This window comes from Thermobia domestica, unplaced genomic scaffold (assembly GCF_964235325.1).
Source record: "Thermobia domestica unplaced genomic scaffold, izTheDome1.hap1.1 HAP1_SCAFFOLD_561, whole genome shotgun sequence".
Classification (NCBI taxonomy): Eukaryota; Metazoa; Arthropoda; class Insecta; order Zygentoma; family Lepismatidae; genus Thermobia; species Thermobia domestica.
In genome coordinates, this window is record NW_027656271.1 from 45,977 (window position 1) to 117,335 (window position 71,359).

Genomic DNA, 71,359 nt, shown 5'->3' on the forward strand with positions numbered 1-71,359 from the left:
TCTAAAAATAAGGCTGCTGTGCCTTTGTTTTTATTGTAACTATCAGTGATGTGCTCAATCAGTCTTACTAGTTGTTGCGTAGTTGAGTGGTGATTTCTAAAACCAAATTGTTCATCTATTAAAATTTTGTGTGATTTAATATGTCTTTTTAGTCTTGCAAGCAATACTGCTTCCGTTAGTTTGGCAAGTGTGCATAGTAAGCTGATAGGTCTATAGTTTTGTGGAAACAAGGGATCTTTACCAGGTTTAGGTAGTGCTATTACTTTTGCTATTTTCCATTTTTTGGGAAAGTAGGCTAGTCTCATTATCGCGTTTATGATTTGAACTAGAAATTGAATTGCTCTTTGTGGCAAATTTTTGATACAAATGTTGTGAATATTGTCATGACCCGGAGCCTTTAGTGGTTTTAATTTTGAAATTATTTTTGCGATTTCATTTTTGTTGGTTCGTTTTGCAGATGTTTGTGAATCTGTCAGTTTAATTGATTCTATTTTTTGCTTGACAAGTCTTTCATGCCTTCTATTGTCCCCAATGTCATTAGGTCTGAAAGTTTTCTCAAGCGTGTCCGCGAGCGCATTAGCTTTTTCTTTGTCTGTAAATACTAGCCCATTTTCGCCGTGGAGGGAGGGGGTGGGAGTGTAAGGTTTCGTAAGGTTCTTAGTTATTTTCCAAATACTACCGTCTGTGAATTTTAAGGATTGTACTTTCCTGTCCCAAGTATACACCTTGTAGTTTTTAATTTCGGATTTGATCATTCTTCTTAATCTATTAACGTGATGTTTAGTGATTGGGTTCCTATTGGTTTGGTAGTCTTTTCTTAATCTATTTCTGAGTTGAATTATGTCTTTAATGCTTTGTGGTAGCTTAGCGCGTATTGATTTGCTATTTGTGAATTTGGGTACTGCTTTTATGGTTGCATTTTGTATAGCCTTAGTTAGAATTTCAACTGCCTGATCTATGTTATCCTTGTTAATTATCTCATACTTGTCTGGAATGCATTTTTCTATTTCTTTTTTAAATTTTTCCCAATTTGCTTTTTTATAATTAAAACCTAGTTGCTCAGTTTCTAGCTCAGGGTTTCCATTTACTGTAATGACGATCGGTTGGTGGTCTGAGTCTAGTTCATTTTCAGTATATATTTGTAAGGTACCGTTAATGTTTTTATGCAGAGCATAGTCTAGTACATCTGGTCTGTTGCCATTTGGTGGATAGTGAGTTGGCCTATGTTGCGATAACACTTGCAAGGGGGATCCCTGCATGTAGTTATATAGCCTCGTTCCATTATTGTTCGTTATTCTGCTGCAAAAGAGAGGATGTTTACAGTTGAAGTCCCCTGCTAATAGTACGGCTGGAGCTATATTTGCAAGTTTCCGTATGTCATCCGGGTTAATTGGTATGGACGGGGAGTTGTAAATACCGATAACTGTTATGGGTTTGTTTTTTAAATATATTTTTATACCTGTAGCCTCTACAGTGCTGAGTGTAGGTAGTTTAATTTCTGAATGCTTAATGTTTTTTCTAACAAGAGCTAGTGTCCCTAGTTTACTTGTTTGTGCATTTTTGTCGTTCCTATAAATTGTATAGTTCGATATTTTTACTTTTGTTTGGGTCATTAGGTTCGTTTCACTAACTAATCCTATATCTATTTCATTTTCTTCCAAATAATCCGCGAGTTCATCTATTTTTTCATTGAGCCCGCATGCATTCCAGGCAAGTATTTTGATGCTATTGTTGCCGTTTAATTGTTTACCCATCACTTTTTTTTTCTTTTTTTATGGAGTTAAACTGCATTTTAGTAGTTTTCCTACCCATCTAATGAAATGCATTAGAAAAGTTTGAACGTGACAGAAAACAGAGTCTATATCCTTATTACCTGCTAAATGGAATTCTAAGTAGTCAAGTTTAGAGTTTATGTTCTGTTCTATGATAGGTGGTCTTTTGTCTGTGGTCCTATTGTCGTTCGATTGTCCTTGTGGGTTGTCTTTGCGTTGCGTCTCTGTATTGGTGTTAGTGTTCCTTCTCAGTTGTTTTGTGGGGGTAGTATCTTTTGTCGACTTGGTCTTAATGTATGTCTCATCGTCTGATGAAGAGCTGTCTGTGTGATGTCTTGGATTTCTGGGGGCGTTACGTCTTTTTGCGGGGGGGTTACGTCTAGGTGTCTGTTGTGTTGATGTGGAAGCTTCAACGTTAATTTCACGTGTGTTATAGTTAGCAGTCTTGTTTGTTATGTGTCTGGTTCTTTCAGCCCCTACTTTTGTGCTGCCCGACTTAAGGGCCAGGAATCTCTTGTATTCCGCACAGCCTCTGTAACTGCTTGGGTAGATGTGTCCGCCGATTTATCGACTTCATTTAAATTACAGTACGTGTTTCAATTCGCGCCAACTGCCTTGCTTTTCATTTGATGCACTCGGGTGCACGCTTGAAGTAGTAACAAAACTGGTGGGAGGCCGCAATTTTTCCTCTCATCCATCTCGTGGCAATTGAGATGTTGGAGATGACGTCGGCTACCTTCTTAAGACTGTGGATACCTAACGGTGACAACTAAGCAGTCGCTACTCATCGAGAAGCTCGCAATGCTGCAGCGCTAAGTAGAAAGAAGATCGAAGCAGATAGACGCCGCAAGAAGAAGAGACTCATTATAAGTGTTATCAGGATAGTCTTTTGAGATAATCCTGCTTTAAAAGAGAAGAGACTGTTGTGTTAATAAAGAACATTGCTTCAACACACACTTACACACACCGCTTCCTGGGGAAATTATCATTGCTTTCCGTCGGCTTGACCCCCTATTGTGCGTCAAGCTTCGCGCTGGCCATATAGGCTGAACAGGCTTTGCCGACAGTCGGCTGACGGGAACGCTTTGTTATCTCTCTGGGATAGCATTAGTGAAGCACCTACACAAAACTAGAGAGACTTTCCCTCAATTAGTGACCGGCCCTTATCAGGCCCACATACACCATGCCACGCCAGAAGAAGAAATCACCCGCCAGAAGACCGGGTAGGGAGCCATCCCAAGCCCGCAGAGACTGCAGCGAAGACTCAAGAAAGAAGAAGACGACCACAAACCAAATCAAGAACACGCCAAGAGAACCCACCCAGGAAGAAGAAAAGGGACATGAAACCCCCAGCAGGAGAGAAGCAAATGAAGAAAGAAGAGAAGACCAGCAACAGCCAGACACTCCATCGGCACAACAAGAGGCAGTTCCGCAAGTGAAACTCTATGAAGTCACTTACACAACCGAGGAAGTCATTAACATCATAGCTGAAAAGATGGACACCTCAGAAGTACGCGTCACATATAGAGGATACAAGAGGTTCAGGATTGACTTCGCCACACCAGTAGTACGAGATGTTTTTCTGCGCATCTTCAAAGCCAAACACTTTGGTGACAGAGCAATATTGATCCAAGCCAGAGGACAAGAAACAACCGAATTCGCCACACCAGAAGATATGACATCTGAGGCATCCGGCCCTTTCAAGGACCAGAAGTCACCACACCCTAGAGCAGACAATGAAGTCAATGAACCAGCTGCCGAAGAAGAGTTCACAGTAGTGAAAGGCAAACGCACCAAGAAGAATAAAGAAGACTCGCCAACACAGCAAGAAGACCCACGAACCAAGAAGAATGAAGGCGACAAGAGATCCCACCAAAAGCGACCAATATTTACGTGTGTTATCAAAAACGTACCAGTCACCACAGATGTTGAAACCTTCAAAACTGAATTAAGGAAACTGAGAATCAATTTCACAAACGCAGTGAGGATACAAACCCAGAAAGGACCTGCACCCTTACTCAGATTGTTCTCAGAAGATCCCGCTCAAATAAATAAATTGATAACACATGGAATCTCCATAGGGACGGCACATCACAAAGTAGAAACATCTAGAGCACCGCCACGGCCGATGCCGTGTTACAAATGCTATCAATATGGGCACCAGAGAGCTTTGTGCAAAAACAGAAGAGTGTGCCATCGTTGCGGGAAGGAACACGAAGACACCTGCAATAACCCAATTAACAACAACTTCTGTGCAACCTGTCGAACAACAGGCCACAGAACAGGAAATAGCAATTGCCCAAGAAGACCACGTCAAACTCACACCATAGCTATGAAAATCTTAACAGAAGACCAGCTTACACAAAAAGAAGAAACTGCAAAGCAGCAAGATATAGACGATGGCCCTAATAAGGACCAGACCACCCAACAAGAAGAAGAAAGGAAGAAACCGGAAGACCCACCCAGAGCTACCAAGGAACAAGAACAAATTGCTAATATCCTACAAACACTTATTGATGACGCCATGCATACAGTCACCAACAGAATCATCAAATGGATTACCTCAGTCTTAACTTTCACAATAGAACCGGCAAACCACCAACGACTCACCAGAGCAATAAAAGAAGCAACAAAGAAGATCTACCGGCAATCCTTCAGCCCCATCTTAACAACAGATGGACAGCTATACGTTCCTTCTCTACAACGCATCAATGGAGCCAACGTAGAATAAAAAAAAAAAGAAATTCTGCAGACAGATGACGACACAAGCACCGACCAAAGGATCAAGAAGACGGCCAAATTGCATGTTAAAAAAATAACAGTCTTCCCTACTAACAAAACACCTCCCAAATACAGACAACACAGATAGCTTAACACATACAGATAGGTTTTAGTAATTTAAAGTAAACTATAATTTATTAATTTATTATTACAGACACTTTTACATGGATTTTCACCACCCTTCTCAAGTGGTTTTGCCATGTAAATACTATTGCATGCAGCATGACCGATAAAGGGGGTTTTTTCCTGGTTTCCAGGTTTTTTATCCCTCTATCAACACAATAAAATCTTCTTTCGCGCTTTCCTATCTTCTATTTTACCCTTCTTTCTTTCTATCTACACTTTAACTACAGATACGCGTGTAAATGTCTTTCGTTAAAGATAGAAGCCGCGAGACACACCCACCGACACCAGCTTTAGGCTACTAATTGCATGTGAGGAGAGGCATGTAGATAGATGGTTGATGCCTTACTCTCTGTCAGGGCGCGGGCTTTCCCGAGGGGCGTCCTTATTTTTAACTTTTCTGTTTCTGTTGGAGGCCGCAATTTTTCCTCTCATCTTATTACGAAAGAATATTGAACAATGTCTGGTCGCGGCAAAGGTGGAAAAGTCAAGGGAAAGAGCAAGTCCCGCTCCAGCAGGGCTGGCCTTCAATTCCCAGTAGGCAGAATCCATCGTCTTTTGCGAAAGGGTAACTATGCCGAACGAGTTGGTGCTGGCGCTCCCGTGTATTTGGCTGCAGTCATGGAATACCTGGCAGCTGAAGTTCTTGAGTTGGCAGGCAACGCTGCTCGTGACAACAAGAAGACTAGGATTATTCCACGTCATCTGCAGTTAGCTATCCGTAACGACGAGGAATTAAACAAGTTGTTGTCTGGAGTTACAATCGCTCAGGGTGGTGTTTTGCCCAACATTCAAGCTGTACTTCTGCCCAAGAAAACTGAGAAGAAGGCATAAATGTAAGACCTATATCTCATACAAATCGGCCCTTATGAGGGCCACAAACCCCTTTATAGAGGAGATTTACGATTGAAATGAATTGTTTTCGATATACAGACTCATCAAAAGTGTCTGAGATAGTTGCTTAGTTTCATTCGAAATTCTCGCTGCTATTCGATTAATTAGTATATGTGTAGTCGTCGATCGTAATTGAAGCCCATAGGAAGTCACACTAACTTTAGAATACTCCAAACAGCGATGTGCTTAGTTCCCACTACATTATTAATTATAAGATCATTACCTTTTGTATTGTCGCTAGCTACATTTTTTTGATATTTGCGTACATCGGGCTCATATTACCCAGAGGACAGGACAGTCGAGCCCAGATTCTCAGCAATGGAAGAAAACCTCATACCACATATTCTCATGTACTTCATGCTAGACAAAGGAATTTCCAACATTCTTAAAGCACTCATGTTTCTCTCTTGCGTTGGCTTGGCTGAAATTACTCTGTTCAATATGTTCTCGACATTTATTATTGTTCATTACTATGCCCCAATGACATCATGAACAGAGCGGATCAGAAAACTTTCCTAAATTTCTTTTGCAACATAGTAATGACATTAAATGCACACTTAAGTACGATTTATTCTTTGCAAGGTCGATATTCATATTTGTGTGATATGTGTTATATGTATATGGTTTGTAATACGCAACTACTCTTATTCTCTGATCTCAGAACTCATTTGCTACTGTGCCCAACGAGCGAGCCTAGGTTTCTTGTAACTACTGCCTTTCTTTAGTAAATAATGTGAAGTATACAATGCATTAACCTACATCTCATATTTGTATTACTCTTTATTTTAGTAACCCGCTACGAAGTGTCATTAATTTACATGTAAATCACAATAGACACTACCGCAAAAGAAAGAAATCGAACCCAAGACCACGTAAACAAGATAAAGGACAAGATTCAGGTTTCTAACGCATTATTCGCCCCTCACAGCACAGTATAGAAGTTGTATAAGCCTCTATACGTACATCCTACTGTCAGAACAGAAATTCCGACTTGCGTTTCGCATCTCTCATGCTCGCTACTTCCAACAAATCGCCAATTTCCAACCAGAACCCCTTCTCCAGCATTAATACTGCTACATGATATGAATACGTATACATGAACGTACATAATGTAAAAAAAAACGTATGATTTTCTCAAATTAATCTCTCTACGTCTGTAATTTAGTGTGCATCAAAAGGCTTTAATGTAGTTACACGAATTCTTATAATCTAACAGAAAATCGCACAAAGTAAATCTTTCCCTTTATATAAATTTGTTGGCTCTGAAAAGAGCCGTTTATGCCAATTTTATATCCAAAATAGGAGGAACCCCAACTTAACCTCCGAAACCGTACAGGGTTCTTCCTTGCCTCTTCAAGGCATACACAACATCCATAGCTGTCACTGTCTTCCTCTTGGCGTGTTCTGTGTATGTAACAGCATCTCTGATTACGTTCTCCAGGAATACTTTCAATACTCCTCGGGTCTCTTCATAAATGAGACCAGAGATACGCTTCACACCACCACGGCGAGCAAGACGCCTAATAGCGGGTTTGGTGATACCCTGGATGTTGTCACGAAGAACTTTACGGTGGCGCTTGGCACCTCCTTTGCCAAGACCCTTGCCTCCTTTTCCACGTCCTGTCATTTCGATATGTTACTGCTTCGCTCACCACACACGAGAAATACAAGCCCAAGCAGCCCAAGACTCGTGGTTTTGTTCCTTCGATCATGCAGGGAAAGCACGGAGGAAAAACACAAAACGTGTCTAAGCCAATGAGAACTGTCCTTTTCGACTGACTTTATCCAATGAGAAATAGCTTGATTTAACGGTTTTGCTCTTTATATAACTTGACTTCATTCAGCGCGCAATTATTTGAAACAAGTCGTGACAGTTGCAATGGCACGTACCAAGCAGACAGCTAGGAAATCTACTGGAGGCAAAGCTCCTCGAAAGCAGCTTGCCACCAAAGCTGCAAGAAAGAGTGCTCCAGCTACCGGTGGAGTGAAAAAGCCCCATCGTTACAGGCCTGGTACTGTGGCTCTCCGAGAAATTCGTCGTTACCAGAAGAGCACTGAATTGCTCATCCGCAAGCTGCCCTTCCAACGACTCGTCCGAGAAATTGCACAAGATTTCAAGACAGATCTTCGCTTCCAAAGCTCAGCTGTCATGGCTTTACAGGAGGCAAGTGAAGCTTACCTTGTAGGGCTTTTCGAAGACACCAACTTGTGTGCTATTCACGCAAAGAGAGTCACAATCATGCCTAAGGACATTCAGCTTGCTCGCCGCATCCGTGGGGAACGTGCTTAAGTTTGAAGTTCTGGCACTGAGTTCAAAAACGGTCCTTTTTAGGACCAATACACTACTTAGAGATGCTGTTATCCTAACAAGGATCTTGTCCATACTTGTTATCTTTTTTTTTTAAATTCTCACGCCGTATGTTGCATAGTTAATACATCTACCTTCGTTTTCCTGTCGTTTCGTATATCATCCTATCTTTCAAGTATATTCTTTAGTTTTCCCCTATGTTTACCGATTGATTATCTTCGTTTTATGTGGTCAAGGGTTCGATTTTGCCATATGTTGCATAACTTAACTTCGATTCAACCACTGTTTGCCCTTCTCAACGTTATTAATCTGATAGAACTCGCAGGCGAAATATGTACTTCTTCCAAGGTAGCAAAAGTAATATTATTTTGTCAGAGGTCGCTGCTGTTGAATGCAAACGTTAAACTAAACTTTCTTTAAGTGTCTGTTTGTACTTAACATCAGTTCAATTGTACACCTACATTTCTGCTGGTGTTACTATTTTTCTTTATAGCAATATTACGAATTATAAGACGGTATCCGTGGTTATTAGCGTGTTCCCTTTTCCTAACACTTTCTCATTACACCAGTATTTCCATCATTCATTAGGCGTAATCACCCGTCTCCTTTATCATAAAAATCATAATAGTACGACGTTAAATTGAAACATAGTCTACTTCACTTTCACGAGTTGTAATAAGTTCGAACATTTCTTTCACCCCAGCCTTGAAAAGAGTTGATTTTAGTTTAGTGTCCCTTTCAGCAGCAAGGCTGTTTCAAACGTGGACCTACTTATTAACGTGCAATGCGAAACATTTGAGCTCCCACCGAGAATCGAACCCAGTCAGCCTGCAAAAGTTTTTCTAACAAATGCATTAAGTGCGTTTTCTGTACTGTTTCGCTACTTGAAGATAGGAACAAGGAAAAAGTAAGTGATCACAAATTGACATTACGTAATGTGTTCCCCATTTTTTTTCGAGTACACCATTCTTGACACCCGTGAAAGCTTTCTTTCCCCACCCTCAATTCCCCTCTGTTATAAAGCACTTACATCAAGAAGTGCTTCGGTTAAAAAGAAAACTCAAAGTCCCTTGCGTGTATACTATACATTGCTATGAATGAACATGTGATAATGATAGGAAAAGCACAATTTTACTCTTCTCAAAGTATTTGATGGCTCTAAAAAGAGCCGTTTTAAAATGTCAGATGATTTACTGACACATTTACTTCTTCTTTGGTGCAGCCTTCTTAGCACTTTTCGGTTTTGCTGTAGCCTTCTTTGGCTTCGGGGCCTTTGGCTTCTTGGGAGTTTTTGCCTTCTTCACTTTAGATGGTGATTTCTTAGGTTTGGGAGCAGCAGCCTTTTTCTTTTCACCAGTCTTCTTGGGACGTTTAGCTGCTGGCTTTTTCGCAGGCTTCTTCTCCTTTGATGCTGATCGTTTCGCCTTGGTTGAAGATCCACCTTCAGGCTTCTCCTTCAGCGATGAAGCACTAAGCTTAAACGATCCAGATGCACCTTTTCCCTTGGTCTGAACCAAAGACCCAGAAGCAACTGCACTTCTCAAGTATTTCTTGATAAATGGAGCAAGCTTCTCGGCATCCACTTTGTAGTTCTGAGAGATGTATTTCTTAATAGCTTGCAGTGAACTTCCTCCCCTTTCCTTCAAATTCTTGATGGCGTTGTTCACCATTTCTGATGTTCTTGGATGAGAAGGTGTTGTTTTTGGTTTCTTAGGCTTTGCAGACTTCTTAGGAGAAGCCTGTGCCGGGGCTGCAGGTGCTGATGCCGTATCTGCCATTGCTTTCTGCAATAAACTCAACGATACTGAAGAATGAAATTTTCGCTAGCAGGCAGCGTTGAGTTTGGTTACGGAGCGCGGACCGGATAGAAAGCACTTGCTGAGGCGGGCTGAGGTAAACAGAAGTTCGTAGTTGCCACAACGATAAGTGTGTTTCCTTCTATTTTGATAAACGATTTTTTTCAGGTATTCAATGAATGCACCAGATCCTATTCTTCCTTACTGGCTAGAAGAAACTTTATTCCACATAACTCAAAAGGCATTTGTTTTTATTCGCTTTTCTATTTTATGTTTCAGTCATTGCTAAGTCGGTCACACTACTTTTTCACCCTCCTTGTGCTTATAATTTTCATAATTTAACATGGAAATACTTATCAATAAATAATTATATTACCATGGTAATTAACTTCAATCCTTCCTGTGATTATACGCAAAGTACCATCTTCGTACTGCTTACTATAGTTCAATGAAGGGAATCTATAAAGTAACGCGTGTCGCACACATCTGCCTTGCAAACTCCCTGGCCTACTTCCAATGTATAGACTTTTATTTCAAATCCTGATTTAATTTCATAATTTTCTGTAGATTTTAACATTTTATTACCCAGCTTCTTAATACGAATGACAATCAAGCCTAAATATTTATTCCCTTTAACTTTATTTTTCTTTTTTATTTTGTGCCTTGTTTCATATTTGTTCTTACGTTAGCAATTAACGCACTTACCGTAGTTATGTATGAACAGGTTGTTTCTATATTTATTTTATTCCAAATAAATTAAATATATATACGGATTATTTTATGGTAGTTGATATTTTCTGTTGTTTCCTACGTGAATTGAGGAAACGCACGGACTTTCGCCTAATTCTTGTGCTACTTTCATATGTCTGTATCTGTCGAATGCTGTCGATCTGTCGAAATGTGTATTACTATCTGTCGATTCATCGAGTGAACTGAATTCGTTAACCATTTCACCAGGCGCGCATGCATTTTTTTTTCTTCTAAGGGATCCAAGCTTCGGGGGGCAAGGTTCCAATACTACAAGCCACTATGTCTATATACTATTATTCTGCATTCGAAAACACGATAAATATTCCACTTACTTTTTCACAAAAACATGATACAGACAGAGTACAGATGAAGTGTAAGATCAGATTTATATTGATGATACATCAATATTTTCCCTGTTAATAACTACATTTAATGAGAAAGTCTGCAAATGTATGTTCACTTAGGAACTTTTGCGAGGAGTCCGCACCCGGTGGACACCCCGTGAGTACGCCTCTGCACTTGACTATACTTCGAATTATACTGCAAACAGTTGTATTTTAGTTTCCCCGTTTAGTTCATCGATATCATTAACACAAAGAAAATAGATGTTATAGATGCGTATTCTCAGTTCTCGCTTTATATCCGGACGTCTGCAAAAATCTACTCCTTTTCTTTCTTTCACGCATCCACCAAACTAACAATGATTTGTATTATAATATTTGCGCATAAAATGTATATCTCATACCTTCCATGTTCTCAAGTATTCATAGACAAAAACGGTTATTTTCTGCGAACAAATTGTCCAAACACAGTGCAAATGTCATCTATAGATTGTCCTGGTTCCGTCTGCGTGTACATAACAATGCGTCATAATCATACATTGCACATTAAGGATATCAATTAATCTTCCCAAATTCCTAGATATGCCTGGCAAAAGTTCCGCGTGTTGTAAGGATATTACATTTGTACTACCGACAAGGTGGTATCTTCCAACATTGAAGTTCAATAAACCCCAAATGTGTCGGATATAGTATTTGATTTCTTGTCTCATTGTTTGCGTCAGAGATGTCTTCTCAAGTTAGGATTTACGATACATACAGGATGAGTTGTATATATTGTTGCTGCCAGCTCTATATTAATCCCATATTTGTAAACGAATAAAAACAGTATTCTAATTATAACAATGTGCTCACAATTAATTTTATTCTTAATTGTTATACGTATTGTTGATTAAAAATGAAAATGTTGCTAAGTGAATTTTATTAATATTTTCTGTTGCGTGATATAGGAAGTGAGTGAAATATTGGAGGAATATAGTGTGCGTAGCAGATGATGTGCAGTGGCTTTGGATCGCCTGTGATAAGGTAAGGCATTTGCTATTTTAATTAACGCATTTTATATACTGTAATCCTAATTATTTTTATGTGAATGTGCTTACTACTTGTGTATTCAGTGGGACCGATGTTTTAATATGTATGGTCAAGCAGTGTCGAGCCTGGTCAGTGTGTGGATAGGTGACCATTTTTTGTAAATCGATAACATTTAACTTTGTAAACACGGATGAAGTAGAAGTATATTTATTTTATTTTTTACCTCAAATATGTAGGACACTTCTCCTTTGTACATCAATTATTATTATTAGTTCAACTTGTTTACAAGTTAAATGAAAAGAATAGTCGTTATCGTGTGATGATTGTGCTCATTAGGCTAAAGAAGACTCGTGATAAGAAAGAAAAGAAGAACGGTGCTCAAGTTTCGTCACAGCATATTCTCAAAAATTTACAGGCAAAATTCAGTGTTCTGCATGAAAAGGCATATTTGTACGAAAAAAAAAAAAATTCTGCAGACGACAGAATTAAATAAAGTAATACACATGTATTTTAGAGTTACTGGTGTAAAATCATTACAAGTGCTTTGCCAGGTGGCCAATAAAAAGCACGAATACTATTTAAGGGAGCCAAAACAGGAGAAAGCTGGTGGGGGCCTGAGCGATAGCAAGAATGTGCGTCCAAAGTGAACAGGAGCGAAGGCGACGCGGGTATACGTATAAGCAAGGGTAGTGGAAACCAGTTAGTTTTCGAGTTTCAATAGCACTTGTCATGCATCCATACTAGTAGCGCCCCGCTTGTAAACATTAAGTACACTATGCAAGAATACACCGCCGGTGGAAAATAGTACCTAATACAGTTATCTTTCATATATACTGACTTATTTTACAGTAGTAACCCAACACTAGTAAACGTAAAATAAAAGTGTATAACTTTATATTTAATTCTATCGCCTGGCTTAGTTTTTCACCTGTAAGATGTACTTATTTAGAGCAAGTTTCTTAACTAGCAAATTAAACCGAGAACCACAGCAACCATATATATATTCTTATGATGTACTTTTCTTTGAGTGGTGTTCTCTGTCTATTGAATAACATTTTCTCAGTTTAATGCTAGCAAAAAACAAAACAAAATCAAAGTGTTTCTATATAAATTTAGTTCACCGTGTTGTAATATCACATGGAATTGAAAAACGAATAGTCGAACCTCTGCTATCTCGATCAAACTTCTCAGGATGATATACTGACTTACCGCAGAAGTTCGACTGAATACGTTTCTCAGTTCCATGGGAGAACCTGGAGAAGCAAAAGCCTGCGCAACGGAAAATACTAAATAAACTTGTAGAGCAGGTCAAGATGTATCATCATGCCAAGTTTCATTCAGATCAGAGAAGTTTGGCTGCAGCCATTTTCATTACAAAGCACAAAATGGATGGTCCCTAACCTCGAGAATCTTCACAATTGTCGACGAGTTGAACTGCACTCATCTGATCAAAATCAAACTTAAAATGACAGTTCACTTTCAACTGTTAAATAATATGATATGCAGGCTTCTGCTTTCCTAGTTACAGTCTATCCACTGTGGTATGCATATTAGTACAAATGTGAGAGTGCATATTTATTAAAGATTTGCTTCAAAAAGCGATGAAAGACATAGGCATTGCCGCGGGCGGTGATAACAAGATGCCGGAAAACGAACAAGCAGAAAGAATATGGGCTGAAGAAGTGTAAACGACGACGCGGCGGCCCGTAAAGGTGTTGCCGTCCTATTAAATGAATAATATCAAAAGAAAGAAAAAAAAAGTAAAAAATTTCGCGCTCGTAATCAAGACAGAAAGCAACTAAAGGAAATCTTTGTTTTACGTCCCACGTTATGCCGCTTAGGCTAAAAGAGGCGCTGATTATGAGAAATGATTGAAATGGTGGTGGAATGAAGAAAGTGGGAGGAAACGGGAGAACCCCGCGGTAACCCACCGCACATAGTTTTTGTCCACCATAAAGTTAACTTGGCGGGGGCTCAAGACAGAAAGACGGTTGGAAAAACAAATAAACGATGTTGCATCCCGTAAAAATGTTCGCGACCTATGAAATCAATATTTTTTCTTAAAGAAAAAAAAGAATTAAAAAGAGAAAAAAAGGTCAAAATTTCGCGCTCGCTTCGCTCGCGATCAGCAGAGAAAAGAGGACGTGACGCACCCCTAAAAGTGTTGGCGACCGATTGAATAAATATTGTGGGTAAAAAAAAAAAAAAAAAAAAAAAAAAAAGTCAAAAATTTCGCGCTCGCTTCGCTCGCGATCAGCACAGAAAGAAGGACGTGACGCGCCCCTAAAGGTGTTGGCAACCGATTCAATACATATTGTCGGTAAAAAAAAAAAAAAAAAAAAAAAAAAAAAAAAAAAAAACGCTCGCTTCGCTCGCGATCGACATGAAAAAGGCAACGACGTGACGCCCCGTAAAATTGTCGGCGACCTATTCAATCAATATATTCGGTTGAAAAACAAAGTCAAAAGTTTCCCAATCGCTTCCCTCCCGATCGACATAAAAAAAAAGGCAACCCCTTCACCTCTCCTTATGCATTCATCAGTAAACATACAACCATAGATCACAATACCACTCACATCACCTATCAGTTCTCCACGTCCATCAAGATCCAATCATCGCCCTGGCCCTTTATGATGATACACAACATTACATGTTATTGTGTGCATTGCCCCGCGTTACAATACATGACCAAAAAAAAGAGAAAAAGAGCTGCACTGCCTTCAGTGTAGACATGTTCGTATTCGTAGAAAATGATTTTAGGTACACGATAGTACAGTAATCTATCTTCACATGCTTCAGATGTGAACGATACCTACACATGAAGAGGGCTCCCGAGGTTTCCTTTTCCAATAGGATGGAGCTCCACCACACTTGCAGAATGACGAGAAGTTATGTTAATAAATATATCCCAGAGTGTTTCGTAACTCGCCCTTGGTCCTAATGATGAAGCGTTCTTCAGATGGCCCCGATGTCTCCACACATGATACTATGCGACTTCTTTTCACGAGGCTCTCAAAGATCACGTTTGTGTCCTAACATTCTCTGCAGATATGACACAGCTGCGATAGCGGATCACAGAAGCCTTTCCTCTCCTTACAAGAGACGTGTTCATTCGAGTATGTGAGTAATTCGACTATCGATTAAATATCTCCCGTGTCACGATAGTAGTCACTTTCAATTCTTCTAACGAAGGTAAGAAAAAATGCTATACAAACTTCCTTTCGGTATATAAAGGATTAGGGGCCCAGAGAATATTTTCTTTCAAGAGGATACATTCTTTTTCGAACACCCTGTATATAGATCCTCTAATTATAACTGCAAACAAAATGTTGATTTTGCAATTGCTTCCATGAGAGAATATTCTGTGCACTTTCTTTCTGAAGGGCCGGGCCTAAACGTTTTCCTTAATCATTAAATTTAGTAGTTATCTACAATTACATAGTTTTCCATTGTTCTCAAAATAAAGATTTTTCTCTATGAATTGTTGAATGTTGCTAGGGATATTGAAGTAATTCTTTTTAGTGTTTTTTTCTTTACAATAATGTACTGAACGCCTGCATTAAGGAAGTTCGTGTGTCCATCTTGCAAAATGTTTCGTCTTTTTTCATGCCCACTAAGGTAAATATTCATTTTGCTCTTTTCTCTGTATGCAAACCACATTTCTTAAAGGCAACATTTTCATACAAATGTAGTACTAAAAACTTCTAATTGGCAACATCTGGGCTGCGAAGAGGAAAAAGAAAGAAATCTCGTACGTATTCGCGCGCAATTCGGAATTAGCCAATGAAAAGCACAAAAGCGGCCACCATCTCTCTCTCTTTCTTATTAACGGTTTTGTACTTTCTGCAGTTCTATCAGTGCTGCTAACCTCTTACTATATCATTGAATATGTATGTTTAGATATATATATATATATATATATATATATATATATATATATATATTTTTTTTACAAAAAATCATACTACTACGGAATAATATTAAATGCCTTTAAACCCTCATTTCTGTTTGCACTTTCTGTTACACTACCTTCCCCGAACTTCTTTCAAGTTATTAAGTGCAGAACGGGGAGTTATACATATTTACTTGCGCTTTGACAATATCTGCACATTGTGTAATAATAGGAGACGTATAAAATAAAACTATATACTAATACGTATATATATATATATATATATATATATATATATATATATATATATACAGTACACATTCCACTATCCGAGGCTTTCCTTTTCTTTTCTTGCTGACGATAAATTACGCTTTTAGAAATGTTGTCTGAAAACAATAAGAATATGTGCAAAAAATACAATCAGAGGTAGAGGTCTTTAACAGGAAATAAGCAAGGGAGTTGAAAAATTTTTTATGCATGTAAAAAATATAGACATGAACCAACTTGTGAAATAAAAAGACCAGAAAACTACTCTTTCTAAATTATGTGTAAACTTTTTACCGAAAACGAAAGTTGCACGAAAGACTTTTTGTCCGTTTTTTGGCCTCCGGTGCTTGGGGTCCCTGATTCAATCCCAGCTCGTGCCGTGTGAACTTTGTCGTGCATAAAGACCGTGCTCATGGGTTTTCTCGGGTTTCTCCCGTTTCCTCCCACTTTCTTCATTCAGTACTCATCATCACCGTCTCCTTTAGCGTAACCGGTATAAGTATGCGACGTAAATCTAAATATTTCATTTCATTTCCCTTTTCTGCTCATACTGCTGATTATGCGCGATTATGCCAACATCCAACTCCGCGGATAATCGTGCGATTACTGTATATACAACTAATACAGATACAACTAATTATATTATCAGTTACAGTATCGGTTTTTATTTACTAATTTGCCTCACTTTATTTGCATCCCTGCAGTAAATAATTCTTATCGATAATAGTTAAAATGTATATTACATTTTAGTGCTTCACGACTGAATGATCATCTGCCTTACGTTATCTCGCAGCTGAAGAGAATGCTACACTGAAAACTACCTTGCGTTATAAAGGGTAAGTGAAACATATCTTAAAAATATCTTTCATACATTTCATTGTGTACATTAAAGAATGTAAGTTTGCCTTTTTCCTGTAATCAATACTTAATAAAGGATTTATTTTTATTTATTTATATACAATTTCATACGTGGTTCGTGATAGTAAACTCGATAGGACACAGTGGCACTATGAACATCCGAATCACTCATCATTCGAACATTCAAATATTTATTCGAATATTAGTATATTCCAAGTAATGTTAACGACGTTAATATGCTTGCCTTTATAGTTAATAATGTCAATTCTTACTTAAAACATACTTCCTTAACAGGACATTGAAGAAAAGGTAGTTGCCAACGGCCATACCATGCTGAATATACCGGTTCTCGTCCGATCACCGAAGTCAAGCAGCATCGGGCCTGGTCAGTACTTGGATGGGTGACCGCCTGGGAACACCAGGTGCTGTTGGTATACTTTTTCTAATTTTGTTTTTCACAAAGACGAATATTCTCACATCGTTCACCACGATAATTTCGTAATCATGCATTACTTAAAACAATTAGCAACGCTTTCCACGCGCTGGTCTTTTTGAGTATTCACCGACAAACCTACGTAGCTACAATAACTCACTCGAAGCCATATGCATTCGCCAACGGCCATACCATGCTGAATATACCGGTTCTCGTCCGATCACCGAAGTCAAGCAGCATCGGGCCTGGTCAGTACTTGGATGGGTGACCGCCTGGGAACACCAGGTGCTGTTGGCATCTCTTTTTCAAATTTCATTATCCTTCAAGTACGAAAATACTAGAAACATTAATTTTATAGTACTTTCAAGAGATAATTTATCAACATTATTTCATAGCGATTAATCGATATTCTAAGCGTTATACCCACTATTTCTTACACTAACAGCCTGTTTATTTGCACGGCACATTAAAATAACCTGATTTCCGATCCGTGTGCACCTACTACTATACTTAACACGGAATGTATTACCACTTTTTAAAAGTAAATTATTATGACTAAGTGTAGATCTCCGGCGAGTAAATGCCTTTCGTATACAAGCACACGACACATCTCCGCTATGTGCTTTACTTTTTTACTAACAGCATATAGAAATTGGATTTCAACGTGTTTCTACATAACAGAATGAAGCAAATTTCGTGATTTAACTCTTTCGAATAATGTGTTGGTCCTGACAAGGACCGTTTGAAATGAAAAATCTTGAAGAAGATTTTTACTTAGAGCTTGTGTACTTGGTAACAGCCTTCGTACCCTCACTTACAGCGTGCTTGGCAAGTTCACCAGGCAAAAGAAGGCGCACAGCTGTTTGGATTTCCCGGCTGGTGATAGTTGACCGCTTATTGTAATGGGCCAAACGAGAAGCTTCAGCAGCAATACGCTCGAAGATGTCATTAACAAAGCTGTTCATGATACTCATAGCTTTGCTAGATATGCCAGTGTCAGGATGCACTTGCTTCAAAACTTTGTAGATGTAAATGGCATAGCTCTCCTTCCTCCTCCTCTTCTTCTTCTTATCTCCCTTGGAGATATTCTTTTGGGCTTTACCAGCCTTCTTTGCAGCCTTTCCGCTAGTTTTTGGTGGCATGATGACTCACTCGTTCAGCAAAATTAGATGTGTCCGCCAAGTTTGCCAAGTTATAATTGACGGGTTGATTGAGTGGTTGAGTTCCGGGACTAGTGGAAGTCCCCTGCCTCGCATTTGAAGTAGATTTTGAATTGAGTAGATGCACAACGTAGAACTGATAATGGCCGGAGACCGTCGCCGGCTCATTGAAGTCTTGATTGAAGATCCGAAGTTTTGTTAAAGTGAAGGAAAAGCTGGTGAAGGAAGATATTGGTTGATTTAAGGAGAGGGCTGCCTGTGATTGGCTGTTGGTGAAGGGCCAATGGAAGTTAGCCAGTACAGTGGCTCTGAAAAGGGTTTTGGTCCTGTATGTTAATTGCTATTTCATCAGTCTTGAAGTTCCTCAAGAATTTCACAAAAGATAATTAGCTTTGTGAAAACATCTGGAGCTGTTTTAATATCACTAAATCTTTTTTGCACTGCTTGTAGAAGTTTTGGTAACTGGAGATCTTGAAATAATTGTAATAGGTCGTGCCAACTAACAGCTGAGTCTTCAGTAGGCGGGGGTGATGTAGTTTGTGAAGTCTTGAATGAAGAGCTTGCTTTCTCTGCATAGGAAGATTGTGGATGCTTCTTGGGTGTAAATTCTGGTGGGGTTCCCTTCTGAAGAGGGGGAAAGTCCTGAGGTTTTGGTACTTTATTTTGAGATGATCTTCTTGATAAAACACGATGAATGGTTGGACATCTTGGATAATTGGCGGGGTGACCACCGCCACAGTTCGGGCACTTTACTGCTTCATCTTGAGTTTTTCTTGTACATTGATAAGTCATATGTTCACCAGCACACTTGACACAGCGTGGAGTTGCATAACAAGAAGATTGTGTATGCCCAAGCCTTTGGCATCTGTAGCACTGAATATAAGGTCTGGCTCGGAACGGTTCAATTTTTATTCTGTAAAACTCCAAATATTGAAGTTCAAAAATACTATTTGAAGTAGGCGTCTTGACTAGAGTCACTAGGTAGAGGGGAAAGGGGGTTCCACCTCGACCTTTGAGTTGATGTACTGAAAGCGTGGGGTAACCACGATTTTCCAAGTCTTGCTTTATATTATCCACTGAAGCATCAATGGGCAATTGTCGGATTACTACTTTGAGAACTTTTTCTTTCCTCACTAGATCTAACGCATATTGTAGCTTAAATTCCTTACAAAACGTGATCAATGCTTGATAGTCTTCTTGGTTGTTGCATTGGAATTTCACTCTATCGGAATACACTGCACAATATGGGATTTCCTTACAGACGGAACTTGCACCATGGGTGAGTCTATATCCTTTGTCTTGAGGGTAGTCATAGATGGTGAGAGACTTGATAGTGCGCTGTGGATTGGAGTTATGGTTGGTCTTTGTTTTCTCACTTGTAGTATCCTGAGTAGAAATATCCATGTTTTCAGCACCTGAATCTTGGGGGGGGGGCTCCGGCGTGGTTAATGGAGAGTAACTATTATTAGTAGGAAGTGTGGTGGGTAACACTGGTCGTGATTTCACAGTTCTTTTAGGCTTTTTAAAGAGACGATCCCCCGGAGGGGAATTTGTTGCAGTTGCTGGAAGACCAGAATCTTCAGTATTCAAAGTCCGTAGAAAGGTAGTGAAGAGATTATAGTCAAATTCTTGATTCGTTAGTTGTTTCAATTGTAGAGATAGACCGAAGATATCCGCCTGAGTCCGATGATAGTTTTTACGAAGTTCAACTGGGAGAACGTCTATATGAGCTTCACAAGGGCCAGGGATTTGCCTGGGTTTACTGCAGTCCGGACATTCACTACACTTTGGAGTCCCAGATGTAATTTTGTATATGGTCAAGAGAAGCGATTTGTTTCCCTTTAATACATCTTGTTGTTGGTTTCGCAAGTCTTGAATAATCGCAGCTTGGCGCTCGCGGAGTTCTTGTATAGGATCAGCTTGATTCGACATTGGAGAGCGAAGGAATACACGTCCGTCTCCGTCAAAACACAGCTCAGTTCTTGATGTGTCCGCCAAGTTTGCCAAGTTTGCCAAGTTATAATTGACGGGTTGATTGAGTGGTTGAGTTCCGGGACTAGTGGAAGTCCCCTGCCTCGCATTTGAAGTAGATTTTGAAGTGAGTAGATGCACAACGTAGAACTGATAATGGCCGGAGACCGACGCCGGCTCATTGAAGTCTTGATTGAAGATCCAGAGTTTTGTTAAAGTGAAGGAAAAGCTGGGGAAGGAAGAGATTGGTTGATTTAAGGAGAGGGCTGCCTGTGATTGGCTGTTGGTGAAGGGCCAATGGAAGTTAGCCAGTACAGTGGCTCTGAAAAGGGTTTTGGTCCTGTATGTTAATTGCTATTCCATCAGTCTTGAAGTTCCTCAAGAATTTCACAAAAGATAATTAGCTTTGTGAAAACATCTGGAGCTGATTTAATATCACTAAATCTTTTCTGCACTGCTTGTAGAAGTTTTGGTAACTGGAGATCTTGAAATAATTGTAATAGGTCGTGCCAACTAACAGCTGATTCTTCAGTAGGCGGGGGTGATGTAGTTTGTGAATTCTTGGATGAAGAGCTTGCTTTCTCTGCATAGGAAGATTGTGGATGCTTCTTGGGTGTAGATTCAGGTGGGGTTCCCTTCTGAAGAGGGGGGAAGTCCTGAGGTTTCGGTACTTTATTTTGAGATGATCTTCTTGATAGAACACGATGAATTGTTGGACATCTTGGGTAATTGGCGGGGTGACCACCACCACAGTTCGGACACTTTACTGCTTCATCTTGAGTTTTTCTTGTACATTGATAAGTCATATGTTCACCAGCACACTTGACACAGCGTGGAGTTGCATAACAAGAAGATTGGGTATGCCCAAGCCTTTGGCATCTGTAGCACTGAATATAAGGTCTAGCTCGGAACGGTTCGATTTTTATTTTATAAAACTCCAAATATTGAAGTTCAAAAATACTATTCGAAGTTGGTGTCTTGACTAGAGTTACTAGGTAGAGGGGAAAGGGGGTTCCACCTCGACCTTTGAGTTGATGTACTGAAAGAGTGGGGTAACCACGGTTCTCCAGGTCTTGCTTGATATTTTCCACTGAGGCGTCAATGGGCAGTTGACGGATTACTACTTTGAGAACTTTTTCTTTCCTCACTAGATCTAACGCATATTGTAGCTTAAATTCCTTACAAAACTTGATTAGTGCCTGATAATCTTCTTGATTGTTGCATTGGAATTTCACTCTATCTGAATACACTGCACAATATGGGATTTCCTTACAGACGGAACTTGCACCATGGGTGAGTCTATATCCTTTGTCTTGAGGGTAGTCATAGATGGTGAGAGACTTGATAGTGCGCTGTGAATTGGAGTTATGGTTGGTCTTTGTTTTCTCACTTGTAGTATCCTGAGTAGAAATATCCATGTTTTCAGCACCTGAATCTTGGGGGGGGTTCTCAGGCGTTGTTAATGGAGAGTAACTATTATTAGTAGGAAGTGTGGTGGGTAACACTGGTCGTGGTTTCACAGTTCTTTTAGGCTTTTTAAAGAGACGATCCCCCGGAGGGGAATTTGTTGCAGTTGCTGGGAGTCCAGAATCTTCAGTATTCAAAGTCCGTAGAAAGGTAGTGAAGAGATTATAGTCAAATTCTTGATTCGTTAGTTGCTTCAATTGTAGAGACAGACCGAAAATGTCCGCCTGAGTCCGATGATAGTCTTTACGAAGTTCAACTGGGAGAACGTCTATATGAATTTCACAAGGGCCAGGGATTTGCCTGGGTTTACTGCAGTCCGGACATTCACTACACTTTGGATTCCCAGATGTAAGTTTGTATATAGTAAAGAGAAGCGATTTGTTTCTCTCTAATACATCTTGTTGTTGGTTTCGCAAGTCTTGAATAATCGCAGCTTGGCGCTCACGGAGTTCTTGTATAGGATCAGCTTGATTCGACATTGGAGAGCGAAGGAATACACGTCCGTCTCCGTCAAAACTCAGCTCATTTCTCTGATGTGTCCGCCGATTTATCGACTTCATTTAAATTACAGTACGTGTTTCAATTCGCGCCAACTGCCTTGCTTTTCATTTGATGCACTCGGGTGCACGCTTGAAGTAGTAACAAAACTGACTTGATTCATGGGAGGCCGCAATTTTTCCTCTCATCTTATTACGAAAGAATATTGAACAATGTCTGGTCGCGGCAAAGGTGGAAAAGTCAAGGGAAAGAGCAAGTCCCGCTCCAGCAGGGCTGGCCTTCAATTCCCAGTAGGCAGAATCCATCGTCTTTTGCGAAAGGGTAACTATGCCGAACGAGTTGGTGCTGGCGCTCCCGTGTATTTGGCTGCAGTCATGGAATACCTGGCAGCTGAAGTTCTTGAGTTGGCAGGCAACGCTGCTCGTGACAACAAGAAGACTAGGATTATTCCACGTCATCTGCAGTTAGCTATCCGTAACGACGAGGAATTAAACAAGTTGTTGTCTGGAGTTACAATCGCTCAGGGTGGTGTTTTGCCCAACATTCAAGCTGTACTTCTGCCCAAGAAAACTGAGAAGAAGGCATAAATGTAAGACCTATATCTCATACAAATCGGCCCTTATGAGGGCCACAAACCCCTTTATAGAGGAGATTTACGATTGAAATGAATTGTTTTCGATATACAGACTCATCAAAAGTGTCTGAGATAGTTGCTTAGTTTCATTCGAAATTCTCGCTGCTATTCGATTAATTAGTATATGTGTAGTCGTCGATCGTAATTGAAGCCCATAGGAAGTCACACTAACTTTAGAATACTCCAAACAGCGATGTGCTTAGTTCCCACTACATTATTAATTATAAGATCATTACCTTTTGTATTGTCGCTAGCTACATTTTTTTGATATTTGCGTACATCGGGCTCATATTACCCAGAGGACAGGACAGTCGAGCCCAGATTCTCAGCAATGGAAGAAAACCTCATACCACATATTCTCATGTACTTCATGCTAGACAAAGGAATTTCCAACATTCTTAAAGCACTCATGTTTCTCTCTTGCGTTGGCTTGGCTGAAATTACTCTGTTCAATATGTTCTCGACATTTATTATTGTTCATTACTATGCCCCAATGACATCATGAACAGAGCGGATCAGAAAACTTTCCTAAATTTCTTTTGCAACATAGTAATGACATTAAATGCACACTTAAGTACGATTTATTCTTTGCAAGGTCGATATTCATATTTGTGTGATATGTGTTATATGTATATGGTTTGTAATACGCAACTACTCTTATTCTCTGATCTCAGAACTCATTTGCTACTGTGCCCAACGAGCGAGCCTAGGTTTCTTGTAACTACTGCCTTTCTTTAGTAAATAATGTGAAGTATACAATGCATTAACCTACATCTCATATTTGTATTACTCTTTATTTTAGTAACCCGCTACGAAGTGTCATTAATTTACATGTAAATCACAATAGACACTACCGCAAAAGAAAGAAATCGAACCCAAGACCACGTAAACAAGATAAAGGACAAGATTCAGGTTTCTAACGCATTATTCGCCCCTCACAGCACAGTATAGAAGTTGTATAAGCCTCTATACGTACATCCTACTGTCAGAACAGAAATTCCGACTTGCGTTTCGCATCTCTCATGCTCGCTACTTCCAACAAATCGCCAATTTCCAACCAGAACCCCTTCTCCAGCATTAATACTGCTACATGATATGAATACGTATACATGAACGTACATAATGTAAAAAAAAAAACGTATGATTTTCTCAAATTAATCTCTCTACGTCTGTAATTTAGTGTGCATCAAAAGGCTTTAATGTAGTTACACGAATTCTTATAATCTAACAGAAAATCGCACAAAGTAAATCTTTCCCTTTATATAAATTTGTTGGCTCTGAAAAGAGCCGTTTATGCCAATTTTATATCCAAAATAGGAGGAACCCCAACTTAACCTCCGAAACCGTACAGGGTTCTTCCTTGCCTCTTCAAGGCATACACAACATCCATAGCTGTCACTGTCTTCCTCTTGGCGTGTTCTGTGTATGTAACAGCATCTCTGATTACGTTCTCCAGGAATACTTTCAATACTCCTCGGGTCTCTTCATAAATGAGACCAGAGATACGCTTCACACCACCACGGCGAGCAAGACGCCTAATAGCGGGTTTGGTGATACCCTGGATGTTGTCACGAAGAACTTTACGGTGGCGCTTGGCACCTCCTTTGCCAAGACCCTTGCCTCCTTTTCCACGTCCTGTCATTTCGATATGTTACTGCTTCGCTCACCACACACGAGAAATACAAGCCCAAGCAGCCCAAGACTCGTGGTTTTGTTCCTTCGATCATGCAGGGAAAGCACGGAGGAAAAACACAAAACGTGTCTAAGCCAATGAGAACTGTCCTTTTCGACTGACTTTATCCAATGAGAAATAGCTTGATTTAACGGTTTTGCTCTTTATATAACTTGACTTCATTCAGCGCGCAACCAAGATTCGAGAAGAAGATCGCGTAGAGTGAACGTGTGTGAACTCAGCTATCATGGTGCTTCGCAAACGTACTAAGAAATCCACACAGAAGAAAACAGTCAGTAACACAAACACAGGTCCTGTTACATGTACCTCACTAGCAGATACAGAGAAGAACACAAGTCGCACCACCACAGACACAAACACTAACTGCACCACCGATCCTAAGACAACTACCTGCACCAACCCTTCTAACTCCCAACCCCCTCCCACTCGTCATTACGTCCTTACCAACCTAGCTGCTCATTTCTACGAACCAGACGCATTTTTCGATCACATCAAGAACGGCATTCCTGAACATCGCCGACATCTTCGTGGCAGACCTACACTCAATGGAGAAGGATTCCACATCATCATCGAAACCAGGGAAGCAATAGACGCTTTCATTACGAAGTTCTCGCCAAGTGACTTTGGCCCGAAAGTCAAAATTACCAACATCAACTCTCAAGAAGACATCGATAGAGCCGATGGCAAGTTGCCTCTTCCTGGCAAACAAACAAACACCCGCAATAGACGACATACCTATACATGCGTAATCAGGGGAGTTGACAAGACTTTGGACATCGCAACCATAGAAGACAATCTGGACAAACAAAACGTGAATTTTTGTAACATCACCCGCATACAGAATTCAACTGGACCACTCCCCCTGATTCGTCTTTTCTCAAATAGTTTCGCAACAGTGAACAAGCTCATCGCAGAAGGAATCTACATTCAAGACAAGCTGCACAAAGTGGAACCATCTCGATCCTCAGCCAGACCTACTCCGTGCCATAATTGTTATGGCTACGATCATGGCACACAGACATGTACTCGCCCAAGAGTTTGCTTCAGATGTGGTGAGAGTCACAATCAGCTTTGCAACAAACCCATCAACAGATGGTTCTGCGCCACCTGCAAATGCCTAGGACATCGAACGGGCAGCAGTGACTGTCCTCAGAGGCCACATACACAACAACGCAGACAGATTATACCAAACCTACTCAACCAGTTCGAATTCCCACCACTTCCAGACTCCGGCTCTTATGAGACACACGCAACCAGATCCACTGAAGATAAAGAAGAAGAAGGAAAAGAAAAAGAAGATGAAGAACCAAGAAAAGAAGATGACGCAGAATCTGAATCAGAAATTCAAGATACAGATATAGATACCAAGATCAATCAAGCCATCGACAATGCCATCGAATGCGTTCTTATATGGGCAGCTTCCATCCTCTCTACAATTACTGATCCCCCTAACCAAAAAACCCTTCATCACACCATTTCTAAAGTCACCCGCCACATATTTCGCAAACACCTCAACATTCTCACCACAACCAAAGGAAACCTCAATATCTACTGTTCCAACATCACTCCCCCGAAAAACATAGAGAAGAACACTGCACCTAACACTTCCAGTCACACTCCCCCCACCACCACTTAGTACATCCCATCCACACCTCAAATACGTCAAAAACACCCACAGTATAATACAATCACACTCAATGTTTTTGAACTCAGTGCCGGGTGCTTCCTTCTTCGGCAATTCTTCACGGAAGTCAGGGCATCGTAACCAAATCAATGGAAGAAGACATTACCAGCAAGAGTACAGGACCACAGGTACAGGACCACAAGTACAGGACCACTTCCCCAGAAGAGAACTCACAAACATCGGGAACACGCAACATCGGCAGCGCACTAGAAGGATCAAGACCAGACGCGCCAAAGTGACTTGTTTCAGTTTCAACCTGCCACAAAAGTGAAGAGAAGCCCTTGGGTAAAATAGCAAGACATGCTAGAGGCCCATCTCTGCCTGCTTGGCAGAGTAAAGTTATTATTTCGTTCGTTCGTTCGTTCGTTCAGCGCGCAACACAACACAATAGCGCGCACAACAAGCACAGAACAAGTGCGAGAAGAGTGATAGCGTACACAGTATACTTTACTCCACTATAATGGGGCGAAAACGTCTTCGGAAGCCTATCAACTCCAAACCAGACCCCCCCTCAACACACGAAGATAGTGATACACAACAGTCTACAGAAACAGAGAAGAACTCTAATATTTCACCCACCAACACACATACAGAGAAGAACTCTGACAATTCACTCACCAACACAAATCCAGAGAAGAACTCTGATACCTCCACCACTGACTCAGAAACATGCCCTCATCAAACAGAGAAGAATACTAAACCAATAGCCAACTCATATACTGCACATTATGTGTTTACACATTTAGCTACCCAATTTCATGACATTGAAGAATTCTATTCGCCTCTCAGAGACCGACTTCCAGGCTTTGAATATTGTATTGCAGGCCGTCCAACCCTTAACAAAGAAGGATATCATCTTGCCTTTAAGTGTCAAGGAGCTCTTGACGCATTTCATAAGAAGTTCAAACCGAGTGATTTTGGCCCCAAAACCAGAATAACACCAATTTTGACTCCTGAAGACATCAAAAAGGCTGACGGAATCCTACCACCACCGCCAAACAAACATACCAAGAAGCACAGCAGACATACTTATACATGCGTCATCAAAGGCGTAGATGTCGACCTTACTATTCCAGAGCTCAAGGAATCATTCACAAAAGCAGGATTAGATTTTTGCAACCTAACAAGAATCCGCAACTCTGATGGTCCACTTCCGCTAATAAGGCTCTTCTCTTCAAATACAGAAACCATTAGCAGCTTAATTGCGAAGGGTCTCATCATTAACAACAAGAAACATCGAGTTGAGGCATCAAGATCGGCGGCACGACCTACACCATGTTACAATTGTTACAAATACGACCATCTAACCCATCTCTGTACGCAGAGTAGAGTCTGTTTTCGTTGTGGCGAAAGTCACTCTTCACCTTGTGGAAGACCAATTAACCGAATGTTCTGCGCCACCTGTAAGACAATAGGACACCGCACAGGAAGCAGTGACTGCCCCAAGAGGCCACACTTCACAGAAAGAAGACAAATCATCCCAAACATTTTGAATACAACAGAATTCCCACCACAACCAGAAACTGGCCCTTGCAAGGATCACCACCAGACCTCTACAATTCCAGAAGATGAAGAAGCAGAAGAACCCGACCAGCAACAGACCACTCCAAATTCAGATTTTCAAGACCAAATTAACGAAGCAATAGAACGAGCCACAAATTCCATCATGAAATGGGTAGCATCAATACTTGCAATAGTAACAGAACCCCCGAAACAAAAAACACTCCATCAGGCCATTTCTCAAGCCACCAGACAAATTTTTCGAAAACAGTTAAATATTCTCACAACCACTCATGGCAATATCTATATCACTCATAAAAATTTATCCCCATTTCCACAGAAAAACAACACATCTAATTCTTCTCACATCACATAAATCATCTCACCTACATTAACACACACACAATGTTTTTGAACTCAATGCCAAAAACTTCTCTCTTCGGCACTCTTCACGGATTCACAAAGAGAAGAAGATAGAAGATCAAAAGCTCCAACCAAGAAGATAAGAAGACTTTCAACGGCCAAGTACAGGACCACGAACAGGCCCATCTACCTGATGGACGCACTTATGCATCGGCTTCACTCAACATCGGAAGCACACAATCAGCAGACCCAAGAACAGAAGCCTTCGTGTTAAGACTTGTTGAGACCAGTTGTGCGCTTATCATCGCTGCTACCAACTCATCACATCAATTTATTAATATTTTCTCTGGATGAAGTAGCTAATAGCTAATATATCCTTCCATCTTCTGATGGTAAACAGACTATGCCTATGCCTATGCCTATGCCTATCAGCGCGCAATTATTTGAAACAAGTCGTGACAGTTGCAATGGCACGTACCAAGCAGACAGCTAGGAAATCTACTGGAGGCAAAGCTCCTCGAAAGCAGCTTGCCACCAAAGCTGCAAGAAAGAGTGCTCCAGCTACCGGTGGAGTGAAAAAGCCCCATCGTTACAGGCCTGGTACTGTGGCTCTCCGAGAAATTCGTCGTTACCAGAAGAGCACTGAATTGCTCATCCGCAAGCTGCCCTTCCAACGACTCGTCCGAGAAATTGCACAAGATTTCAAGACAGATCTTCGCTTCCAAAGCTCAGCTGTCATGGCTTTACAGGAGGCAAGTGAAGCTTACCTTGTAGGGCTTTTCGAAGACACCAACTTGTGTGCTATTCACGCAAAGAGAGTCACAATCATGCCTAAGGACATTCAGCTTGCTCGCCGCATCCGTGGGGAACGTGCTTAAGTTTGAAGTTCTGGCACTGAGTTCAAAAACGGTCCTTTTTAGGACCAATACACTACTTAGAGATGCTGTTATCCTAACAAGGATCTTGTCCATACTTGTTATCTTTTTTTTTTAAATTCTCACGCCGTATGTTGCATAGTTAATACATCTACCTTCGTTTTCCTGTCGTTTCGTATATCATCCTATCTTTCAAGTATATTCTTTAGTTTTCCCCTATGTTTACCGATTGATTATCTTCGTTTTATGTGGTCAAGGGTTCGATTTTGCCATATGTTGCATAACTTAACTTCGATTCAACCACTGTTTGCCCTTCTCAACGTTATTAATCTGATAGAACTCGCAGGCGAAATATGTACTTCTTCCAAGGTAGCAAAAGTAATATTATTTTGTCAGAGGTCGCTGCTGTTGAATGCAAACGTTAAACTAAACTTTCTTTAAGTGTCTGTTTGTACTTAACATCAGTTCAATTGTACACCTACATTTCTGCTGGTGTTACTATTTTTCTTTATAGCAATATTACGAATTATAAGACGGTATCCGTGGTTATTAGCGTGTTCCCTTTTCCTAACACTTTCTCATTACACCAGTATTTCCATCATTCATTAGGCGTAATCACCCGTCTCCTTTATCATAAAAATCATAATAGTACGACGTTAAATTGAAACATAGTCTACTTCACTTTCACGAGTTGTAATAAGTTCGAACATTTCTTTCACCCCAGCCTTGAAAAGAGTTGATTTTAGTTTAGTGTCCCTTTCAGCAGCAAGGCTGTTTCAAACGTGGACCTACTTATTAACGTGCAATGCGAAACATTTGAGCTCCCACCGAGAATCGAACCCAGTCAGCCTGCAAAAGTTTTTCTAACAAATGCATTAAGTGCGTTTTCTGTACTGTTTCGCTACTTGAAGATAGGAACAAGGAAAAAGTAAGTGATCACAAATTGACATTACGTAATGTGTTCCCCATTTTTTTTCGAGTACACCATTCTTGACACCCGTGAAAGCTTTCTTTCCCCACCCTCAATTCCCCTCTGTTATAAAGCACTTACATCAAGAAGTGCTTCGGTTAAAAAGAAAACTCAAAGTCCCTTGCGTGTATACTATACATTGCTATGAATGAACATGTGATAATGATAGGAAAAGCACAATTTTACTCTTCTCAAAGTATTTGATGGCTCTAAAAAGAGCCGTTTTAAAATGTCAGATGATTTACTGACACATTTACTTCTTCTTTGGTGCAGCCTTCTTAGCACTTTTCGGTTTTGCTGTAGCCTTCTTTGGCTTCGGGGCCTTTGGCTTCTTGGGAGTTTTTGCCTTCTTCACTTTAGATGGTGATTTCTTAGGTTTGGGAGCAGCAGCCTTTTTCTTTTCACCAGTCTTCTTGGGACGTTTAGCTGCTGGCTTTTTCGCAGGCTTCTTCTCCTTTGATGCTGATCGTTTCGCCTTGGTTGAAGATCCACCTTCAGGCTTCTCCTTCAGCGATGAAGCACTAAGCTTAAACGATCCAGATGCACCTTTTCCCTTGGTCTGAACCAAAGACCCAGAAGCAACTGCACTTCTCAAGTATTTCTTGATAAATGGAGCAAGCTTCTCGGCATCCACTTTGTAGTTCTGAGAGATGTATTTCTTAATAGCTTGCAGTGAACTTCCTCCCCTTTCCTTCAAATTCTTGATGGCGTTGTTCACCATTTCTGATGTTCTTGGATGAGAAGGTGTTGTTTTTGGTTTCTTAGGCTTTGCAGACTTCTTAGGAGAAGCCTGTGCCGGGGCTGCAGGTGCTGATGCCGTATCTGCCATTGCTTTCTGCAATAAACTCAACGATACTGAAGAATGAAATTTTCGCTAGAACGAAGAACGAAGAACGAAAATAATTACTTTACTCTGCCAAGCAGGCAGAGATGGGCCTCTAGCAATCCTGCTATTTTACCCAGGGCTTCTCTTCACTTTTGTGGCAGGTTGAAACTGAAACAAGTCACTTTGCACTCTGGTTTTGATTCTTCGAGTGCGCTGCCGATGTTGTGTGTTCCCGATGTTCTTGAGTTTTCTTCTTGAGAAGTGGTCCTGTATTTGTGGTCCTGTACTCTGGCTGATGATGTCTTCTTCGCTAGATTTGATTACGATGCATTGTAATCCATGGGGAATTACCAAAGAAAGAAGCACTTGGCACTAAGTTCAAAAACATTGAGTGTGAATGAAATATACTGAGGGTGTTATTTTCTTGTTTGAGATTTAGGGTGATGTGTGCTAGGTGATGGTGGGTGGAGTTTGGTTTGTAGTGTTAGGTGCGGTCGTGTTCTTCTCTGTAGTTGTGGGGGGTGTGATGTCGGAACAGTAGATGTTAAGGTTTCCTTTGGTTGTGGTGTGGATATTAAGGTGTTTGCGAAAGATATGGCGGGTGACTTTTGATATAGCTTGGTGAAGGGTTTTCTGGTGGGGGGGATCGGTGATGGTAGAGAGGATGGAAGCTGTCCATATGAGTATGCATTCGATGGCGCCTTCAATCGCTGCATTGATCTTGGCATCTATATCTGTATCTTGAATTTCTTGTTCAGATTCTGTGTCCTCTTCTTTTCTTGGTTCTTCTTGTTCTTTTTCTTCATCTGCTTCTGAGGATCTGTTTGTGCGTGTCTGACAAGGGCCGGAATCTGGAAGTGGTGGGAATTCGAACTGATTGAGTAGGTTTGGGATAGTCTGTCTGCGTTGGTTTGTATGTGGCCTCTGGGGACATTCGCTGCTGCCTGTTCGATGTCCTAAGCATTTGCAGGTGGCACAAAACCATCGGTTGATGGGTTTGTTGCAAGGCTGATTGTGAGTCTCACCACATCTGAAGCACACTCTTGGGCGTGTACATATTTGTGTACCATGATCATAGCCGTAACAATTGTGGCACGGTATAGGTCTGGCTGAGGAGCGGGATGCTTCAACTCTGTGCAGCTTGTCTTGAATGTAGATTCCTTCAGCGATGAGCTTGTTCACCGTTGCAAAACTATGTGTGAAGAGACGAATCAGGGGCAGTGGTCCTGTTGCATTCTGGATGCGGGTGATGTTATTGAAATTCACCATTTGCTTGTCTAGATTGTCTTCAATGGTTGCGATGTCCAAAGTTTTATCAACTCCCCTGATTACACATGTATAAGTATGTCTTCTTTTGTTTGTGTTTGGTTGTTTGCCAGGAGGAGGCAACTTGCCGTCAGCTCGATCGATGTCTTCTTGGGAAGTGATGTTTGTGATTTTAACTTTTGGACCAAAGTCCCTTGGTGAGAATTTTGTGATGAAAGCGTCTATTGCTTCCCTGGTTTCGATTATGATGTGGAATCCTTCTCCATTGAGTGTTGGTCTGCCACGAAGATGTCGGCGGTGTTCAGGAATGCCAGTCTTGATATAATCAAAGAATGCGTCTTGTTCGTAAAAATGAGCAGCTAGGTTGGTAAGGACGTAGTGACGAGTGGGAGGGGGTTGGGAGTCAGAAGGGTTGGTGCAGGTAGTTGTCTTGGGATCGGTGGTGCAGTTAGTGTTTGTGTCTGTGGTGGTGCAACTTGTATTCTTCTCTGTGACTGCTGGTGAGGTACATGTAACAGGATCTGTGTTTGTGTTACTAACAGTTTTCTTCTGTGTGGATTTCTTAGTACGTTTGCGAAGCACCATGATAGCTGAGTTCACACACGTTCACTCTACGCGATCTTCTTCTCGAATGAATTTTTCGCTAGCAGGCAGCGTTGAGTTTGGTTACGGAGCGCGGACCGGATAGAAAGCACTTGCTGAGGCGGGCTGAGGTAAACAGAAGTTCGTAGTTGCCACAACGATAAGTGTGTTTCCTTCTATTTTGATAAACGATTTTTTTCAGGTATTCAATGAATGCACCAGATCCTATTCTTCCTTACTGGCTAGAAGAAACTTTATTCCACATAACTCAAAAGGCATTTGTTTTTATTCGCTTTTCTATTTTATGTTTCAGTCATTGCTAAGTCGGTCACACTACTTTTTCACCCTCCTTGTGCTTATAATTTTCATAATTTAACATGGAAATACTTATCAATAAATAATTATATTACCATGGTAATTAACTTCAATCCTTCCTGTGATTATACGCAAAGTACCATCTTCGTACTGCTTACTATAGTTCAATGAAGGGAATCTATAAAGTAACGCGTGTCGCACACATCTGCCTTGCAAACTCCCTGGCCTACTTCCAATGTATAGACTTTTATTTCAAATCCTGATTTAATTTCATAATTTTCTGTAGATTTTAACATTTTATTACCCAGCTTCTTAATACGAATGACAATCAAGCCTAAATATTTATTCCCTTTAACTTTATTTTTCTTTTTTATTTTGTGCCTTGTTTCATATTTGTTCTTACGTTAGCAATTAACGCACTTACCGTAGTTATGTATGAACAGGTTGTTTCTATATTTATTTTATTCCAAATAAATTAAATATATATACGGATTATTTTATGGTAGTTGATATTTTCTGTTGTTTCCTACGTGAATTGAGGAAACGCACGGACTTTCGCCTAATTCTTGTGCTACTTTCATATGTCTGTATCTGTCGAATGCTGTCGATCTGTCGAAATGTGTATTACTATCTGTCGATTCATCGAGTGAACTGAATTCGTTAACCATTTCACCAGGCGCGCATGCATTTTTTTTTCTTCTAAGGGATCCAAGCTTCGGGGGGCAAGGTTCCAATACTACAAGCCACTATGTCTATATACTATTATTCTGCATTCGAAAACACGATAAATATTCCACTTACTTTTTCACAAAAACATGATACAGACAGAGTACAGATGAAGTGTAAGATCAGATTTATATTGATGATACATCAATATTTTCCCTGTTAATAACTACATTTAATGAGAAAGTCTGCAAATGTATGTTCACTTAGGAACTTTTGCGAGGAGTCCGCACCCGGTGGACACCCCGTGAGTACGCCTCTGCACTTGACTATACTTCGAATTATACTGCAAACAGTTGTATTTTAGTTTCCCCGTTTAGTTCATCGATATCATTAACACAAAGAAAATAGATGTTATAGATGCGTATTCTCAGTTCTCGCTTTATATCCGGACGTCTGCAAAAATCTACTCCTTTTCTTTCTTTCACGCATCCACCAAACTAACAATGATTTGTATTATAATATTTGCGCATAAAATGTATATCTCATACCTTCCATGTTCTCAAGTATTCATAGACAAAAACGGTTATTTTCTGCGAACAAATTGTCCAAACACAGTGCAAATGTCATCTATAGATTGTCCTGGTTCCGTCTGCGTGTACATAACAATGCGTCATAATCATACATTGCACATTAAGGATATCAATTAATCTTCCCAAATTCCTAGATATGCCTGGCAAAAGTTCCGCGTGTTGTAAGGATATTACATTTGTACTACCGACAAGGTGGTATCTTCCAACATTGAAGTTCAATAAACCCCAAATGTGTCGGATATAGTATTTGATTTCTTGTCTCATTGTTTGCGTCAGAGATGTCTTCTCAAGTTAGGATTTACGATACATACAGGATGAGTTGTATATATTGTTGCTGCCAGCTCTATATTAATCCCATATTTGTAAACGAATAAAAACAGTATTCTAATTATAACAATGTGCTCACAATTAATTTTATTCTTAATTGTTATACGTATTGTTGATTAAAAATGAAAATGTTGCTAAGTGAATTTTATTAATATTTTCTGTTGCGTGATATAGGAAGTGAGTGAAATATTGGAGGAATATAGTGTGCGTAGCAGATGATGTGCAGTGGCTTTGGATCGCCTGTGATAAGGTAAGGCATTTGCTATTTTAATTAACGCATTTTATATACTGTAATCCTAATTATTTTTATGTGAATGTGCTTACTACTTGTGTATTCAGTGGGACCGATGTTTTAATATGTATGGTCAAGCAGTGTCGAGCCTGGTCAGTGTGTGGATAGGTGACCATTTTTTGTAAATCGATAACATTTAACTTTGTAAACACGGATGAAGTAGAAGTATATTTATTTTATTTTTTACCTCAAATATGTAGGACACTTCTCCTTTGTACATCAATTATTATTATTAGTTCAACTTGTTTACAAGTTAAATGAAAAGAATAGTCGTTATCGTGTGATGATTGTGCTCATTAGGCTAAAGAAGACTCGTGATAAGAAAGAAAAGAAGAACGGTGCTCAAGTTTCGTCACAGCATATTCTCAAAAATTTACAGGCAAAATTCAGTGTTCTGCATGAAAAGGCATATTTGTACGAAAAAAAAAAAAATTCTGCAGACGACAGAATTAAATAAAGTAATACACATGTATTTTAGAGTTACTGGTGTAAAATCATTACAAGTGCTTTGCCAGGTGGCCAATAAAAAGCACGAATACTATTTAAGGGAGCCAAAACAGGAGAAAGCTGGGGGCCTGAGCGATAGCAAGAATGTGCGTCCAAAGTGAACAGGAGCGAAGGCGACGCGGGTATACGTATAAGCAAGGGTAGTGGAAACCAGTTAGTTTTCGAGTTTCAATAGCACTTGTCATGCATCCATACTAGTAGCGCCCCGCTTGTAAACATTAAGTACACTATGCAAGAATACACCGCCGGTGGAAAATAGTACCTAATACAGTTATCTTTCATATATACTGACTTATTTTACAGTAGTAACCCAACACTAGTAAACGTAAAATAAAAGTGTATAACTTTATATTTAATTCTATCGCCTGGCTTAGTTTTTCACCTGTAAGATGTACTTATTTAGAGCAAGTTTCTTAACTAGCAAATTAAACCGAGAACCACAGCAACCATATATATATTCTTATGATGTACTTTTCTTTGAGTGGTGTTCTCTGTCTATTGAATAACATTTTCTCAGTTTAATGCTAGCAAAAAACAAAACAAAATCAAAGTGTTTCTATATAAATTTAGTTCACCGTGTTGTAATATCACATGGAATTGAAAAACGAATAGTCGAACCTCTGCTATCTCGATCAAACTTCTCAGGATGATATACTGACTTACCGCAGAAGTTCGACTGAATACGTTTCTCAGTTCCATGGGAGAACCTGGAGAAGCAAAAGCCTGCGCAACGGAAAATACTAAATAAACTTGTAGAGCAGGTCAAGATGTATCATCATGCCAAGTTTCATTCAGATCAGAGAAGTTTGGCTGCAGCCATTTTCATTACAAAGCACAAAATGGATGGTCCCTAACCTCGAGAATCTTCACAATTGTCGACGAGTTGAACTGCACTCATCTGATCAAAATCAAACTTAAAATGACAGTTCACTTTCAACTGTTAAATAATATGATATGCAGGCTTCTGCTTTCCTAGTTACAGTCTATCCACTGTGGTATGCATATTAGTACAAATGTGAGAGTGCATATTTATTAAAGATTTGCTTCAAAAAGCGATGAAAGACATAGGCATTGCCGCGGGCGGTGATAACAAGATGCCGGAAAACGAACAAGCAGAAAGAATATGGGCTGAAGAAGTGTAAACGACGACGCGGCGGCCCGTAAAGGTGTTGCCGTCCTATTAAATGAATAATATCAAAAGAAAGAAAAAAAAAGTAAAAAATTTCGCGCTCGTAATCAAGACAGAAAGCAACTAAAGGAAATCTTTGTTTTACGTCCCACGTTATGCCGCTTAGGCTAAAAGAGGCGCTGATTATGAGAAATGATTGAAATGGTGGTGGAATGAAGAAAGTGGGAGGAAACGGGAGAACCCCGCGGTAACCCACCGCACATAGTTTTTGTCCACCATAAAGTTAACTTGGCGGGGGCTCAAGACAGAAAGACGGTTGGAAAAACAAATAAACGATGTTGCATCCCGTAAAAATGTTCGCGACCTATGAAATCAATATTTTTTCTTAAAGAAAAAAAAGAATTAAAAAGAGAAAAAAAGGTCAAAATTTCGCGCTCGCTTCGCTCGCGATCAGCAGAGAAAAGAGGACGTGACGCACCCCTAAAAGTGTTGGCGACCGATTGAATAAATATTGTGGGTAAAAAAAAAAAAAAAAAAAAAAAAAAAGTCAAAAATTTCGCGCTCGCTTCGCTCGCGATCAGCACAGAAAGAAGGACGTGACGCGCCCCTAAAGGTGTTGGCAACCGATTCAATACATATTGTCGGTAAAAAAAAAAAAAAAAAAAAAAAAAAAAAAAACGCTCGCTTCGCTCGCGATCGACATGAAAAAGGCAACGACGTGACGCCCCGTAAAATTGTCGGCGACCTATTCAATCAATATATTCGGTTGAAAAACAAAGTCAAAAGTTTCCCAATCGCTTCCCTCCCGATCGACATAAAAAAAAAGGCAACCCCTTCACCTCTCCTTATGCATTCATCAGTAAACATACAACCATAGATCACAATACCACTCACATCACCTATCAGTTCTCCACGTCCATCAAGATCCAATCATCGCCCTGGCCCTTTATGATGATACACAACATTACATGTTATTGTGTGCATTGCCCCGCGTTACAATACATGACCAAAAAAAAGAGAAAAAGAGCTGCACTGCCTTCAGTGTAGACATGTTCGTATTCGTAGAAAATGATTTTAGGTACACGATAGTACAGTAATCTATCTTCACATGCTTCAGATGTGAACGATACCTACACATGAAGAGGGCTCCCGAGGTTTCCTTTTCCAATAGGATGGAGCTCCACCACACTTGCAGAATGACGAGAAGTTATGTTAATAAATATATCCCAGAGTGTTTCGTAACTCGCCCTTGGTCCTAATGATGAAGCGTTCTTCAGATGGCCCCGATGTCTCCACACATGATACTATGCGACTTCTTTTCACGAGGCTCTCAAAGATCACGTTTGTGTCCTAACATTCTCTGCAGATATGACACAGCTGCGATAGCGGATCACAGAAGCCTTTCCTCTCCTTACAAGAGACGTGTTCATTCGAGTATGTGAGTAATTCGACTATCGATTAAATATCTCCCGTGTCACGATAGTAGTCACTTTCAATTCTTCTAACGAAGGTAAGAAAAAATGCTATACAAACTTCCTTTCGGTATATAAAGGATTAGGGGCCCAGAGAATATTTTCTTTCAAGAGGATACATTCTTTTTCGAACACCCTGTATATAGATCCTCTAATTATAACTGCAAACAAAATGTTGATTTTGCAATTGCTTCCATGAGAGAATATTCTGTGCACTTTCTTTCTGAAGGGCCGGGCCTAAACGTTTTCCTTAATCATTAAATTTAGTAGTTATCTACAATTACATAGTTTTCCATTGTTCTCAAAATAAAGATTTTTCTCTATGAATTGTTGAATGTTGCTAGGGATATTGAAGTAATTCTTTTTAGTGTTTTTTTCTTTACAATAATGTACTGAACGCCTGCATTAAGGAAGTTCGTGTGTCCATCTTGCAAAATGTTTCGTCTTTTTTCATGCCCACTAAGGTAAATATTCATTTTGCTCTTTTCTCTGTATGCAAACCACATTTCTTAAAGGCAACATTTTCATACAAATGTAGTACTAAAAACTTCTAATTGGCAACATCTGGGCTGCGAAGAGGAAAAAGAAAGAAATCTCGTACGTATTCGCGCGCAATTCGGAATTAGCCAATGAAAAGCACAAAAGCGGCCACCATCTCTCTCTCTTTCTTATTAACGGTTTTGTACTTTCTGCAGTTCTATCAGTGCTGCTAACCTCTTACTATATCATTGAATATGTATGTTTAGATATATATATATATATATATATATATATATATATTTTTTTTTTTACAAAAAATCATACTACTACGGAATAATATTAAATGCCTTTAAACCCTCATTTCTGTTTGCACTTTCTGTTACACTACCTTCCCCGAACTTCTTTCAAGTTATTAAGTGCAGAACGGGGAGTTATACATATTTACTTGCGCTTTGACAATATCTGCACATTGTGTAATAATAGGAGACGTATAAAATAAAACTATATACTAATACGTATATATATATATATATATATATATATATATATATATATATATACAGTACACATTCCACTATCCGAGGCTTTCCTTTTCTTTTCTTGCTGACGATAAATTACGCTTTTAGAAATGTTGTCTGAAAACAATAAGAATATGTGCAAAAAATACAATCAGAGGTAGAGGTCTTTAACAGGAAATAAGCAAGGGAGTTGAAAAATTTTTTATGCATGTAAAAAATATAGACATGAACCAACTTGTGAAATAAAAAGACCAGAAAACTACTCTTTCTAAATTATGTGTAAACTTTTTACCGAAAACGAAAGTTGCACGAAAGACTTTTTGTCCGTTTTTTGGCCTCCGGTGCTTGGGGTCCCTGATTCAATCCCAGCTCGTGCCGTGTGAACTTTGTCGTGCATAAAGACCGTGCTCATGGGTTTTCTCGGGTTTCTCCCGTTTCCTCCCACTTTCTTCATTCAGTACTCATCATCACCGTCTCCTTTAGCGTAACCGGTATAAGTATGCGACGTAAATCTAAATATTTCATTTCATTTCCCTTTTCTGCTCATACTGCTGATTATGCGCGATTATGCCAACATCCAACTCCGCGGATAATCGTGCGATTACTGTATATACAACTAATACAGATACAACTAATTATATTATCAGTTACAGTATCGGTTTTTATTTACTAATTTGCCTCACTTTATTTGCATCCCTGCAGTAAATAATTCTTATCGATAATAGTTAAAATGTATATTACATTTTAGTGCTTCACGACTGAATGATCATCTGCCTTACGTTATCTCGCAGCTGAAGAGAATGCTACACTGAAAACTACCTTGCGTTATAAAGGGTAAGTGAAACATATCTTAAAAATATCTTTCATACATTTCATTGTGTACATTAAAGAATGTAAGTTTGCCTTTTTCCTGTAATCAATACTTAATAAAGGATTTATTTTTATTTATTTATATACAATTTCATACGTGGTTCGTGATAGTAAACTCGATAGGACACAGTGGCACTATGAACATCCGAATCACTCATCATTCGAACATTCAAATATTTATTCGAATATTAGTATATTCCAAGTAATGTTAACGACGTTAATATGCTTGCCTTTATAGTTAATAATGTCAATTCTTACTTAAAACATACTTCCTTAACAGGACATTGAAGAAAAGGTAGTTGCCAACGGCCATACCATGCTGAATATACCGGTTCTCGTCCGATCACCGAAGTCAAGCAGCATCGGGCCTGGTCAGTACTTGGATGGGTGACCGCCTGGGAACACCAGGTGCTGTTGGTATACTTTTTCTAATTTTGTTTTTCACAAAGACGAATATTCTCACATCGTTCACCACGATAATTTCGTAATCATGCATTACTTAAAACAATTAGCAACGCTTTCCACGCGCTGGTCTTTTTGAGTATTCACCGACAAACCTACGTAGCTACAATAACTCACTCGAAGCCATATGCATTCGCCAACGGCCATACCATGCTGAATATACCGGTTCTCGTCCGATCACCGAAGTCAAGCAGCATCGGGCCTGGTCAGTACTTGGATGGGTGACCGCCTGGGAACACCAGGTGCTGTTGGCATCTCTTTTTCAAATTTCATTATCCTTCAAGTACGAAAATACTAGAAACATTAATTTTATAGTACTTTCAAGAGATAATTTATCAACATTATTTCATAGCGATTAATCGATATTCTAAGCGTTATACCCACTATTTCTTACACTAACAGCCTGTTTATTTGCACGGCACATTAAAATAACCTGATTTCCGATCCGTGTGCACCTACTACTATACTTAACACGGAATGTATTACCACTTTTTAAAAGTAAATTATTATGACTAAGTGTAGATCTCCGGCGAGTAAATGCCTTTCGTATACAAGCACGACACATCTCCGCTATGTGCTTTACTTTTTTACTAACAGCATATAGAAATTGGATTTCAACGTGTTTCTACATAACAGAATGAAGCAAATTTCGTGATTTAACTCTTTCGAATAATGTGTTGGTCCTGACAAGGACCGTTTGAAATGAAAAATCTTGAAGAAGATTTTTACTTAGAGCTTGTGTACTTGGTAACAGCCTTCGTACCCTCACTTACAGCGTGCTTGGCAAGTTCACCAGGCAAAAGAAGGCGCACAGCTGTTTGGATTTCCCGGCTGGTGATAGTTGACCGCTTATTGTAATGGGCCAAACGAGAAGCTTCAGCAGCAATACGCTCGAAGATGTCATTAACAAAGCTGTTCATGATACTCATAGCTTTGCTAGATATGCCAGTGTCAGGATGCACTTGCTTCAAAACTTTGTAGATGTAAATGGCATAGCTCTCCTTCCTCCTCCTCTTCTTCTTCTTATCTCCCTTGGAGATATTCTTTTGGGCTTTACCAGCCTTCTTTGCAGCCTTTCCGCTAGTTTTTGGTGGCATGATGACTCACTCGTTCAGCAAAATTAGATGTGTCCGCCAAGTTTGCCAAGTTATAATTGACGGGTTGATTGAGTGGTTGAGTTCCGGGACTAGTGGAAGTCCCCTGCCTCGCATTTGAAGTAGATTTTGAAGTGAGTAGATGCACAACGTAGAACTGATAATGGCCGGAGACCGACGCCGGCTCATTGAAGTCTTGATTGAAGATCCAGAGTTTTGTTAAAGTGAAGGAAAAGCTGGGGAAGGAAGAGATTGGTTGATTTAAGGAGAGGGCTGCCTGTGATTGGCTGTTGGTGAAGGGCCAATGGAAGTTAGCCAGTACAGTGGCTCTGAAAAGGGTTTTGGTCCTGTATGTTAATTGCTATTCCATCAGTCTTGAAGTTCCTCAAGAATTTCACAAAAGATAATTAGCTTTGTGAAAACATCTGGAGCTGATTTAATATCACTAAATCTTTCCTGCACTGCTTGTAGAAGTTTTGGTAACTGGAGATCTTGAAATAATTGTAATAGGTCGTGCCAACTAACAGCTGATTCTTCAGTAGGCGGGGGTGATGTAGTTTGTGAATTCTTGGATGAAGAGCTTGCTTTCTCTGCATAGGAAGATTGTGGATGCTTCTTGGGTGTAGATTCAGGTGGGGTTCCCTTCTGAAGAGGGGGGAAGTCCTGAGGTTTCGGTACTTTATTTTGAGATGATCTTCTTGATAGAACACGATGAATTGTTGGACATCTTGGGTAATTGGCGGGGTGACCACCACCACAGTTCGGACACTTTACTGCTTCATCTTGAGTTTTTCTTGTACATTGATAAGTCATATGTTCACCAGCACACTTGACACAGCGTGGAGTTGCATAACAAGAAGATTGGGTATGCCCAAGCCTTTGGCATCTGTAGCACTGAATATAAGGTCTAGCTCGGAACGGTTCGATTTTTATTTTATAAAACTCCAAATATTGAAGTTCAAAAATACTATTCGAAGTTGGTGTCTTGACTAGAGTTACTAGGTAGAGGGGAAAGGGGGTTCCACCTCGACCTTTGAGTTGATGTACTGAAAGAGTGGGGTAACCACGGTTCTCCAGGTCTTGCTTGATATTTTCCACTGAGGCGTCAATGGGCAGTTGACGGATTACTACTTTGAGAACTTTTTCTTTCCTCACTAGATCTAACGCATATTGTAGCTTAAATTCCTTACAAAACTTGATTAGTGCCTGATAATCTTCTTGATTGTTGCATTGGAATTTCACTCTATCTGAATACACTGCACAATATGGGATTTCCTTACAGACGGAACTTGCACCATGGGTGAGTCTATATCCTTTGTCTTGAGGGTAGTCATAGATGGTGAGAGACTTGATAGTGCGCTGTGAATTGGAGTTATGGTTGGTCTTTGTTTTCTCACTTGTAGTATCCTGAGTAGAAATATCCATGTTTTCAGCACCTGAATCTTGGGGGGGGGGCTCAGGCGTTGTTAATGGAGAGTAACTATTATTAGTAGGAAGTGTGGTGGGTAACACTGGTCGTGGTTTCACAGTTCTTTTAGGCTTTTTAAAGAGACGATCCCCCGGAGGGGAATTTGTTGCAGTTGCTGGGAGTCCAGAATCTTCAGTATTCAAAGTCCGTAGAAAGGTAGTGAAGAGATTATAGTCAAATTCTTGATTCGTTAGTTGCTTCAATTGTAGAGACAGACCGAAAATGTCCGCCTGAGTCCGATGATAGTCTTTACGAAGTTCAACTGGGAGAACGTCTATATGAATTTCACAAGGGCCAGGGATTTGCCTGGGTTTACTGCAGTCCGGACATTCACTACACTGTGGATTCCCAGATGTAAGTTTGTATATAGTAAAGAGAAGCGATTTGTTTCTCTCTAATACATCTTGTTGTTGGTTTCGCAAGTCTTGAATAATCGCAGCTTGGCGCTCACGGAGTTCTTGTATAGGATCAGCTTGATTCGACATTGGAGAGCGAAGGAATACACGTCCGTCTCCGTCAAAACTCAGCTCATTTTCTATGATCGATATGTGTCCGCCAAGTTTGCCAAGTTATAATTGACGGGTTGATTGAGTGGTTGAGTTCCGGGACTAGTGGAAGTCCCCTGCCTCGCATTTGAAGTAGATTTTGAAGTGAGTAGATGCACAACGTAGAACTGATAATGGCCGGAGACCGACGCCGGCTCATTGAAGTCTTGATTGAAGATCCAGAGTTTTGTTAAAGTGAAGGAAAAGCTGGGGAAGGAAGAGATTGGTTGATTTAAGGAGAGGGCTGCCTGTGATTGGCTGTTGGTGAAGGGCCAATGGAAGTTAGCCAGTACAGTGGCTCTGAAAAGGGTTTTGGTCCTGTATGTTAATTGCTATTCCATCAGTCTTGAAGTTCCTCAAGAATTTCACAAAAGATAATTAGCTTTGTGAAAACATCTGGAGCTGATTTAATATCACTAAATCTTTCCTGCACTGCTTGTAGAAGTTTTGGTAACTGGAGATCTTGAAATAATTGTAATAGGTCGTGCCAACTAACAGCTGATTCTTCAGTAGGCGGGGGTGATGTAGTTTGTGAATTCTTGGATGAAGAGCTTGCTTTCTCTGCATAGGAAGATTGTGGATGCTTCTTGGGTGTAGATTCAGGTGGGGTTCCCTTCTGAAGAGGGGGGAAGTCCTGAGGTTTCGGTACTTTATTTTGAGATGATCTTCTTGATAGAACACGATGAATTGTTGGACATCTTGGGTAATTGGCGGGGTGACCACCACCACAGTTCGGACACTTTACTGCTTCATCTTGAGTTTTTCTTGTACATTGATAAGTCATATGTTCACCAGCACACTTGACACAGCGTGGAGTTGCATAACAAGAAGATTGGGTATGCCCAAGCCTTTGGCATCTGTAGCACTGAATATAAGGTCTAGCTCGGAACGGTTCGATTTTTATTTTATAAAACTCCAAATATTGGAGTTCAAAAATACTATTCGAAGTTGGTGTCTTGACTAGAGTTACTAGGTAGAGGGGAAAGGGGGTTCCACCTCGACCTTTGAGTTGATGTACTGAAAGAGTGGGGTAACCACGGTTCTCCAGGTCTTGCTTGATATTTTCCACTGAGGCGTCAATGGGCAGTTGACGGATTACTACTTTGAGAACTTTTTCTTTCCTCACTAGATCTAACGCATATTGTAGCTTAAATTCCTTACAAAACTTGATTAGTGCCTGATAATCTTCTTGATTGTTGCATTGGAATTTCACTCTATCTGAATACACTGCACAATATGGGATTTCCTTACAGACGGAACTTGCACCATGGGTGAGTCTATATCCTTTGTCTTGAGGGTAGTCATAGATGGTGAGAGACTTGATAGTGCGCTGTGAATTGGAGTTATGGTTGGTCTTTGTTTTCTCACTTGTAGTATCCTGAGTAGAAATATCCATGTTTTCAGCACCTGAATCTTGGGGGGGGGGCTCAGGCGTTGTTAATGGAGAGTAACTATTATTAGTAGGAAGTGTGGTGGGTAACACTGGTCGTGGTTTCACAGTTCTTTTAGGCTTTTTAAAGAGACGATCCCCCGGAGGGGAATTTGTTGCAGTTGCTGGGAGTCCAGAATCTTCAGTATTCAAAGTCCGTAGAAAGGTAGTGAAGAGATTATAGTCAAATTCTTGATTCGTTAGTTGCTTCAATTGTAGAGACAGACCGAAAATGTCCGCCTGAGTCCGATGATAGTCTTTACGAAGTTCAACTGGGAGAACGTCTATATGAATTTCACAAGGGCCAGGGATTTGCCTGGGTTTACTGCAGTCCGGACATTCACTACACTGTGGATTCCCAGATGTAAGTTTGTATATAGTAAAGAGAAGCGATTTGTTTCTCTCTAATACATCTTGTTGTTGGTTTCGCAAGTCTTGAATAATCGCAGCTTGGCGCTCACGGAGTTCTTGTATAGGATCAGCTTGATTCGACCGATTTATCGACTTCATTTAAATTACAGTACGTGTTTCAATTCGCGCCAACTGCCTTGCTTTTCATTTGATGCACTCGGGTGCACGCTTGAAGTAGTAACAAAACTGACTTGATTCATGGGAGGCCGCAATTTTTCCTCTCATCTTATTACGAAAGAATATTGAACAATGTCTGGTCGCGGCAAAGGTGGAAAAGTCAAGGGAAAGAGCAAGTCCCGCTCCAGCAGGGCTGGCCTTCAATTCCCAGTAGGCAGAATCCATCGTCTTTTGCGAAAGGGTAACTATGCCGAACGAGTTGGTGCTGGCGCTCCCGTGTATTTGGCTGCAGTCATGGAATACCTGGCAGCTGAAGTTCTTGAGTTGGCAGGCAACGCTGCTCGTGACAACAAGAAGACTAGGATTATTCCACGTCATCTGCAGTTAGCTATCCGTAACGACGAGGAATTAAACAAGTTGTTGTCTGGAGTTACAATCGCTCAGGGTGGTGTTTTGCCCAACATTCAAGCTGTACTTCTGCCCAAGAAAACTGAGAAGAAGGCATAAATGTAAGACCTATATCTCATACAAATCGGCCCTTATGAGGGCCACAAACCCCTTTATAGAGGAGATTTACGATTGAAATGAATTGTTTTCGATATACAGACTCATCAAAAGTGTCTGAGATAGTTGCTTAGTTTCATTCGAAATTCTCGCTGCTATTCGATTAATTAGTATATGTGTAGTCGTCGATCGTAATTGAAGCCCATAGGAAGTCACACTAACTTTAGAATACTCCAAACAGCGATGTGCTTAGTTCCCACTACATTATTAATTATAAGATCATTACCTTTTGTATTGTCGCTAGCTACATTTTTTTGATATTTGCGTACATCGGGCTCATATTACCCAGAGGACAGGACAGTCGAGCCCAGATTCTCAGCAATGGAAGAAAACCTCATACCACATATTCTCATGTACTTCATGCTAGACAAAGGAATTTCCAACATTCTTAAAGCACTCATGTTTCTCTCTTGCGTTGGCTTGGCTGAAATTACTCTGTTCAATATGTTCTCGACATTTATTATTGTTCATTACTATGCCCCAATGACATCATGAACAGAGCGGATCAGAAAACTTTCCTAAATTTCTTTTGCAACATAGTAATGACATTAAATGCACACTTAAGTACGATTTATTCTTTGCAAGGTCGATATTCATATTTGTGTGATATGTGTTATATGTATATGGTTTGTAATACGCAACTACTCTTATTCTCTGATCTCAGAACTCATTTGCTACTGTGCCCAACGAGCGAGCCTAGGTTTCTTGTAACTACTGCCTTTCTTTAGTAAATAATGTGAAGTATACAATGCATTAACCTACATCTCATATTTGTATTACTCTTTATTTTAGTAACCCGCTACGAAGTGTCATTAATTTACATGTAAATCACAATAGACACTACCGCAAAAGAAAGAAATCGAACCCAAGACCACGTAAACAAGATAAAGGACAAGATTCAGGTTTCTAACGCATTATTCGCCCCTCACAGCACAGTATAGAAGTTGTATAAGCCTCTATACGTACATCCTACTGTCAGAACAGAAATTCCGACTTGCGTTTCGCATCTCTCATGCTCGCTACTTCCAACAAATCGCCAATTTCCAACCAGAACCCCTTCTCCAGCATTAATACTGCTACATGATATGAATACGTATACATGAACGTACATAATGTAAAAAAAAACGTATGATTTTCTCAAATTAATCTCTCTACGTCTGTAATTTAGTGTGCATCAAAAGGCTTTAATGTAGTTACACGAATTCTTATAATCTAACAGAAAATCGCACAAAGTAAATCTTTCCCTTTATATAAATTTGTTGGCTCTGAAAAGAGCCGTTTATGCCAATTTTATATCCAAAATAGGAGGAACCCCAACTTAACCTCCGAAACCGTACAGGGTTCTTCCTTGCCTCTTCAAGGCATACACAACATCCATAGCTGTCACTGTCTTCCTCTTGGCGTGTTCTGTGTATGTAACAGCATCTCTGATTACGTTCTCCAGGAATACTTTCAATACTCCTCGGGTCTCTTCATAAATGAGACCAGAGATACGCTTCACACCACCACGGCGAGCAAGACGCCTAATAGCGGGTTTGGTGATACCCTGGATGTTGTCACGAAGAACTTTACGGTGGCGCTTGGCACCTCCTTTGCCAAGACCCTTGCCTCCTTTTCCACGTCCTGTCATTTCGATATGTTACTGCTTCGCTCACCACACACGAGAAATACAAGCCCAAGCAGCCCAAGACTCGTGGTTTTGTTCCTTCGATCATGCAGGGAAAGCACGGAGGAAAAACACAAAACGTGTCTAAGCCAATGAGAACTGTCCTTTTCGACTGACTTTATCCAATGAGAAATAGCTTGATTTAACGGTTTTGCTCTTTATATAACTTGACTTCATTCAGCGCGCAATTATTTGAAACAAGTCGTGACAGTTGCAATGGCACGTACCAAGCAGACAGCTAGGAAATCTACTGGAGGCAAAGCTCCTCGAAAGCAGCTTGCCACCAAAGCTGCAAGAAAGAGTGCTCCAGCTACCGGTGGAGTGAAAAAGCCCCATCGTTACAGGCCTGGTACTGTGGCTCTCCGAGAAATTCGTCGTTACCAGAAGAGCACTGAATTGCTCATCCGCAAGCTGCCCTTCCAACGACTCGTCCGAGAAATTGCACAAGATTTCAAGACAGATCTTCGCTTCCAAAGCTCAGCTGTCATGGCTTTACAGGAGGCAAGTGAAGCTTACCTTGTAGGGCTTTTCGAAGACACCAACTTGTGTGCTATTCACGCAAAGAGAGTCACAATCATGCCTAAGGACATTCAGCTTGCTCGCCGCATCCGTGGGGAACGTGCTTAAGTTTGAAGTTCTGGCACTGAGTTCAAAAACGGTCCTTTTTAGGACCAATACACTACTTAGAGATGCTGTTATCCTAACAAGGATCTTGTCCATACTTGTTATCTTTTTTTTTTAAATTCTCACGCCGTATGTTGCATAGTTAATACATCTACCTTCGTTTTCCTGTCGTTTCGTATATCATCCTATCTTTCAAGTATATTCTTTAGTTTTCCCCTATGTTTACCGATTGATTATCTTCGTTTTATGTGGTCAAGGGTTCGATTTTGCCATATGTTGCATAACTTAACTTCGATTCAACCACTGTTTGCCCTTCTCAACGTTATTAATCTGATAGAACTCGCAGGCGAAATATGTACTTCTTCCAAGGTAGCAAAAGTAATATTATTTTGTCAGAGGTCGCTGCTGTTGAATGCAAACGTTAAACTAAACTTTCTTTAAGTGTCTGTTTGTACTTAACATCAGTTCAATTGTACACCTACATTTCTGCTGGTGTTACTATTTTTCTTTATAGCAATATTACGAATTATAAGACGGTATCCGTGGTTATTAGCGTGTTCCCTTTTCCTAACACTTTCTCATTACACCAGTATTTCCATCATTCATTAGGCGTAATCACCCGTCTCCTTTATCATAAAAATCATAATAGTACGACGTTAAATTGAAACATAGTCTACTTCACTTTCACGAGTTGTAATAAGTTCGAACATTTCTTTCACCCCAGCCTTGAAAAGAGTTGATTTTAGTTTAGTGTCCCTTTCAGCAGCAAGGCTGTTTCAAACGTGGACCTACTTATTAACGTGCAATGCGAAACATTTGAGCTCCCACCGAGAATCGAACCCAGTCAGCCTGCAAAAGTTTTTCTAACAAATGCATTAAGTGCGTTTTCTGTACTGTTTCGCTACTTGAAGATAGGAACAAGGAAAAAGTAAGTGATCACAAATTGACATTACGTAATGTGTTCCCCATTTTTTTTCGAGTACACCATTCTTGACACCCGTGAAAGCTTTCTTTCCCCACCCTCAATTCCCCTCTGTTATAAAGCACTTACATCAAGAAGTGCTTCGGTTAAAAAGAAAACTCAAAGTCCCTTGCGTGTATACTATACATTGCTATGAATGAACATGTGATAATGATAGGAAAAGCACAATTTTACTCTTCTCAAAGTATTTGATGGCTCTAAAAAGAGCCGTTTTAAAATGTCAGATGATTTACTGACACATTTACTTCTTCTTTGGTGCAGCCTTCTTAGCACTTTTCGGTTTTGCTGTAGCCTTCTTTGGCTTCGGGGCCTTTGGCTTCTTGGGAGTTTTTGCCTTCTTCACTTTAGATGGTGATTTCTTAGGTTTGGGAGCAGCAGCCTTTTTCTTTTCACCAGTCTTCTTGGGACGTTTAGCTGCTGGCTTTTTCGCAGGCTTCTTCTCCTTTGATGCTGATCGTTTCGCCTTGGTTGAAGATCCACCTTCAGGCTTCTCCTTCAGCGATGAAGCACTAAGCTTAAACGATCCAGATGCACCTTTTCCCTTGGTCTGAACCAAAGACCCAGAAGCAACTGCACTTCTCAAGTATTTCTTGATAAATGGAGCAAGCTTCTCGGCATCCACTTTGTAGTTCTGAGAGATGTATTTCTTAATAGCTTGCAGTGAACTTCCTCCCCTTTCCTTCAAATTCTTGATGGCGTTGTTCACCATTTCTGATGTTCTTGGATGAGAAGGTGTTGTTTTTGGTTTCTTAGGCTTTGCAGACTTCTTAGGAGAAGCCTGTGCCGGGGCTGCAGGTGCTGATGCCGTATCTGCCATTGCTTTCTGCAATAAACTCAACGATACTGAAGAATGAAATTTTCGCTAGCAGGCAGCGTTGAGTTTGGTTACGGAGCGCGGACCGGATAGAAAGCACTTGCTGAGGCGGGCTGAGGTAAACAGAAGTTCGTAGTTGCCACAACGATAAGTGTGTTTCCTTCTATTTTGATAAACGATTTTTTTCAGGTATTCAATGAATGCACCAGATCCTATTCTTCCTTACTGGCTAGAAGAAACTTTATTCCACATAACTCAAAAGGCATTTGTTTTTATTCGCTTTTCTATTTTATGTTTCAGTCATTGCTAAGTCGGTCACACTACTTTTTCACCCTCCTTGTGCTTATAATTTTCATAATTTAACATGGAAATACTTATCAATAAATAATTATATTACCATGGTAATTAACTTCAATCCTTCCTGTGATTATACGCAAAGTACCATCTTCGTACTGCTTACTATAGTTCAATGAAGGGAATCTATAAAGTAACGCGTGTCGCACACATCTGCCTTGCAAACTCCCTGGCCTACTTCCAATGTATAGACTTTTATTTCAAATCCTGATTTAATTTCATAATTTTCTGTAGATTTTAACATTTTATTACCCAGCTTCTTAATACGAATGACAATCAAGCCTAAATATTTATTCCCTTTAACTTTATTTTTCTTTTTTATTTTGTGCCTTGTTTCATATTTGTTCTTACGTTAGCAATTAACGCACTTACCGTAGTTATGTATGAACAGGTTGTTTCTATATTTATTTTATTCCAAATAAATTAAATATATATACGGATTATTTTATGGTAGTTGATATTTTCTGTTGTTTCCTACGTGAATTGAGGAAACGCACGGACTTTCGCCTAATTCTTGTGCTACTTTCATATGTCTGTATCTGTCGAATGCTGTCGATCTGTCGAAATGTGTATTACTATCTGTCGATTCATCGAGTGAACTGAATTCGTTAACCATTTCACCAGGCGCGCATGCATTTTTTTTTCTTCTAAGGGATCCAAGCTTCGGGGGGCAAGGTTCCAATACTACAAGCCACTATGTCTATATACTATTATTCTGCATTCGAAAACACGATAAATATTCCACTTACTTTTTCACAAAAACATGATACAGACAGAGTACAGATGAAGTGTAAGATCAGATTTATATTGATGATACATCAATATTTTCCCTGTTAATAACTACATTTAATGAGAAAGTCTGCAAATGTATGTTCACTTAGGAACTTTTGCGAGGAGTCCGCACCCGGTGGACACCCCGTGAGTACGCCTCTGCACTTGACTATACTTCGAATTATACTGCAAACAGTTGTATTTTAGTTTCCCCGTTTAGTTCATCGATATCATTAACACAAAGAAAATAGATGTTATAGATGCGTATTCTCAGTTCTCGCTTTATATCCGGACGTCTGCAAAAATCTACTCCTTTTCTTTCTTTCACGCATCCACCAAACTAACAATGATTTGTATTATAATATTTGCGCATAAAATGTATATCTCATACCTTCCATGTTCTCAAGTATTCATAGACAAAAACGGTTATTTTCTGCGAACAAATTGTCCAAACACAGTGCAAATGTCATCTATAGATTGTCCTGGTTCCGTCTGCGTGTACATAACAATGCGTCATAATCATACATTGCACATTAAGGATATCAATTAATCTTCCCAAATTCCTAGATATGCCTGGCAAAAGTTCCGCGTGTTGTAAGGATATTACATTTGTACTACCGACAAGGTGGTATCTTCCAACATTGAAGTTCAATAAACCCCAAATGTGTCGGATATAGTATTTGATTTCTTGTCTCATTGTTTGCGTCAGAGATGTCTTCTCAAGTTAGGATTTACGATACATACAGGATGAGTTGTATATATTGTTGCTGCCAGCTCTATATTAATCCCATATTTGTAAACGAATAAAAACAGTATTCTAATTATAACAATGTGCTCACAATTAATTTTATTCTTAATTGTTATACGTATTGTTGATTAAAAATGAAAATGTTGCTAAGTGAATTTTATTAATATTTTCTGTTGCGTGATATAGGAAGTGAGTGAAATATTGGAGGAATATAGTGTGCGTAGCAGATGATGTGCAGTGGCTTTGGATCGCCTGTGATAAGGTAAGGCATTTGCTATTTTAATTAACGCATTTTATATACTGTAATCCTAATTATTTTTATGTGAATGTGCTTACTACTTGTGTATTCAGTGGGACCGATGTTTTAATATGTATGGTCAAGCAGTGTCGAGCCTGGTCAGTGTGTGGATAGGTGACCATTTTTTGTAAATCGATAACATTTAACTTTGTAAACACGGATGAAGTAGAAGTATATTTATTTTATTTTTTACCTCAAATATGTAGGACACTTCTCCTTTGTACATCAATTATTATTATTAGTTCAACTTGTTTACAAGTTAAATGAAAAGAATAGTCGTTATCGTGTGATGATTGTGCTCATTAGGCTAAAGAAGACTCGTGATAAGAAAGAAAAGAAGAACGGTGCTCAAGTTTCGTCACAGCATATTCTCAAAAATTTACAGGCAAAATTCAGTGTTCTGCATGAAAAGGCATATTTGTACGAAAAAAAAAAAAATTCTGCAGACGACAGAATTAAATAAAGTAATACACATGTATTTTAGAGTTACTGGTGTAAAATCATTACAAGTGCTTTGCCAGGTGGCCAATAAAAAGCACGAATACTATTTAAGGGAGCCAAAACAGGAGAAAGCTGGGGGCCTGAGCGATAGCAAGAATGTGCGTCCAAAGTGAACAGGAGCGAAGGCGACGCGGGTATACGTATAAGCAAGGGTAGTGGAAACCAGTTAGTTTTCGAGTTTCAATAGCACTTGTCATGCATCCATACTAGTAGCGCCCCGCTTGTAAACATTAAGTACACTATGCAAGAATACACCGCCGGTGGAAAATAGTACCTAATACAGTTATCTTTCATATATACTGACTTATTTTACAGTAGTAACCCAACACTAGTAAACGTAAAATAAAAGTGTATAACTTTATATTTAATTCTATCGCCTGGCTTAGTTTTTCACCTGTAAGATGTACTTATTTAGAGCAAGTTTCTTAACTAGCAAATTAAACCGAGAACCACAGCAACCATATATATATTCTTATGATGTACTTTTCTTTGAGTGGTGTTCTCTGTCTATTGAATAACATTTTCTCAGTTTAATGCTAGCAAAAAACAAAACAAAATCAAAGTGTTTCTATATAAATTTAGTTCACCGTGTTGTAATATCACATGGAATTGAAAAACGAATAGTCGAACCTCTGCTATCTCGATCAAACTTCTCAGGATGATATACTGACTTACCGCAGAAGTTCGACTGAATACGTTTCTCAGTTCCATGGGAGAACCTGGAGAAGCAAAAGCCTGCGCAACGGAAAATACTAAATAAACTTGTAGAGCAGGTCAAGATGTATCATCATGCCAAGTTTCATTCAGATCAGAGAAGTTTGGCTGCAGCCATTTTCATTACAAAGCACAAAATGGATGGTCCCTAACCTCGAGAATCTTCACAATTGTCGACGAGTTGAACTGCACTCATCTGATCAAAATCAAACTTAAAATGACAGTTCACTTTCAACTGTTAAATAATATGATATGCAGGCTTCTGCTTTCCTAGTTACAGTCTATCCACTGTGGTATGCATATTAGTACAAATGTGAGAGTGCATATTTATTAAAGATTTGCTTCAAAAAGCGATGAAAGACATAGGCATTGCCGCGGGCGGTGATAACAAGATGCCGGAAAACGAACAAGCAGAAAGAATATGGGCTGAAGAAGTGTAAACGACGACGCGGCGGCCCGTAAAGGTGTTGCCGTCCTATTAAATGAATAATATCAAAAGAAAGAAAAAAAAAGTAAAAAATTTCGCGCTCGTAATCAAGACAGAAAGCAACTAAAGGAAATCTTTGTTTTACGTCCCACGTTATGCCGCTTAGGCTAAAAGAGGCGCTGATTATGAGAAATGATTGAAATGGTGGTGGAATGAAGAAAGTGGGAGGAAACGGGAGAACCCCGCGGTAACCCACCGCACATAGTTTTTGTCCACCATAAAGTTAACTTGGCGGGGGCTCAAGACAGAAAGACGGTTGGAAAAACAAATAAACGATGTTGCATCCCGTAAAAATGTTCGCGACCTATGAAATCAATATTTTTTCTTAAAGAAAAAAAAGAATTAAAAAGAGAAAAAAAGGTCAAAATTTCGCGCTCGCTTCGCTCGCGATCAGCAGAGAAAAGAGGACGTGACGCACCCCTAAAAGTGTTGGCGACCGATTGAATAAATATTGTGGGTAAAAAAAAAAAAAAAAAAAAAAAAAAAGTCAAAAATTTCGCGCTCGCTTCGCTCGCGATCAGCACAGAAAGAAGGACGTGACGCGCCCCTAAAGGTGTTGGCAACCGATTCAATACATATTGTCGGTAAAAAAAAAAAAAAAAAAAAAAAAAAAAAAAAAAAAAAAAAAACGCTCGCTTCGCTCGCGATCGACATGAAAAAGGCAACGACGTGACGCCCCGTAAAATTGTCGGCGACCTATTCAATCAATATATTCGGTTGAAAAACAAAGTCAAAAGTTTCCCAATCGCTTCCCTCCCGATCGACATAAAAAAAAAGGCAACCCCTTCACCTCTCCTTATGCATTCATCAGTAAACATACAACCATAGATCACAATACCACTCACATCACCTATCAGTTCTCCACGTCCATCAAGATCCAATCATCGCCCTGGCCCTTTATGATGATACACAACATTACATGTTATTGTGTGCATTGCCCCGCGTTACAATACATGACCAAAAAAAAGAGAAAAAGAGCTGCACTGCCTTCAGTGTAGACATGTTCGTATTCGTAGAAAATGATTTTAGGTACACGATAGTACAGTAATCTATCTTCACATGCTTCAGATGTGAACGATACCTACACATGAAGAGGGCTCCCGAGGTTTCCTTTTCCAATAGGATGGAGCTCCACCACACTTGCAGAATGACGAGAAGTTATGTTAATAAATATATCCCAGAGTGTTTCGTAACTCGCCCTTGGTCCTAATGATGAAGCGTTCTTCAGATGGCCCCGATGTCTCCACACATGATACTATGCGACTTCTTTTCACGAGGCTCTCAAAGATCACGTTTGTGTCCTAACATTCTCTGCAGATATGACACAGCTGCGATAGCGGATCACAGAAGCCTTTCCTCTCCTTACAAGAGACGTGTTCATTCGAGTATGTGAGTAATTCGACTATCGATTAAATATCTCCCGTGTCACGATAGTAGTCACTTTCAATTCTTCTAACGAAGGTAAGAAAAAATGCTATACAAACTTCCTTTCGGTATATAAAGGATTAGGGGCCCAGAGAATATTTTCTTTCAAGAGAGATACATTCTTTTTCGAACACCCTGTATATAGATCCTCTAATTATAACTGCAAACAAAATGTTGATTTTGCAATTGCTTCCATGAGAGAATATTCTGTGCACTTTCTTTCTGAAGGGCCGGGCCTAAACGTTTTCCTTAATCATTAAATTTAGTAGTTATCTACAATTACATAGTTTTCCATTGTTCTCAAAATAAAGATTTTTCTCTATGAATTGTTGAATAGGGATATTGAAGTAATTCTTTTTAGTGTTTTTTTCTTTACAATAATGTACTGAACGCCTGCATTAAGGAAGTTCGTGTGTCCATCTTGCAAAATGTTTCGTCTTTTTTCATGCCCACTAAGGTAAATATTCATTTTGCTCTTTTCTCTGTATGCAAACCACATTTCTTAAAGGCAACATTTTCATACAAATGTAGTACTAAAAACTTCTAATTGGCAACATCTGGGCTGCGAAGAGGAAAAAGAAAGAAATCTCGTACGTATTCGCGCGCAATTCGGAATTAGCCAATGAAAAGCACAAAAGCGGCCACCATCTCTCTCTCTTTCTTATTAACGGTTTTGTACTTTCTGCAGTTCTATCAGTGCTGCTAACCTCTTACTATATCATTGAATATGTATGTTTAGATATATATATATATATATATATATATATATATATATTTTTTTTTTTACAAAAAATCATACTACTACGGAATAATATTAAATGCCTTTAAACCCTCATTTCTGTTTGCACTTTCTGTTACACTACCTTCCCCGAACTTCTTTCAAGTTATTAAGTGCAGAACGGGGAGTTATACATATTTACTTGCGCTTTGACAATATCTGCACATTGTGTAATAATAGGAGACGTATAAAATAAAACTATATACTAATACGTATATATATATATATATATATATATATATATATATATATATACAGTACACATTCCACTATCCGAGGCTTTCCTTTTCTTTTCTTGCTGACGATAAATTACGCTTTTAGAAATGTTGTCTGAAAACAATAAGAATATGTGCAAAAAATACAATCAGAGGTAGAGGTCTTTAACAGGAAATAAGCAAGGGAGTTGAAAAATTTTTTATGCATGTAAAAAATATAGACATGAACCAACTTGTGAAATAAAAAGACCAGAAAACTACTCTTTCTAAATTATGTGTAAACTTTTTACCGAAAACGAAAGTTGCACGAAAGACTTTTTGTCCGTTTTTTGGCCTCCGGTGCTTGGGGTCCCTGATTCAATCCCAGCTCGTGCCGTGTGAACTTTGTCGTGCATAAAGACCGTGCTCATGGGTTTTCTCGGGTTTCTCCCGTTTCCTCCCACTTTCTTCATTCAGTACTCATCATCACCGTCTCCTTTAGCGTAACCGGTATAAGTATGCGACGTAAATCTAAATATTTCATTTCATTTCCCTTTTCTGCTCATACTGCTGATTATGCGCGATTATGCCAACATCCAACTCCGCGGATAATCGTGCGATTACTGTATATACAACTAATACAGATACAACTAATTATATTATCAGTTACAGTATCGGTTTTTATTTACTAATTTGCCTCACTTTATTTGCATCCCTGCAGTAAATAATTCTTATCGATAATAGTTAAAATGTATATTACATTTTAGTGCTTCACGACTGAATGATCATCTGCCTTACGTTATCTCGCAGCTGAAGAGAATGCTACACTGAAAACTACCTTGCGTTATAAAGGGTAAGTGAAACATATCTTAAAAATATCTTTCATACATTTCATTGTGTACATTAAAGAATGTAAGTTTGCCTTTTTCCTGTAATCAATACTTAATAAAGGATTTATTTTTATTTATTTATATACAATTTCATACGTGGTTCGTGATAGTAAACTCGATAGGACACAGTGGCACTATGAACATCCGAATCACTCATCATTCGAACATTCAAATATTTATTCGAATATTAGTATATTCCAAGTAATGTTAACGACGTTAATATGCTTGCCTTTATAGTTAATAATGTCAATTCTTACTTAAAACATACTTCCTTAACAGGACATTGAAGAAAAGGTAGTTGCCAACGGCCATACCATGCTGAATATACCGGTTCTCGTCCGATCACCGAAGTCAAGCAGCATCGGGCCTGGTCAGTACTTGGATGGGTGACCGCCTGGGAACACCAGGTGCTGTTGGTATACTTTTTCTAATTTTGTTTTTCACAAAGACGAATATTCTCACATCGTTCACCACGATAATTTCGTAATCATGCATTACTTAAAACAATTAGCAACGCTTTCCACGCGCTGGTCTTTTTGAGTATTCACCGACAAACCTACGTAGCTACAATAACTCACTCGAAGCCATATGCATTCGCCAACGGCCATACCATGCTGAATATACCGGTTCTCGTCCGATCACCGAAGTCAAGCAGCATCGGGCCTGGTCAGTACTTGGATGGGTGACCGCCTGGGAACACCAGGTGCTGTTGGCATCTCTTTTTCAAATTTCATTATCCTTCAAGTACGAAAATACTAGAAACATTAATTTTATAGTACTTTCAAGAGATAATTTATCAACATTATTTCATAGCGATTAATCGATATTCTAAGCGTTATACCCACTATTTCTTACACTAACAGCCTGTTTATTTGCACGGCACATTAAAATAACCTGATTTCCGATCCGTGTGCACCTACTACTATACTTAACACGGAATGTATTACCACTTTTTAAAAGTAAATTATTATGACTAAGTGTAGATCTCCGGCGAGTAAATGCCTTTCGTATACAAGCACGACACATCTCCGCTATGTGCTTTACTTTTTTACTAACAGCATATAGAAATTGGATTTCAAGGTGTTTCTACATAACAGAATGAAGCAAATTTCGTGATTTAACTCTTTCGAATAATGTGTTGGTCCTGACAAGGACCGTTTGAAATGAAAAATCTTGAAGAAGATTTTTACTTAGAGCTTGTGTACTTGGTAACAGCCTTCGTACCCTCACTTACAGCGTGCTTGGCAAGTTCACCAGGCAAAAGAAGGCGCACAGCTGTTTGGATTTCCCGGCTGGTGATAGTTGACCGCTTATTGTAATGGGCCAAACGAGAAGCTTCAGCAGCAATACGCTCGAAGATGTCATTAACAAAGCTGTTCATGATACTCATAGCTTTGCTAGATATGCCAGTGTCAGGATGCACTTGCTTCAAAACTTTGTAGATGTAAATGGCATAGCTCTCCTTCCTCCTCCTCTTCTTCTTCTTATCTCCCTTGGAGATATTCTTTTGGGCTTTACCAGCCTTCTTTGCAGCCTTTCCGCTAGTTTTTGGTGGCATGATGACTCACTCGTTCAGCAAAATTAGATGTGTCCGCCGATTTATCGACTTCATTTAAATTACAGTACGTGTTTCAATTCGCGCCAACTGCCTTGCTTTTCATTTGATGCACTCGGGTGCACGCTTGAAGTAGTAACAAAACTGACTTGATTCATGGGAGGCCGCAATTGAGGAGAGAGGATGTTGGAGCTGCCGTCGATAACCTTCTTATGACTGTGGATACCTAACGGTGACAACTAAGCAGTCGCTACTCATTGAGAAGCTTACTGTGCTGCAGAACTAAGAAGAATGAAGATTTGAAGCAGTTAAACGCTGAAAGAAGAGACTCAATCTAAGTGTTATTAACAGGATAGTCTTTTAAGATAATCCTGCTTTAAAGAGAAGAGACTGTTTTGAAATAAAAATTGCTTCAACACACACTCACACACACCGCTTCCTAGAGAAATAAGCATTGCTTTCCGTCGGCTTGACCCCCTATTGTGCGTCAAGCTTCGCGCTGGCCATATAGGTTGAACAGCCTTTGGCGACAGTCGGCTGACGGGATCGCTCTGTTATCTCTCTGGGATAGCATTAGCGAAGCACCTACACAAAACTAGAGAGACTTTCCCTCAATTAGTTTCCGGCCCTTATCAGGCCCACATTCACCATGCCACGCCAAAAGAAGAAGTCACCCACAAGAAGACCGGGAAGGGAGCCATCCCAAGCCCGCAGAGACTGCAGCGAGGACTCAAGAAAGAAGAAGACGTCCACATACCAGATGAAGAACACTCCAAGAGAACCCTCCAGGGAAGAAGAAACAGGACGAGAAACTCCCAGCAAGAGAGAAGTAAATGAAGAAAGAAGAAACGACCAGCAACAGCCAGACACTCCATCTGCGCAACAAGAGGCAGTGCCAAAAGTGAAACTCTTCGAAGTCACTTACACAACAGAAGAAGTTCTTGACATTATAGCTGAAAAGATGGACACCTCAGAAGTACGCATCACAAATAGAGGATACAAGAGGTTCAGGATTGACTTCGCCACACAAACAGCACGAGATGTTTTCCTGCGCATCTTCGAAGCCAAACACTTCGGTGACAAAGCAATAATGCTCCATTCCAGAAGACAAGAAACAACAGAAGCCACCACACCAGAAGATGTGACATCCAAGACTCCCGGCCCTTTCAAGGACCAGACGTCTCCACACCCAAAAGTAGACAATGAAGTCAACGAACCAGCTGCTGAAGAAGAGTTCACACTAGTGAAAGGCAAACGCAACAAGAAGACGAAAGCAGACTCGCCGTCACAGAAAGATGAACCACAAACCAAGAAGAATGAAGACAACAAGAGATCCCACCGAAAGCGACCAATATTCACGTGTGTTATCAAGAAAGTACCAGTCACCACAGATGTTGATAGTTTCAAATCTGAGTTAAGGAAACTGAGAGTCAACTTCACAAATGCAGTGAGGATCCAAACCCAGAAAGGACCAGCACCCTTACTCAGATTGTTCTCAGAAGATCCCGTTCAAATAAATAAACTGATAACCCACGGAATCTCCATAGGGACGACACACCACAAAGTCGAAACATCCAGAGCACCGCCACGGCCGATGCCGTGTTACAAATGCTACCAATATGGTCACCAAAGAGCTCTGTGCAAAAACAGAAGAGTGTGCCATCGTTGCGGGAAGGAACACGAAGACACCTGTAGCAACCCAATCGACAGCAACTTCTGTGCAACCTGCGGGAAAGCAGGCCACAGAACAGGGAACAGCAATTGCCCAAAAAGACCACGTCAAACTCGAACCATAGCTGTGAAAATACTAACAGAAGACCAGATTACTCAAAAAGAAGAAATTGCAAAACAGCAAGCTTTAGACGATGGCCCTAGTAAGGACCAGAGCAGCAAACAAGAAGAAAGAAGAAAAGAAGAATCTCCTAGAGAAAATTGAAGAAGAGAAAATTGCTGAAACCCTCCAGAAACTCATTGATGACGCCATGCATATAGTCACCAACAGAGTTATCAAATGGATTACTTCAGTTTTAGCCTTGACAATAGAACCGGCAAACCATCAACGACTAAACAGAGCAATACAGGAAGCCACAAAGAAGATCTACCGGCAATCCTTCAACCCCATTTTAACAACAGATGGGCAGTTATACGTTCCTTCTCTGCAGCGCATCACTGGAGCCAACGCAGAATAAAAAAAAAAAAATTCTGCAGACAGATGACGACACAAGCACCGACCAAAGGATCAAGAAGACGGCCAAACTTGCATGTTTAAAAAATAACAGTCTTCCCCACTAACAAAACACCTCCCAAATACAGACAACACAGATAGTTTAACATATACAGATAGGTTTTAAAAATTTAAATTAAAAGCATAAAATAACTTAGTAATTTATTAATACAGACATTTTTACATGGATTTTCACCACCCTTCTCAAGTGGTTTTGCCATGTAAATACTATTGCATGCAGCATGACCGATAAAGGGGGTTTTTTCCTGGTTCCCAGGTTTTTTGTCCCTCTATCAAACACAAATAACTTCTCTCGCGCTTTCCTATCTTCTTGTTTACCCTTCTTTCCTTCTATTTCACACATTGACAGATTCGCGTGTAAATGTCTTTCGTAAAAGATAGAAGCCGCGGCATACACCTACACCCGACAGATTCTTTAGTGTACTAATTGCATGTGAGGAGAGGCATGTAGATAGATGGTTGATGCCTTACTCTCTGTCAGGGCGCGGGCTTTCCCGAGGGGCGTCCTTATTTTTAACTTTTCTGTTTCTGTTTCTGTTTCTGTTTCTGGAGGCCGCAATTTTTCCTCTCATCTTATTACGAAAGAATATTGAACAATGTCTGGTCGCGGCAAAGGTGGAAAAGTCAAGGGAAAGAGCAAGTCCCGCTCCAGCAGGGCTGGCCTTCAATTCCCAGTAGGCAGAATCCATCGTCTTTTGCGAAAGGGTAACTATGCCGAACGAGTTGGTGCTGGCGCTCCCGTGTATTTGGCTGCAGTCATGGAATACCTGGCAGCTGAAGTTCTTGAGTTGGCAGGCAACGCTGCTCGTGACAACAAGAAGACTAGGATTATTCCACGTCATCTGCAGTTAGCTATCCGTAACGACGAGGAATTAAACAAGTTGTTGTCTGGAGTTACAATCGCTCAGGGTGGTGTTTTGCCCAACATTCAAGCTGTACTTCTGCCCAAGAAAACTGAGAAGAAGGCATAAATGTAAGACCTATATCTCATACAAATCGGCCCTTATGAGGGCCACAAACCCCTTTATAGAGGAGATTTACGATTGAAATGAATTGTTTTCGATATACAGACTCATCAAAAGTGTCTGAGATAGTTGCTTAGTTTCATTCGAAATTCTCGCTGCTATTCGATTAATTAGTATATGTGTAGTCGTCGATCGTAATTGAAGCCCATAGGAAGTCACACTAACTTTAGAATACTCCAAACAGCGATGTGCTTAGTTCCCACTACATTATTAATTATAAGATCATTACCTTTTGTATTGTCGCTAGCTACATTTTTTTGATATTTGCGTACATCGGGCTCATATTACCCAGAGGACAGGACAGTCGAGCCCAGATTCTCAGCAATGGAAGAAAACCTCATACCACATATTCTCATGTACTTCATGCTAGACAAAGGAATTTCCAACATTCTTAAAGCACTCATGTTTCTCTCTTGCGTTGGCTTGGCTGAAATTACTCTGTTCAATATGTTCTCGACATTTATTATTGTTCATTACTATGCCCCAATGACATCATGAACAGAGCGGATCAGAAAACTTTCCTAAATTTCTTTTGCAACATAGTAATGACATTAAATGCACACTTAAGTACGATTTATTCTTTGCAAGGTCGATATTCATATTTGTGTGATATGTGTTATATGTATATGGTTTGTAATACGCAACTACTCTTATTCTCTGATCTCAGAACTCATTTGCTACTGTGCCCAACGAGCGAGCCTAGGTTTCTTGTAACTACTGCCTTTCTTTAGTAAATAATGTGAAGTATACAATGCATTAACCTACATCTCATATTTGTATTACTCTTTATTTTAGTAACCCGCTACGAAGTGTCATTAATTTACATGTAAATCACAATAGACACTACCGCAAAAGAAAGAAATCGAACCCAAGACCACGTAAACAAGATAAAGGACAAGATTCAGGTTTCTAACGCATTATTCGCCCCTCACAGCACAGTATAGAAGTTGTATAAGCCTCTATACGTACATCCTACTGTCAGAACAGAAATTCCGACTTGCGTTTCGCATCTCTCATGCTCGCTACTTCCAACAAATCGCCAATTTCCAACCAGAACCCCTTCTCCAGCATTAATACTGCTACATGATATGAATACGTATACATGAACGTACATAATGTAAAAAAAAACGTATGATTTTCTCAAATTAATCTCTCTACGTCTGTAATTTAGTGTGCATCAAAAGGCTTTAATGTAGTTACACGAATTCTTATAATCTAACAGAAAATCGCACAAAGTAAATCTTTCCCTTTATATAAATTTGTTGGCTCTGAAAAGAGCCGTTTATGCCAATTTTATATCCAAAATAGGAGGAACCCCAACTTAACCTCCGAAACCGTACAGGGTTCTTCCTTGCCTCTTCAAGGCATACACAACATCCATAGCTGTCACTGTCTTCCTCTTGGCGTGTTCTGTGTATGTAACAGCATCTCTGATTACGTTCTCCAGGAATACTTTCAATACTCCTCGGGTCTCTTCATAAATGAGACCAGAGATACGCTTCACACCACCACGGCGAGCAAGACGCCTAATAGCGGGTTTGGTGATACCCTGGATGTTGTCACGAAGAACTTTACGGTGGCGCTTGGCACCTCCTTTGCCAAGACCCTTGCCTCCTTTTCCACGTCCTGTCATTTCGATATGTTACTGCTTCGCTCACCACACACGAGAAATACAAGCCCAAGCAGCCCAAGACTCGTGGTTTTGTTCCTTCGATCATGCAGGGAAAGCACGGAGGAAAAACACAAAACGTGTCTAAGCCAATGAGAACTGTCCTTTTCGACTGACTTTATCCAATGAGAAATAGCTTGATTTAACGGTTTTGCTCTTTATATAACTTGACTTCATTCAGCGCGCAATTATTTGAAACAAGTCGTGACAGTTGCAATGGCACGTACCAAGCAGACAGCTAGGAAATCTACTGGAGGCAAAGCTCCTCGAAAGCAGCTTGCCACCAAAGCTGCAAGAAAGAGTGCTCCAGCTACCGGTGGAGTGAAAAAGCCCCATCGTTACAGGCCTGGTACTGTGGCTCTCCGAGAAATTCGTCGTTACCAGAAGAGCACTGAATTGCTCATCCGCAAGCTGCCCTTCCAACGACTCGTCCGAGAAATTGCACAAGATTTCAAGACAGATCTTCGCTTCCAAAGCTCAGCTGTCATGGCTTTACAGGAGGCAAGTGAAGCTTACCTTGTAGGGCTTTTCGAAGACACCAACTTGTGTGCTATTCACGCAAAGAGAGTCACAATCATGCCTAAGGACATTCAGCTTGCTCGCCGCATCCGTGGGGAACGTGCTTAAGTTTGAAGTTCTGGCACTGAGTTCAAAAACGGTCCTTTTTAGGACCAATACACTACTTAGAGATGCTGTTATCCTAACAAGGATCTTGTCCATACTTGTTATCTTTTTTTTTTAAATTCTCACGCCGTATGTTGCATAGTTAATACATCTACCTTCGTTTTCCTGTCGTTTCGTATATCATCCTATCTTTCAAGTATATTCTTTAGTTTTCCCCTATGTTTACCGATTGATTATCTTCGTTTTATGTGGTCAAGGGTTCGATTTTGCCATATGTTGCATAACTTAACTTCGATTCAACCACTGTTTGCCCTTCTCAACGTTATTAATCTGATAGAACTCGCAGGCGAAATATGTACTTCTTCCAAGGTAGCAAAAGTAATATTATTTTGTCAGAGGTCGCTGCTGTTGAATGCAAACGTTAAACTAAACTTTCTTTAAGTGTCTGTTTGTACTTAACATCAGTTCAATTGTACACCTACATTTCTGCTGGTGTTACTATTTTTCTTTATAGCAATATTACGAATTATAAGACGGTATCCGTGGTTATTAGCGTGTTCCCTTTTCCTAACACTTTCTCATTACACCAGTATTTCCATCATTCATTAGGCGTAATCACCCGTCTCCTTTATCATAAAAATCATAATAGTACGACGTTAAATTGAAACATAGTCTACTTCACTTTCACGAGTTGTAATAAGTTCGAACATTTCTTTCACCCCAGCCTTGAAAAGAGTTGATTTTAGTTTAGTGTCCCTTTCAGCAGCAAGGCTGTTTCAAACGTGGACCTACTTATTAACGTGCAATGCGAAACATTTGAGCTCCCACCGAGAATCGAACCCAGTCAGCCTGCAAAAGTTTTTCTAACAAATGCATTAAGTGCGTTTTCTGTACTGTTTCGCTACTTGAAGATAGGAACAAGGAAAAAGTAAGTGATCACAAATTGACATTACGTAATGTGTTCCCCATTTTTTTTCGAGTACACCATTCTTGACACCCGTGAAAGCTTTCTTTCCCCACCCTCAATTCCCCTCTGTTATAAAGCACTTACATCAAGAAGTGCTTCGGTTAAAAAGAAAACTCAAAGTCCCTTGCGTGTATACTATACATTGCTATGAATGAACATGTGATAATGATAGGAAAAGCACAATTTTACTCTTCTCAAAGTATTTGATGGCTCTAAAAAGAGCCGTTTTAAAATGTCAGATGATTTACTGACACATTTACTTCTTCTTTGGTGCAGCCTTCTTAGCACTTTTCGGTTTTGCTGTAGCCTTCTTTGGCTTCGGGGCCTTTGGCTTCTTGGGAGTTTTTGCCTTCTTCACTTTAGATGGTGATTTCTTAGGTTTGGGAGCAGCAGCCTTTTTCTTTTCACCAGTCTTCTTGGGACGTTTAGCTGCTGGCTTTTTCGCAGGCTTCTTCTCCTTTGATGCTGATCGTTTCGCCTTGGTTGAAGATCCACCTTCAGGCTTCTCCTTCAGCGATGAAGCACTAAGCTTAAACGATCCAGATGCACCTTTTCCCTTGGTCTGAACCAAAGACCCAGAAGCAACTGCACTTCTCAAGTATTTCTTGATAAATGGAGCAAGCTTCTCGGCATCCACTTTGTAGTTCTGAGAGATGTATTTCTTAATAGCTTGCAGTGAACTTCCTCCCCTTTCCTTCAAATTCTTGATGGCGTTGTTCACCATTTCTGATGTTCTTGGATGAGAAGGTGTTGTTTTTGGTTTCTTAGGCTTTGCAGACTTCTTAGGAGAAGCCTGTGCCGGGGCTGCAGGTGCTGATGCCGTATCTGCCATTGCTTTCTGCAATAAACTCAACGATACTGAAGAATGAAATTTTCGCTTCTTCTTCTTCTTCTTCTTTTGGCTGGATTACTCCATGGTGGAAGTTTCGGGCCTGGGCCCTTGCCTTCATGCCTGTGTTGTGATTGATGTTGTTACTTACTGTTTTTCAATTTGTGCTGAAGGGACCGCAACTGTCGCGCATCCCTGGCTGGAGTTTGTTATTTTTCAATCGGGCGGTCTTGGCATCTTGTAGATGTCTCTACGGGGGTGTGCAGTTCCTATTGTATTCACGTGACGATGTGGGGAGTTTTTGACAGTCCTCCAGAATTTGATGGTTCTTCTTCTTCTTACTTCCTCGAGGAAAGGAAGGTCGATGTCTTCGTGTATTTGCTGGAGATATGTGTCCATGGAATGACCTGTTATGGCCCTGGCTGCCCTGTTTTGAAGTACCTGGAGTGGTCTGAGTCGAGTTCTTGCTGCATGTTGCCACGCTGGGTGGGAGTAGAGGATGATGGGACGGATGCTCATTTCATAGACATGCTTGCGTGTCTTATGAGCTAGGGATGGGGAGAGGAGTAAGGGTAGTAGTGCCTTGAACCTTTGCGTCGCTTTCTTGGTGACTGTTGTGAGGTGGGTCTCAAACGTCAACTTCCGGTCCAGCTGTATACCCAGGTATTTAGCTTGGTGTTCTTCTGGGAGCGGTGTTCCGGCCAGTTGGAAGTTGGCAGGTTCTAGTGTCCTGTTCTTGGTGAAGTTTACGACTGCAGTTTTGCGGGGATTCACCTTGATTTTCCACCGTTGAGTCCAGGCGTCTAGAAGCTGGAGGTGTCTTCTCAGGTATACCGTGGCGTACCGTTGGTTCCCATGTGAAGCAAAGATCGCCGTGTCGTCGGCAAAGGTTGCAAGGGTGGTGTTGGGAGTGGTAGGGACGTCGCTTGTGTACAGCGCGTAGAGGAGAGGTGAGATGCAGGAGCCTTGTGGGACTCCTGCCCGGATGGGTCGTGGATTGGTCTTGTGCCCAGCGTGGGAGATGTAGAATGTTCTTTCGTACAAATACGAAGCAATCACTCTGATCTGATAGTGTGGGAAGTTCTGAATCTGGAGTTTATGTATGATCCCCTCGTGCCACACCTTGTCAAAGGCTTTCTCGATGTCTAGGAAAACACCCAAGGTGTGGCCGCCTTCATTAAACCTGGCTGTGATGAGTTCTACTACCCGGACGAGCTGCATCTCTGCGCTGTGTCCGCTGCGGAATCCGAACTGATGGTCGGGTAGCAGGTTATGTTCGGTGACGAACTGCAGCAGTCTTCGCTGGAAGATCCTTTCAAACACTTTGCTGACGTGTGACAGTAGGCTGATGGGTCTGTAACTTGAAGGATTTGTCCGGGTAGCGCCAGGTTTTGGGATCATACATATTCTTGCTGTCTTCCAGGCTTTTGGAAAGTAGCCATGTCGTAAAATTGCGTTGTATATCCTACAGAGCAGTACCAGGGCCTTCCTCGGGATATTCCGGAGTGCTTCGGGCGTGATCTGGTCTGGTCCAGGAGCTCGATGAAGAGACTGTCGCCGGATCACGTGCTGAATTTCTCGGGGTGTTGTCAGGGCTTCTGCTGGCGTTGGGTCATCAAACTGTACTTCCTCGATTGTCTGGCGGACCGCTTCCTGAAGGTCTGGTGGGGTGGGCATGGGGTTTGGTTGGAATGTGTTCTCCAGGGTGTCTGCGAATTGGTCTGCCTGTTCCTGGGGCTCGTAGAGTAGTCCCTGGGGTCCTTGGAGAGGGTAGTTCCTTGTTCCGGAGGATGGTCGGGTGAGCGCTCGGACCAGCTTCCAGAAGTCTCTGTTAGGTGTGGCAAGTTCTTGTAGTCTCTGGTTCCATGATGCTAGCTTGGTGCGCAGTAGCCTTTTACGCACTCTGGAGGTGAGCTTGTTCCAGAGTGTTTTATACGCAGGATGTCGTGTTCGCTGCCACTGCTTTCTTGCCCATCGTTTCAACTGCACTAGAACTGTTGTGCGATGTTCTGCTGCACTTTTGGGTCGTACCTCAGTTGTCGTTGTTGTGGTAGCCAGTCGGAGTGCTGACTGTAGCTGTACGGTGTCCTTGCGGCCCACGCAGCGGTTGGGTTTTGGGGGGTCCAGGTGTTCTTGACAATGACTTTAGAAGTCTCCAGAAGTCTCTGGATGGGGTTTCAAGCTCCTGAAGCCTGGCGTTCCACTGGTTGAGTCGGAGGCGTTGGAGACGTTTCTTCACCCTGGTAGTCAATGAATTCCATAGGGTTTTGAATGCTGGGTGGCGTGTGGCCTGCCATTTCTTCCTGGCCCAGCGCTTTAGGTGGATAAGTGCTGTAGTCCTCAGATCTTCTGGTTTCTGCTCTTCTTGAGGGATGAGCTGGGTAGTTGTTGCCAGTCTATATGCGGTTTGCATTGATGCCGTGAGTGTTGCAAGTGTGGCATCTATCTCGTCCGGTGTGTTGATTGGCAGCCTGGGGTCGATCATTTCTGCAAGATTCCTGGTGTAATCGTCCCAGTTAGTTTGACGGAGGCGTGGTACTTGATTGGCTGGAACGTGTGTACGCAGCGCTACCGTCATGGTGACTGGGACGTGGTCTGAATGAAGTGCGATGACTGAATTTGGTCCGTCCTTGATTGTAATGTTAGCCGTGAGAGCCATGTCTAACACATCTGGTTCACCTCCATTAGTCGGGAAGTGTGTAGGATCAGGGGGAGCTGTGGCCAGGAAGTCGATGTTTCTCAGTGCTTGAAACAAGTCTCGTCCGCCCTGGTTGGATACCCTAGAATTCCAAGCGGGGTGCTTACAATTCAGGTCCCCGCCTACGAGAACTCGATGTCCTAGTCTTCTTAGCGCTTGCAGGTCCTGGGCTTGGATAGGTGCCAATGGCTTCTTGTACGTCGAGATGAGCTGAAGAGGGCCATCTGGTGAGTGGATGGTTACTGCTGTGGCCTCTATGGTTTGTAACGGTGGCAACTGTAGTGTGTCGTGAGCGATGTGTCTCTTCACTAAAACAGCTGTGCCTCCCTTGCGTCCTTGCCGGTCTGTTCTATACATTACGTAGTTGCGAATCTTGAAGGTGTCTGGAGGATGGAGATGTGTTTCGCTAAGTAGGGCTATGTCAATCTTTTCTCGAGTGAGAAAATCTGTCAGCTCTAGTCTTTGGTCTTTAATACCGTTCGCGTTCCAAAACGCGAGTCTCAGGTCACGGGTTATGGTTGACTTATTCCGTTCCATCATCGAGGATGCTGGCTGCAATTTCAAGGAGGGTTGTGAACTTCGTGACGGGGTCTGTAGCTGTTTTCATTTTCTGTAGTCCTGACTTCAGGGTGTTCACGAATTTTCTGATGTTAAGTCCCTGTAGCAATTCCATCACTTCCTTGATGGTCGCTGCCAGGGATGGTTCTTGACTGGAATCTTGCTGCGCTGGGGTTGGCTTGTCTTGGTTGCTTGGTGTTCCTTGTGGTTGGTCTTCCTGTCTGGTTGGCTCTTTCTCTGGGGTGGTTTCACTGGTGGTCGGTGTTGGTTTTGGGTTCTGGGAGGTTTTCCTTGGATGAGGTTTGGTGGACTCTTCCTGGCGTGGTCGGCTGTTCTCAGTCTTGTTGGACGTGCTTGATTTTGTTGGCTTCTGTTGGGTGTCTGCTGTCTTGGATGTGTTTTCCTGATCGTCTGCTGGCGGCTGGGGTGGGGGGAATCGTTGGTTGCCTCTCTTCTGTTTTGCCTTCTTGAGGTAGTCACAGCCCTGGTAATTTGCAGGGTGGGCTCCCTGGCAGTTAGCACACTTGGCTGGTGTTTCCCTTGATGTTTTGGGGCACTCTCTGTTGTGGTGGGGTCCTGCACATTTGACACAGCGTGGAGTGGCATTGCAGGTCAGCTGGGAATGACCTGTCCTTTGGCACCTGAAACACTGTAACATGTCTGTGCCTTTGTACGGTTCTATCTCTACTCTGAAGTGGAGTAGAAAGCGAACTTTATATATGTCGGAGTTGGTGGCTGTTTTTGGGAGAGAGACCAAGAACAGCGGAAAGAGTGGTCTGACTCCCTTCTCGTCTGGACGGCCTCTGAGTTGGGAGACCGCAGCAGGTGTGTATCCCAGTGTTTCTAAGGCTTTATGTATGTCGTCATGTGATGTGTCAAGTGGCAGCTTCCTGATTACCACTTTGAGAGGTCTGTTTGATTTTGGTAACTCCGTGGAGTACGAAGCATTCGTCTGGAGGCAGTAGGCGTCGATTTTCTGGAAGTCCTGCATATTGGCGCAGTGTATTTTTATAAAATCTTTGTTGTGAAAAGCCTCTGGGGGTTCTGTACATGTGGCAGCCAAGGTCTGGACGTATGTACTTCTGTTCTTGATGCCGTATATGTATATTGGCGGTATCTTCTTCGTTGCGAGATTCGGGAGGGGGATTTCCTTGGGGCTTTCTCCCGTTTCTTGGATGATGTCCATCTTCTCGATTTTTTCTGATATTGCTGTTTCGTCGTCCTCTTCCTCCTCGGCTGCTGCTTCTCTGTCAAGTTTTTGCTGTCGAAGAACCGAGTACTGGTTTCTGAATTGCACTACAGAAGCGATGGTTGCACACAATGACGTTTTTGGTCTGAACGTCTTCTTGGGGGTGATATATCCTGATGTGTCGTCATTTGACGTTCTTGACGGACCTGCTTTCGCGCTGTCAGTTTCAGCTTCTCTAGTCTTGTTTGCTTGTTCCACTTGGGGTGGGGTTGGGAGGGGCGGGAAGACCTCCTGACTCGTTGTCTTCGGTGCTGGCTGGTTGTCCTTCGTGGGTTTGTGGGTGGGTAGAGGCTCCATTGGCTCTGGGATAATTCGGGGGGAGGGTGGCACTACTCGTTTCTTTGGCACAGGCCCAATGGGCGTGTACTTCAAGGCTTTATACTTTTTCAAAATGTTCTTACTGTCCTGGATGGGTTTTCGCGTACGTTTAGCCTGTAAAGGCATTTCGATTTCTTTTTGTGGCTCTCGAAAGGGCCAGTCGTAGACACTAGTTCCTCAATGTTTCACTAGTATTTGAGCGGGGTGCACTTGTGGTCCTTGTAAGGGCCGAACACTAATATTATGAATAATGTTCACAGGGTGGCTCTAGTGTAAGCCGGAGATAATGGCTTGTATTGGTGTGGGGAGTTCACTCTGTGGCTCTTGAAAGGGCCAGAGCACTAATTGCAATGTAAAATGTTCACACTGTAACTCTAGTAAGAGCTG

General features: G+C 40.7%; 6 non-coding genes across 6 annotated transcripts; all 6 read left to right on the plus strand.

The window, feature by feature from the left end:
* Positions 1–17,126: 17,126 nt before the first annotated feature.
* Positions 17,127–17,245, plus strand: LOC145677035 (5S ribosomal RNA). Its single transcript, XR_014129596.1, has one exon. It is a non-coding gene; the product is annotated as a 5S ribosomal RNA (ribosomal RNA).
* Positions 17,246–17,422: 177 nt separating this feature from the next.
* On the plus strand, positions 17,423–17,541 carry LOC145677040 (5S ribosomal RNA). Its single transcript, XR_014129601.1, has one exon. It is a non-coding gene; the product is annotated as a 5S ribosomal RNA (ribosomal RNA).
* A 22,659-nt stretch (positions 17,542–40,200) lies between these two features.
* On the plus strand, positions 40,201–40,319 carry LOC145677036 (5S ribosomal RNA). Its single transcript, XR_014129597.1, has one exon. It is a non-coding gene; the product is annotated as a 5S ribosomal RNA (ribosomal RNA).
* A 177-nt stretch (positions 40,320–40,496) lies between these two features.
* LOC145677041 (5S ribosomal RNA) lies at positions 40,497–40,615 on the plus strand. Its single transcript, XR_014129602.1, has one exon. It is a non-coding gene; the product is annotated as a 5S ribosomal RNA (ribosomal RNA).
* Positions 40,616–57,535: 16,920 nt separating this feature from the next.
* LOC145677037 (5S ribosomal RNA) lies at positions 57,536–57,654 on the plus strand. The gene has a single exon (XR_014129598.1). It is a non-coding gene; the product is annotated as a 5S ribosomal RNA (ribosomal RNA).
* A 177-nt stretch (positions 57,655–57,831) lies between these two features.
* On the plus strand, positions 57,832–57,950 carry LOC145677031 (5S ribosomal RNA). Its single transcript, XR_014129592.1, has one exon. It is a non-coding gene; the product is annotated as a 5S ribosomal RNA (ribosomal RNA).
* Positions 57,951–71,359: the final 13,409 nt, after the last annotated feature.